General features: G+C 40.7%; 1 long non-coding RNA gene across 1 annotated transcript; it reads left to right on the top strand.

Annotated features, from left to right (window-relative positions):
• The first annotated feature begins 16,887 nt into the window (after positions 1-16,887).
• On the top strand, positions 16,888-36,938 carry LOC114666993 (uncharacterized). The gene is made up of 4 exons (XR_003718673.2): positions 16,888-17,029; positions 19,766-19,884; positions 22,915-23,226; positions 35,454-36,938. It is a non-coding gene; the product is annotated as an uncharacterized LOC114666993 (long non-coding RNA).
• Positions 36,939-61,607: the final 24,669 nt, after the last annotated feature.

The following is a 61,607-nucleotide window of genomic DNA, read 5'->3' as shown; positions in this document are numbered from 1 at the left end:
TTTTATTAGTATAGATATATATGTATATATATATATATATATATATATATATATATATATATATATATATATATATATATATATATATATATAGGTTCAATGCCCAGTTGTAATGCACTTAGCTAAATAGAATGTTAAGTTATACATTAGAACCATTACTCTATATGAACTGTGCTGTTGTAATATTTTAAAGACATTTAAAAGATTTCTCTTGATTAAGATAAGCTACAGTTTGTTCTATGGTATTAGACATGGTAAGATTTTTTTAGACAAAAATGAAAACACTCAAAGTTCAACTATGTAACATCCTATAATGTATAACTGATGTAATGTTTTAATTTTGATTAGTGTATTATTCTACTGAAGAAACGTTTTTCATTAGCCTAGTTTAAATGGAATAATTTGTCATATTTAATTTATCTCTAACTGTTATTTATGATATGAAACTGAGAAGTCAGTACGGGTCTAGAATTGACATTAATAGTGCTGCATCATATTATACATATGATTGATAAAGAATTGTTTTATGTTATGTATTTGCTCTACTTTTCACCCTTCTTTAGTTTAGCCTAGCAAGTATTTTAGTTTTGGCCACTCAATTTAATGGTGCCAAAAGTCTCTACAAGCCAGTGGTAAAAGTTCTATCAATGATGAGAAGGTGGTGTTATACGAAATGAAGATTTTAAAAAGACTGTACTAATGACTTTTGACCTGTGGCACATACCAGATAATAGCTGGTGAAGAAATTACTTGTTTTTTCAGAGTGGAAGAAGTGCAGAAGCAAAGAAAGATTGTCCAGCTGAATAGGTCTGAAGCCATGCTGTGTGCAGACATTTTTGCTGCAAAACTAAGTTAGAATAGAATAGAATAGAATGCCTTTCATTGTCACTATACACATGTACAATGAAATTAAAAGCAGCTCCTTTCAGTGCAGACATATATGTAGAACACAACATGTAAATAAAATAAACAAATGGTGCAAAAAGTTGCAAAAAAAGTTCTGCGACACTATATACAAATGGAAAGAATAATAACTAAATCGAGTTATTGTACATTATTTAAATACTGGAAAGAATAAATAACTATTGCACTATTGGGTTATTGCACATAATGTAAATATTGCACAATAATGATGATCATGTGCAGTGAGTAGTAGATATTGGACCTGAGAGTAATGATATTGTACAGTATGCAGATATTACACAGTTATTATCAGTACCATTTAGATATTGATATTGCACAGTTGATGGATAGAAGGAAGTCCAGGGGTTGGGGGGTTAGACTGTGTGCAATGGCGTCTTCTGTGGATCGGTTCGTGCAATATGTGAATTGGTAGGGATCGAAGTCTTGGGGGAGATAGTCCTTGATGTGCTGGAGAACCAGTCTCTCGAAGCACTTCATGATTACCGGAGTGAGGGCCACAGGGCGATAATCATTTAGGCTGGTGATGGGAGACTTCTTCGGCACTGGAATAATTGTGGCTGATTTAAGGCAGGATGGAATGACTGCCTGGGCTAGGGAGAGGTTGAAGATTTTGGTAAAGATAAAGGTGAGCTGGTGGGCACAAGCTCTGAGCACCCTACCAGGCACTCCATCTGGGCCAGCAGCCTTCTTGGGGTTCACTGCCAGGAGCACCCGTCTGACATCGTGCTCCTTTACAGTGAGTGGAGTAGTGCAGGAACCCGGTGAGGCTGGGAGCAGGGCTGGAGCAGGTGAGTGCTGCTGTTGTGAGGATTCAAAGCGAGCAAAGAAGCAGTTTAGCTCCTCTGCTAGCGATGCACTCAGATATCCTGTTGTTGCATCACAGCCTCTGTAGTTTGTGATGTTTTGTATTCCCTGCCACACCTCCCATGTATTGTGGCTGGACAGGTGGGACTCTATGCTCCTTTTATGGTCCGTCTTGGCTTTTTTAATTCCTCTTTTCAGAGCGGCTCGGGCAGCCCTGTGCAGAGCTCTGTCACCTGACCTGAAGGCAGCGTCGTGGTCTCTGAGGAGTGTACGGACCTGGCTGGTCATCCAGGGTTTCTGGTTTGGGAAAACCCGAATGTTTTTGTTCACAGTCACATTTCAGATGCAGAACCTGATATAATTCAGTACCGTTCCTGTGAATGTTTCCAGCTCTTGGTGTTCAAATATGTCCCAGTCCGCTTGTTCGAAGCAGTCCTGTAATTTGGAGAGTGCATTATCATGCCAGGTTGTAACAGTCTTTATGGTGGGCCTGGCACTACGTCTGAGGGGGGTGTAGGCTGGGGAGAGCAGGAAAGAAAGATGGTCGGACTGTCCGAGTTCGGGGAGGGGTATGACTCTGTACGCGTGCTTGATGTTGGAGTAAACATGGTCCAGTGTGTTCTCCCCTCTAGTAGAACACTTAACATGTTGATAACATTTTGGGAGTACAGTCTTCAAGTTGGCCTTGTTAAAGTCTCCTGCAATTATATGAGCACCGTCAGGGTGGGCTCGCTGCTGTTCATTAATGGTGTTCAGCAGGAGAGAGAGCGCTGTGTTTACATTGGCGTCGGGTGGAATGTACACAGCCATGACGATCACTACTGTTAGCTCTCTCGGTAGAAAAAAAGGCCGGCATCTTACAGACATGTACTCGAGGTCAGGGGAGCAGAGTTTGTCTATAATTGTCCCGTTGTTGCACCAATTCTCATGCACGTAAATACAGAGTCCCCCTCCCCTGCTCTTACCGGATTCCTTTGTCCTGTCCCAGCGGAGCAGAGTGCGACCTGCTAGCTGCATACTAGCATCGGGTATCCCCGGGTGAAGCCAGGTTTCAGTTATAATCAAAACACAGCAGTCACGAACATAGCGATTTCCAGCAAGTTGTAATTCCAAGTCATCCGTTTTATGCACCAGGGATCTGGCATTGGTGAGATACAGGCTCGGTAGAGGTGGCTTGCGCGGTTGTTTCTTTAGCCTTAGCATAACGCCGGATCTGCGGCCCCGCTTCTGCTTCCTTTCCCTTCTCCGTCTGCGCCGTCTCCCAGACCCGACAACAATCCACGGAGAGCCTGCTGGTCTCGCTATGTTGTCTGGGATGTTGTGTGTGTGTGATGAAAATCACTCGAAACTGATGTCTGGCACTGGACACCGTTGTCTATAAGGTTCTGACGGGTGTAGCGGATATTCTCCGAACCGATCGTGCACAAATAAGCAAGAAAAAAGTACAAAAACAACAAAAAAGAGCACTGAAAAAGAGAGCCGTGAGCCGCTGCGACCATGCGCGCCGCCATGCTATTAGATATATGGACTCTAACAGAAACAGGCTGTAAAATGCCACTGAAGTGAGATGACAGCTGTTGAAGGCTCCCATGAATGACTACTGAATGCAGGGCAAGCCAAGGGGGAAGTGTTCCTCTGCTAAAAATGGACAGTCACCATGTGTGCATCTCATGAAATCTAATGGCAACAGGACTGTTTAAATTTTCTTATTTCCAACAATAGTGAAAGACTTCAGTTTCCTGAAACAGTCATACACTTGTACAGAAGAATCTGCAAAGCCACCAAACAAAAGACTTTATCTACAAACCACTGGGTTGGACAAGGCATGAATATAGAAAGCTTAGGAATAGACTTGAAAATGTTATAAGAGGGGCTCAAAGGTATGAGGATATGCATAATTAACCACCAATAATGTTTAAATTGTAATTTGAATGGGAATAGAACATCCAATAGTGAAGTTGGGAAGGATATAAATAATGTACAATTATGCAATAATACTAGTTCAAGAAAAAGTAATAATCATAGCAATAGATTTATAATAGCATCTGAGTTATGTTACATCTATAACTTATAACAAGGGATCAGGCACCAAAGGCTGGGGTACATATAGCAATATACTGAATTTAGAAATGTTATGAGTACCAAAGAATAGTGAAATCTATTAAGATGCTATATAGAATTATATTCTCTGATGCTATGATACAACTGAGATATAATGATCACTATGTAGTAACACCATGTTAAATGTAACTGTTTGTCCAAATGTACTGTAACTTGTCATTGTTAATATTTACGCTGGTATTAGATGAACGGTACAGAAGCTATAGTGGTAATACATCTCACATTTCCACAAATGATCTTGAAATGTCTACAATGTAAAGAGGGATCTAGAACCTTTTGACTTGTGGATATGACTTTCAAGTATTGTTTTTTGTCACAGATCCAGTGACAAAGGGTGGCGTGTTATACTATGTGTTTTTCTTAAGTTTAATGTCACTGTTCTCTGTGCCCACTGTTATAGACTCGTTCATACAGGTAGACCAAATATGGTATACAGGAGCACAGCAGCAGCATTTAGAATTGCCGAGCCAAGCACAGGACTAGAGAGCCAAAGACAACTGGAGAATTGAATAGTCAGCCTAAAGACAGACTAGTATATTTCTGTCTTCTGTCAGTACACCATTCTCTTGCCTTGTTGGGAGAATGAGAACTGCATGTAGGCATTGTGCTATTCCTGTATTTTTGAAGGTGGGGTTTGAGTCCTGTCCTGTCCTTGTTTGGATCCGGAGCCAAGAACCTGCACATGGAGCAACCCGAATATAAGGATGGATCTACGGCCAACACTTTGAAGCTGCCGGGCAGAAGATTATGTCTTCTGTCCGGTTAAAATCCTTTCAGCGAACGAAAGATGGCAGGCTGTGTAGGTCAAGTCTCCCACATGCTTGATATGTCTGTCATAAGCTTCCCATTTGTAATACCACGTGAACCCGTCAATAAAGAGCTAGATTATCCTTTTTACTTCTCGTGTAAATCTTGTAACCGTCTTATTACATGCTGGAGGGGGATAATACCTTTTTATTTTTAATTATTTAAATTCAGGTTAATTAAAACGCTGCAATTGAAAAGAACACATTTCCAGAGAGCTAATGCCTCTTAAGGAAACACATACACACCCATGCCAATACACTGCCTCCACCATGTTTCACCCCCTTTAGGATTAATAAAGTTCCAATCCATCTTCTTCTATAATACGCTACCATGGCTGTACATTTGTCTGTCCAGGATTTTAAATCGCCTGTAGCTCTCAAACCGTTTGACCTATTGACCTGAAATGTGGTACACATATACTACGTGACCTCTACTGTCTGCTTTATGATTTTTATTACTCTTTTTATTTTTATTTTATTTTATTGTAGAAACAACTCTCGGCAGCATGGCAGCCATGTGGCGCATGCGTACCACCTTCGCTGTCACTTCCCCTACCTCTTTATATCTTAAATCATTCTTGAAGCAGATTGAACACTTAAGTATCAGCTAAATTAAAAAATTAAGAAAAATGTACTAATTGCAACACAAAAACTGACTTAATCAGTTTAAACATGAAAAGATGCCGACGGAAGAAAGAAGAAGAGGGCCGCTAGGGTGGAGAAAACAAGAGCTGCTCAGGAAGCAGCAAGCGCCTCAAAACCTCTGAGCAAACGAATGCTAAACGTGCAGAGAAAGAAAGAGTATGAAAACTAGGAATGCTCAAGTGTATTCACTGCATGTTATTGCACAGTCCAACGTTACTGGTTCTAATATAATGCTTCAGATCATGAGCCATTCTTTCCATTCTCCTTACTCTTATCTATCTGTCATTCTGGTACATATTGATCTTAGTTTCCTTTGTCCAAGGAAAACTGTTTCAGAACTGGACTACATTTTAAAAAATGTTTTCTGGCAAAGTCTAATCTTTCCTTCCCTTGCTTGAGACTTACCAGTAGTTTACACCTTGTGGTAAACCCTCTGTAAAGACCTTAAACTTTCTTTAAGTTTTTTCTAGATTATAGACTTTGGCAATGATATGCCTACCTCCAAGACAGTGTTCTTCATTTAGTTTTTCGTCACTGAGGAAAACCAAGCAAAATGACACCTTATATTGGCTAACTAAAAAGATTACAATATGCAAGCTTTCGAGGCAACTCAGGCCCCTTCTTCAGGCAAGATGTAAACATCTCGATTACAAGATTACATCTTGCCTGAAGAAGGGGCCTGAGTTGCCTCGAAAGCTTGCATATTGTAATCTTTTTAGTTAGCCAATAAAAGGTGTCATTTTGCTTGGCTTTTCTCTACATTCATAATGGCTAACACGGTACAACACCCTAGTACTTCACTGAGGAAGGAATTCTGCCATCATCTAGCACAATTGCCTTCCATGGTTGTCAAGGCCTTCTGGTGTTGCTCAGCTCACCAGTGTGTTCCTTCTTTTTAAGAATGTACCAGATGGTTGATTTGACCACTCCTGGTGTTTCTGCTCTCTCTACGATGGGTTTGTTTTGTTTTCTTTGCCTAATGAATGCCTGTGTTTGCATGGACAGCTCTTAGGACCGCATATTGAGTGGTCACAGTGACAGCTTCCAAATGCAAATACACGCTTGGAATCAATTCTAGACCTTTTACCTGGCTACATGTAGTAAGTGTATAAGTTTAATATGTCACTGTGCTCTGTGCAAATATATTTTATAAATCTACTTTTCTTTCTACTCACATGCCCAGTTGACATATTTAGCACAGGGACTCATCATTTAGAACTGCTAGGCAAAGCATAAGACAAGACAGATGAAGACAGCTGGGGAAACATGCACTATTTTTCATTTGTCAGAGTCAGAAATTGCATCCTCTTTGCCTTGTTTGGAATTGCATTATTCACCTACATGGGAGCCTGCACATGAAGAAAGGGTATAAAGCCTTGTAACATTGCCCGGCACACCTTTGAAACTGACGGACGGATGGGAGATAATGTCATCCGATCCTTAAAATTCTTCCAACGCAGCGGTGAAAATGGCAGACTCTACACATCGGGACCCCACTCCCGAACTGGGTTCTTTTCATTGCTTCCTTCATCTGTTATACAGCTTAAACCGTCATTAAAGACAGCTAAGTTATTTCTCCTATGTGATTTATTACCGCCGTATCACTAAGGGAGGGGTATCACCTTTTAATATTATATCTATATAGATTCGGGTTATGTAACACACCGCAATTACAAAAGAACTCATTCCAACAAGGGAGATAATCCAGTTCAGGAGTGGGGTCGCGATGTGACAACTGCACTCAAAATTAATTTGAGTAAAAGTGTACTTTTTCCAGTGAACTCTCTAGCACACAATACTAGAATTGACATCTATCGATTTATTTTATCAAATCAGATTAAATACCTAGGGGTACACATCACAAGAAAGTTTAAAGATCTCTTTAAACAAAATTTTGCTATCAGAATGGGAAAAATTTAACAAGATGCAAACAGATGGTCTACCCTCCATCTCACATTAGCAAGGAGAATCAATTTTGTCAAGATGAACATCCTTCCCGAGCTTCTATTTCTATTTCAGAGCAACCCCATACACATTAGCAAATCATTCGTTAAGAAATTAAATTCAATTACACCTCATTTATGTGGATTTTGAGTCATCCACACATCTAAAGGGTGACTCTACAACAACCTAAAGAAGATGGTAGCATGGTACTACTTAACTTTCAATTTTATTATTTGGTGGCAAAAATACAAGCTATAAAGACCTGGACATTGACACAAATTAATGAACATACACAAGCATTGTCTGCAATAGGAATGAAATCCTACTGTACTTTAGGCCTCAGTAAATACAAATTATTGTCAATATGCCAATAATCCAATTCTCAGTCATCCATCCATCCATCAATTATTCAACCCACTCTATCCTAACTACAGGGTCACGGGTGTCTGCTGGAGCCAGTCCCAGCCAACACAGGGCACAAGGCAGTAAACAAACCCCAGGCATGGCACCAGCCCATCGCAGGGCGCGCACACACACACCAAGCACACACTAGGAACAATTTAGAATCGCCAATTCACCTAACCTGCATGTCTTTGAACTGTGGGAGGAAACCGGACCACCCAGAGAAAACCCACGCAGACACGGGGAGAACATGCAAACTCCACACAATGAGGACCTGGGAAGCAAACCTGGGTCTCCTAACTGCAAGGCAGCAGCACTACCAATGTGCCGCCATAATTCTCAATCAATCACTCAGAATATAGAACCAATGCAGGTTTTATCTTTTATAGCTTTTTATTTTATCTTTTTCACTTCTTCATGACAATCACCTTTTTCTACCCTTTCAAACCTACACATTATTTAATGTTTGGAAAATTAAAACACTTAGAGAATCGTATATAGATAATGTCTTTGCATCTTTATGATCAAGTACTTTTCAAATTTAACTTTCCATCCACACAATTTTTCCACTATTTTCAAATCAGAACCTTTGCTAAAAAGAACCAACCTAATTTTCCACTCCTGTCATCATTTCTGTTCCAGAATAAATATTGATCAGTCTTGAAGATTCAAAAAGCATCTCAATAATACATAAAAACATTTAAAGTCTCTTCCTTTCAAAGATTACAAAGAATGGTGGAAAAAGGATCTTTCACTTAATATCTCGGAAAAGGAGTGGAAGGCAGCCATACATAGAATACATCCATCCATCCATCCATTATCCAACCCGCTATATCCTAACTACAGGGTCTCTGGGGTCTGCTGGAACCAATCCCAGCCAACACAGGGCGCAAGGCAGGAAACAAATCCCATGCAGGGCGCCAGCCCACCACAGGGCACACACACACACATGCACACACACACACACATACACCCACCCACTAGGGACAATTTAGGATCACCAATGCACCTAACCTGCATTGGACTGTGGGAGGAAACCGGGCACAAGGCAGGAACCAATCCCGGGTAGGGTGAACCCAGGTCTCCTAACTGTGAGGCAGCAGTGCCACCGTGCCGCCTACACAGAATACACTAGTTCCATATGCACAAAGCACTCAATCATTCAACTTAAAATCTTTTATTTAGCACATTTATCTTGTTTAAAATTGTCCAAAATGTTTCCAGGACAAGATTCAATTTGTGAATGTTGCAGTCGAGCTCCATCCTCACTGGTCCACATGTTTTGGGAATGCACAAAATTTATTAAATTCTGGACAAAATTCTTTGATTGTCTTATCAGACAACCTTGGGGTCACAATCCCTCCTAACCCATTAACATCTGTGTTTGTGAGTTCACAGAGGGGCTTAAAGTGGAGAATGACAAACAAACTGTAATTGCCTTTACTTCACTATTAGCACATTGATTTGTCTCGCTCAACTGGAAGAATCCTAACACACCTCTGTTAAGTCAATGGATAACTGATGTTGGATAAAATTGGATAAAAAACAGATTCTCGTTTGGAGGATCTGTTCAAGATCTAATTGATAAAATCTTAAGAATAAGTATTTATATTGTGGAAAAGGACATTCTCCTTTCTTTGTTGTTCTTAATGTTTTGTTAAATTTGACTTGATTGTGTGTAACATTTTCTTCTTCGTTATATAAATTAGACTTGATTATATGAAATGTTACTTTCTTCAAATAAAATAATAATAAAAAAGAAAAAAAGAAACAAATAAAAGAAAAAGGAATCAAATAAATCTTTTCAAACTTGCTCCAAAATGAACAAATAATTGCATAAATGAATTCTACAAAAAAAAAAAAAAAAACACAAAATGACCCAGCACATATGAAACATGATAATCATTATGGCTTGTTACATGGCTGTTTAAATATCATTTTTCCTCCACTTTTAGCAAAATTTGCTGCAAAACGTCGTCACCCCCCTAGTCAGAACTTTTTTTTCCTAACTGCATTTGAGCACCGTCAAGTGGGTGAGTGAGAGCAAATGAAGTCACGTTTAATTGCTTTACAGTATGCGCTGGGTGTAGTCAGAGGGGAAGTGACAGCGGTTGATGAGGCTACAAGATGAAACGTTTATTATTAAGAATAAAGTGCACACAAAAGCAGAATACAAGAAAGAAGAAAAGACAGGCAAAAACTTTACTAAGCAATTTATGCATATTGTGCACTAGCTATGAAGGCTTTATGCCACAAAGGGTGTAATGGAAAAGTCAGTCAGACATTACCCAACCCACTATATCCTAACACAGGGGTCTGCTGGAGCCAATCCCAGCCAGCACGGGGCGCAAGGCAGGAACAAACCCCAGGCAGGGTGCCAGCCCACACACACACACACCAAGCACAATTTAGGATCGCAGATGCACCTAACCTGCATGTCTTTGTACTGGGGGAGGAAACCGGAGGACCCCCACGCAGACACGGGGGGAACATGCAAACTCCACACAGGGAGGACCCAGGAAGTGAACTCAGGTCTCCTTACTGCAAGGCAGCAGTGCCACCACTGCGCCACCGTGCCGCCCTTATGAAAAAGTATATGACTGAAAGTTTATTCGACAAGGAATCAAGAAATGACGAAGATTTAATCTAATGTAGTGTGGACAGGAGAAATCTGGCTAGAAAGAATGCAAATAACCATTGCGAATTGTGAAAAAGGAAAGGACTGGCGCCCCAACTGGGTTGGAGAGTGCTGTCTTACCTGGCTGGGAGGCCATAATGGATGGACAGTGTAACAGAAGAAGCAACCTGACTTGGATGGCTAATGATTCATATCCCAGTTTGAATGATGGGGTATAGTGAATGGACTGGGACAGTTTATACCCCAACATTAGAAGTGGCAGTGCTTCTCCAGTCATCTCACAGTTTGGACACCCACAGGGTATCATGGGACCTTTAGTCTCAAAGGACAACCCTGCTGGGTCCCTTGGGTGCCAGAAAATAAGCTCTCCCTATTTGGTGGAGCTTCGACCTGACCTGGAAGTGTTTCCCATGGGCTACACCCTGACACCAGAAGTACTTCCGTGTCTTGTATAAAAGAAGTAACATCGTTTACACTAAAGGGGAGGAAGGAGAGAAAAAGGAGAGGAAGGATGAGAAAGAAGAAGAAATTGAGTGAGTGCTTAATAATAATGTGTGTGAAGGTATTTCTTAAAAGAAATTATTAATTGAACTTGGAGCTTGTTGTGGTGTAGTTGTGTTTGGGGGCTCACTGGCACCCCCTACAGGTCACACCATCTTCCATTACAACCGACAATGCCAAAAAGGGAACTGAACAGGAGGAGATCGTGAGACATTTAAAAGTTACTTTGGTACTCATGTGTTATAACCCCACCACTCAACCCAGATAGCTCTTCTTCATTCACTTCCCGCTTTGGTACTAAGCTCAACGGTGATGACCCTTTCGATGTTACACTTAACGACATTAGAAACTAGGAGGCAGAAGTAATGTTTCAATAGTAATTACAAATCAAATTTTATGTATTGTTGTTTTTTTTTTGTAAATAAACAAATGTAAAAAACAATGAAGTTTTCTCTTTCCTGTGCCTGTGGTGGGGTTATAACACACAAGTACCATTACTTCTGCAGCCACAACTACATGAATAACAAAGAGGGGATTCCAAAGCACATAAAACTGTTACTAATTTGTATTACAGGAAGCTTGAAAGGAACAATGATGTTAAGAGATACATATGAGGTATGATCAATATTATTTTTCATGTACAGAATTATTATTTTTTTTTTCACATGCTGTGTGTGATGATTGACTTCTTGGTAATGCTGTCATTGCCAGCTATGCTGTACAACACACAACACACTCTTTTTATAGATTGTGAGGTTTCTGAACTCTTTTGGGACCCCCTCCAACGGGACAACACGCCGAAGCGCAACTACTGCGTCTGTGGAGGACTAATTGTCCATTGCAGAGGCAACCACAGGTTCGGAGCACAGCAGCATAGCACCACGGAAACAACTACAAGCAGATTAAAATCGCAAAATAAGCACCTGTCACCGATGGGTGATGCAAGGAATATTATAACTTGGCCACTGACCTTGCTGTGTCTGTGTATAGGAGAGTGGTATATCCTGCTACAATAAATAACCCGTCTGTTCCTATTTGAAGTTGAATAAAGCTGGTTTTGCTAAAGTACTGAGACAGACTATACACTAAGGCAATTACCATTAAATATATGCAGTAGGGGTTATTACAAACACTGAAGTCTGTTATATTGAGAGAATATGTAAATAACTGTGATATATTCAGGTCAAGAACATCAGTGTGACTGACATGTCACTGAAATGTGCAATGAAATGAGATTTTCTGTTCACTTCATTGTTCCGCTAGCTTGAGTCACTAAAATTCCAACACTAAAAAAGTCTGCATAGGGCTTATGGATTGCTGAAGGTTGCTGTATCATTAAACCAATTTTCTAGCTTTTCGGCTAGATTATGTCCTTACTTGATGATCAGCCTTTAGAATGTGCCTCTTCCATAACTGAAACATACAATCGCTGTTGTTAAAATGCAGATTTATTTTTGTACAAATTAAGAAAAATCTTTGATGTCCAAGTTTGATCTGAGGTGGCAGTTAACAGACTTTTAGAATTCACATAAGGGAGCGAATCTATGGGGAAATATATCGTGACATTTTGGAGCAATTTTCAAATTAAGCCCAACAGAGTAGGATTCCTTCAGGTAGTAACAGGATTTGAAGAAGCAGCCTTCCACATTCCAGCACAGATCCTTAGCCACAGAGACACCACTCCACCCTTATAAATATGAAAACCTCAAAATAAATACAGGAGGAAAAGGCACTCTAGTGTCTACTGCTGTACTGACACAGATTTACTACAGAGGCTTTATTCAGAGTTAAAGCTCCATAACTAATCAAAACAGATTAAGCTGAATAAAACACAGGAAAAGCTATATTCACATTGAATTCCAAGCCTGAAAACTCTCGGGGTTAATGCCAGAGAGGTTAAAAAAGGATTATGTTCTGGAATAAGAGGTGAATTTCTAATTTAGCTCAAAAGACTGAATTTCGCCAGCATAAAAAGAAGTTGAAAGAAAACACGAAAGGGGTTTTTGAGCATCTGCTATACAAAAAAGAACTAAGGAAGAGCCTATGGAGTTAAGAAAGATGTATGTTACTCTTAAAAAACTACAAGGAAGGGTTAAAGAAAAATGTGGAAGTCCAGGATATAGTGTATGATGTACTGTATGATGTTGCATTGCCCTTAAGTTTTAGGGAAGGTAAATCACCCATTTCAGTGAATGTTTAATGGATGGGCATTTGTTGCCAAACCGTACCTAAAACTTGTAAGTAGATCGTATTGATTCAGACACTATGGAGAAATTCATAAACTCAGCTTTGGTTCACAATTTTTGTATTCTTCACACTTTACATTGATTATAAGCGTATTCGTTCTGGTATTTTGGATATGATCACGCTGCCAATAAAACTCCCTACCCAATTTCTTCATAAAGAAGCAATCATTTGTTTTTATTATTCAGTCTCCCATATAACAATTAATTTTAGGTATTCCCTGGTGTGGGATACAGCCCGGACACAGACAGGCAGACACTGATAGTTTGCCAGCACACACAAATCATAATTTACTATTTATAGTGCACACACACAGCCCAGTACTCCCCCAAAGTCCAGGCCTCTTTCTCCAATGCCTTTCCTTTCTGGCCGCCTCCACTCCTCTCCTCCGAGCTCTGTTCTCTTTCACCCGACTCCAGCCATTGAATGGAGGGAGGCGGCCCCTTTTATGCTCACCCGGACTTGCTCCAGGTGCCTCCTGATAACCTTCCGCCGGCCCTCCCAGGTGTGGCGGAAGTGCCGGGTGTGCACCCAGAAGCACTCCAGGTGTCCCTGGTCTTCTTCCCCACAGCACTTCCGGGTGTGGTGGAAGTGCTGAGGGCCAGGGCTCCTCAGGCATCAGGGCTCCCCCTGGCGGTGACCACGGGCCCCTATAGGGTTGAGCTTCCATGCTCCTTTCCCGTGGTCCCCAAAGCCACCAGGGCAGTCGCCCGCTCATGGTCTGAAGGAGGCATAATCCCTCCTCTGGTCCTTCTGGGTGTCCCGGCTGGGTACCACCCCCAGCTACTCGCCACACTGGACACAACCAAACAACTCAAGCACAGATTGGTCTCAGAAAATCCTTGCATCTTGGAGAAATTATTGTATGAATAATAAATCACTGAACCCAGATTTACAATAATATTTCCACTCCTAATTTACCACCATGAGAATGTTCAGATTTCTCCAATGTGTTTAGTAAACAGAAATCTCTTATATTACCACCTCATCATAAATACAACTGCCCTATTGATCTTTAACCTGATATCCCTCCAGCTAAATGTAAAATTTATACATTGTCACATCTCAAAACTGAAGCCATGGAATCTTACATAAAAGAAAATGTAGGCAATGGATTTATTCAATCCTCTAGCAGTCCTATTAGCTCTGTGTCTATTTATTTATTTATTTATGTATTTATTTATTTTCATGGAAAAGAAAGACAGGAGCTTAAAGCCTTGTATATATTATCACAAATTAAAGAAAAAAATCAAATCAGCTTCCCCTTATCTCATCATTGATAAGTTATGGGGCTACTATTTTAATAAACCTGGATCTATGTAGTGCATACATTTAATTAGAATATGTAAAGGTGATGAAAGGAAGACTGAATTCAACACTACTAATGGATATTACAAGTACAAAGTAATGCCAAATGTACTGGACAATGCACAATCTGTCTGTCAATCCTATATAAAAGATATTTTTCATGAGTTTCTGTTGGAGGTATTTGTTTTAATTAATCACATCATTTTTTCAAAAGATTTGAATAAGCATGTTAAACATGGGTGGCATGGTGGTGCAGTGGGTAGTGCTGCTGCCTCGCAGTTAGGAGACCCGGGTTCGCTTCCCAGGTCCTCCGTGTGTGGAGTTTGCATGTTCTCCCCGTGTCTGCGTGGGTTTCCTCTGGGTACTCCGGTTTCTTCCCACAGTCCAAAGACATGCAGGTTAAGAATGCATTGGCGATTCTAAATTGTCCCTAGTGTTTGCTTGGTGTGTGTGTCTTGTGGTGGGCTGGCGCCCTGCCTAGGGTTTGTTTCCTGCCTTGCGCCCTGTGTTGGCTGGGATTAGCTCCAGCAGACCCCGTGACCCTGTAGTTAGGATATAGTGGGTTGGATAATGGATGGATGTTAAACATCTTTGTGAAGAACTTTCAGAACTAATCATTTATACTATAATAGCCATCCCTCACGGCTCTGCCCACATAGTAGTCAAACAGGACGAACCTTAAACAAACAGGTATCACTATCAGCAAGGTCCTCTGCAAAATGTGGCCAGAGTTAGAGCAATTTGAACGAAGGCTGGCGTGTGAGTGAGGGTGACCCTGCCCAGCTCCCCACTCCTGATGTCATGCTTCCCCCTCCCCTCGGCCTGCAGCCTCTCTCTCGAATTTGCATGAATATATCACTCCTGCAAATGAACTATGATTCTTAGAGTGATGAGAAAATACGCAAAACCAACTGGAATGTTCAAGTAAATTATAGAAAAAAACCCAATCTAAATCTGTTAAGTAGTTCTCTTATGAAAAGTGGACAAGCACACAGACAGACGTTGGATTTTATATATTTAGAGATGTTAAAGTTTCTTCCAGTCCAAGTACTGTTTCTTGGTTAGAAATCAGCTCAAACTGGATTGTCTATGGACAAATCCAAGTGTAATGCAATTCTAAATAAGACAAGATTCCTAAAGTTTTAAGCCAGTTCCGAGATTTGTCGGGTTCTCGAACTATTTCAGACAGTTTACTAAAAACATTAGTCTCTATCATTGTTCCTATTACATCATTGACTAAAACAAATAAGAGATAATCATGCTGGACAGCAGAGGCTAATGAAGCATTTGAAAAACTTTGTGTTATTTATTCAGCCCCTGTTTTACAACATCCAGATCCCTCCCTATAGATTATTGTTGAGGTAGATGCCTCTTATGTTAGTGTAGGTGCTATTCTATCTCATAAATACCCATGTGCTTATTTCTCAAAAAATCTCACTTCTGCTACGTAGAATTATGATATTGGGAATCAAGAACTGCTGGCAATCAAATTGGCACTGGAAGAATTGAGGCATTGGCTTGAAGATGCCAAATATCCATTCACTATTTTTTCCAATCCCAATAATTTAATGTTGTCACGCATGCGCGCATAGGGAGCCGCGGAAAGACCCGACGAGTAGCGTAACACATCATGCCAGGGGATTAAGGTGGGGTACTTACCTATCTTTCTCTTCTTCCCACAGAAAGACAGAAACAACGCCACCGTAACCCTCCTGGGACTCAGTAAAACACGCGCTGCCACTTCCGCATTCCATCCCTTCCTCTGGTCCCCCCTTGATGACGTCACGGCTCCCATACTACACTTCGGTTCCTCCCAGCATTCCTGTCACCAGTTTCCGGTCCCTCCTTATTTAAGTTCCCTCCAGACACTACGACGATGTCTGGTGTAATGATTGAATGTCATAACTTTGACCGTGTTTTTTTGTTTGAAATAACTTCTGTACAGTATACAGGGCCAGAAACCCCAAACCTTCTTGATGTTTCTGACTCCTTATTACAATGTACATAAAATGGTTAAATGCATTATTTTATTGTGGGATTCATCCACAAGTTTGTTTCATTTTATTATCACGTATCATGCTAGTAATGAAAATGGTAAAGATAATGCTTTATCTTAACTCCACAACCCTCATTAAATCACCAGCGAGCCTGAATCCATTCTATCTTGAGAAGAACTCATAGCAGTAACCATCACAGATATTTTATTATATCAAAGTTCAGTATTAGATATGCTCATTCACAAATACCACATAAAGGTAGATCATTTATACCACTAGAATGGTGGGGAAAAGTTATGGATGGGGCTTATTCTTCTAAAATATTTTAGCATCCTGGCATCACCCAGACATTGGAATTATTAATGTGTGTGTGTGTCTATATATATGTCTATATATGTAGGTCAGAGATATCTACTCTAATGATGTGTTGAGAAGGTTCAACACCTCCATGGCCTATGGCACTCATTTAACAGGACATATACCACTCAGCAGCTCTAACTAAATTAGCCTTATGTGTGGTGATGTAATTTTCCTTCCTTAACACAAACCCACAAGTCAAGATGTCTTGTTTGCAGAGCTCTGCATGTGCATCTTTGGTGGACTTGTGTATACCGATCACATTAAACCAATCTGTGCAACAAACCTCAGAGATTCTTCAAAAGGAGGTCGTTACAAGGGTGTTTGGCACATTATTGGTAAGCCTCAGCTTTCTTGTGTTTTAAATCTCCTCCAGAAATTTTCTCTTGGTACCATAATTTAAATGCTTTAAAACACAGACTGTAGGACTACTTAAGTTTTTATATTTTTGCTTTCATATATATGCAGCACTTACAGACACACACCCATACATAGTTGAGTGTTTCTCTGCTTTTAAAAAGGTCTTTCATATCTGATAGTGTGATATGATATTAATATTACTCGACTGAATCATGTGTGTGATTCAGTTTCAAGTTTAAAACACAATTATGCATTTCACATTTCTGAACATCTTGCACACTCATTATGCTTTTATGCTTCAAAATGAAATTTTTTCTTAATGGTCTTTATTCTTGTGATTACTTAGTTCATTCCAATTCTTTTAGACTACTTATTCCTGCCCGATTCTATATCAGTAACCTTTTCTTCTGTATTACTGCAGATATGGTGTGTTTTCTTCACGAGTGTGATGTTTAAATTATTATTGTTATGTTAATAACTCTTTCTTCATATTATGATCAACCAGTATTACTGCTCAAACATGGACCTTACTCTGAACCTCTGGAAACCTCTTTTACCAAATAAAAATAGACTCCATGCAGGTCTTCTTAATACCATGCGTCAGGAAATGTGGCAGAAATAGAATCAAAGACAACATTCACCCAGGTGACCATCTCTGTCAGTTATTACCTTCAAGGAAACGTTAATGGTCACTAAAGACAGAGAAAGAGTTTCTGCCCTACTGCAGTCACTCTGGTTAAAAATAATCTTAGGCTCATCTCTGTCCTTTGCTGATTTCTAAACTCCTCCATCCAATTTAAATGATGTTTGTTTTGTGTTTATTTTATAAGAGCATACTTGATATATTACTGGGTGGTGGTGCAATTCTACTTTACTCTATTGGTTTATATATTTGTGTCTGCGCAATACATTTTTCACTACTACTGTATATAATGTGATGTTGTTCTGTGCTATATATTGTGTTGTTTAATTCTGCATACCTTGTTACAGAGCCCCTCTCATTGTTATGTCATTTCAACATCTTGTGACCAAAATGTATGCAAATCCCCTTAAAGTAATGTCTGCAATGTGCCCTTTAATCATGATGTCTGTATTGTTTGATATGTCATTTTAAACTGTGGAGCAGAGGGGTACATTAAGGAAAAATTGGTCTTTGTTCCAAACATCATGGAGGACAACTGTATATCGTTTAACTAGATTGCACCTGGAATTAATATGTTTCCAGTGTTTGCATCACGTCCAAATAGAGATTGGATGCACTCCATTTATACACACAGCAGTCTGAGATTTAGTGGTTTATTATTTCCTTCTAACAGTCTTACCAGCCTGTTGCCACCTCCCTACCTGATGCTTTTATTTTATTTTTTTCTTGCTGCCTTCATTGTTGCATGTAGAGAGAAGACGCCTTTGTATTTCCATTCCTGTTAAATGTCATATCACTGATGGATATGCACCAAAGCTGTATCCACAGGATAACAAATTAGCTTCTGTAATTAAGTTACAAAAGAAATCTGCTGTAACAAATTCGGCATGTTTTATTTTCAGAAGTATTTAATGCTTAATTTAAAAATGGAATACATAAGACAAGTGAGTAGTGAGCAGCTTTTGTAGTTACCAAAAATATCTGCTGTGACAAACTCTATATTTTGGTAGTTACTGGTTATTATATATGCCTAAAAATGCCTACTTGTTTTATGTTATGATTAAGAAATTCAAGCAATAGTAAAAATAACTTACTTAATAACAAAAATAAATTACAGGCATTTCTGAAATGGCCTATTGATTTTATATTGTATTAAAAAATAAAGGCAATTTAACAGCACTAGCATCAAATCTATCTCTCTATTATAAAAAAAAAAATCTTGGAAGACTTGTAAGTAGATGATATGTGATCTTCTCGGAAGACAATTTGACATCCTGCGAGAGACACTATAACGTCACACGAGACAAGGCAATGAGATAAAAGGACAGCTGCTGTACAGGCATTTAAATGATCGATGTGCAGCGCGAAAAGCAGAACACGCAGCTCGGCAGCAGAAAGACAGAAGCTGATCAGACTGCATCTCCTTAACGTGCGTTCTGCCTCCCCAACAAACCCACCCCTTCACAACACGAGCAGCAGAGACGTGAAGTGGCTAGAGTGTAGTTAGGGTTTAGAGGGAAGCGAGCAAGGGGCAAAGCCCAATAGTTTTTGTAATAAATAAATCTTTAAAAGCAACCAAATTATTCTTTTTTGTAAGTACAGCACCAAAACTACAGTACAAGAGAAGAACAATCATGGTATGTGTAGGGGTCTCTCAAATATTCATGAGTTATACTGGGGGACCTTGGAGAAATAAAGATAGATAATTAATGAACAGATGGGTGACTTGGTTATATACTATTTACAGATAATTTATAATAACATAAAAAGTTAACATGAAGTAGTGGTTGTGAAATTAAAAACAAGCTGGACAATTTCATCATAGCTAGGCTTTTAAAGAAGAAATAGACAAATGATGCACGTTTGGTCTTAGTTGGAATGTAATAAGTAACAGTGTTTATTCTGTATAACCATCCTGGTGGTGATACACCACGACATGAAGCCATCGAGTAATCATGAGGGTCTGATGTCAAAGATTCCATTAACCTGTCATCTGGCCTACTAAAATGGTGCACTTTTATTGGATATTAAATGTTAATGACACCTGTTTTTTATTTATTCATCTTTTTAGATTTATCAGATTGTTTTAAAGAGCCTTCATGCTTTACTTCAAATCCTGAAGATCATTTATTTCAGTTAAAGTTTCCATGGATGCCACCAGTATTTTATTTGGACTTCTCTGTATTTCATGTAAGTTCATTCTTTTCAAATGTTTATATTTTAGTTTGTCTCTTTTGAAACATTTTTTTACTGTATACTTTAAGAACCTAAGACCACAAAAACCCAGGAAATAATCAGCACTGCGGTATAACAAATATACATTGACTATAATACTGCATAAGAAGGTCTTCAGCTGATATTTTTTATCGTATTCTTCCTTATACACACATTCACTTTTCAAGTGACTGCCAGACGTATGGCTATAGGTCATCATCGTCAGAAGCTGCTTGAAACAAGAATGACACCTGTCAAGATATGTTTGCAATATAAGAAGGTCATGGATTTCAAACCTTAAGACTTGTGGTAGGAGGTTTCATCTGGGAATGCCTTCCATAAAACTTGTTTCTCTAGAATTGGTGTAGTGATCCACCCAGATCATAGAGATGGTCTTTCTGAGGAAGGTTTGATTGAATTTGTTGAGTTTTTCACTCACAATGGTAGGCAACACTGATCTTGACATCATGCAGGATTGCAGTAACACAGGAACACTGAACATCCTCTTTGATGGCTGCCAATTGCTTATTAGCTTCTTGTGTTTCTTCAGAAGAGATGTTTGGCGGATACACAGTTACCTGGCCAGAAATGTCTTTGTACAGAATTTTAGGTTTCCAGAAGTAGAAGAACTCCCAAGTTATTGTAGACCTTGTTAAAGTGGTACAGATTGTGGAGATTTTTCTTTAGAGTTGGCAAAAACAGAATAGTCCTTTGTATATTGGATGTTGATAAGCATCACCCTATCCACTTTTGTCTTAGCCTTTGGTATTTGAGCTTAAGCTTTACAGCAGAAGCAAAATAACATGGAGGTGAATGATGAAAAGGGTCAGCAGGGTAGCACAACACTGGTAATACTTGTACAGACGATGAAGCAACAAATAATTGTAGTCTTCAACTTGTTCAATAACCTCAAGATAATTAATTAATTTGATAGCCTTCATTGATTCAGAATCGACAGAAAACTTTTTGATGAAGGTATCATGCACTGGTTAACAATTCTAAACAACATATTAAAAAGAAATTTGCAAATTTCTTCTGTAACTAGAAGTCCAAGATGGGTGGTGAGGTTACTGAGTATATTTTGACTCAGGAGCATCTTTAGATGTGATATTATATTCATAAAATATTTAATTTTATGACTCAAATTCAACATTTCAAAATTTCATCAAAATTCAGAATTTCTACATCATTTCCTTGGCTACAAGAGCACTTGCCTTTGATTTATTGGTTTAATAATGATATCATTGCTTATGAAAAAAAAATCATATTTGTTTAGACCTTACTTGTTTCCAATAAATGTATAGCTGTAATTGGTAAATACAGCATTTTTTCAGGAGATCCACAAAAAAAAAAAAAAAAAAAACAGCAATAAAAGCAAGTGTAAAATGCAAGAAATTGTCTGGATCCTATTACTATAGGTCCGGGTTCACTGGTTTAAGTTCTTTTATAATTTCACAGTACTAATTTTTCTGGTTACTATTTATGACCCAGCTTAAACAGGTCCTGGTTTGTCATAATCATTTTGTAAAATTATTATTGTTGACTTTTTGTTGGTTTGATTTTTATCATTCCTTTTCATGGACGTTAATATATTGTTTAAAGAAGACCAAATAATTTCTAGAATGGCACTGAGCTTTAAGATTGAAAAGATAGAGTTAATACAGGTTGGGCAGACTAAAATTGTAAATGAACTAATGAGTAAAAAAGTACTTGTTGCATTATCAAATATGCTTATTTTTATTCCTCAAGTGTAAAAATAATGTAAAAAAATGAATAAAAATGCAACACCAAATTCAAAAGCCCCTGTTAAAGGAAAATTAAGTACTAGTCAGCAGAATGTACTTTTAAGGAAGAGGTTGTTTTTATTGTTGTAACTTGGAACATTTTTTGCAGGCTTTTCCAAACTAAGGATAAAAGTGGGTAATAATTTTCAAATCCTCTCAGGATTCACTGTAATGTTACCTGTAAAGATTCAAGCTAAGGAATTTCCTGCCCTGATTGATGCTAGGACAGTGAAAATTTTGATCAGTTCCAAGTTACTCTAAGAATTACAAATGACCACAATCCTTTTAAAGTATAAATCATGGGTATGCGTTATTGGTGGTAATTCCATTGGTACCTCAGCCCTTGAATTTGTGTCACCTCCCCCTAAATTCAAAGGTGGTCCTTTACACCATGAATCTCCCACACTTTTGTTATCCAACACTGTCTTCCTCTTTTAATTTAGAGTTTTTTTTTCTGGCTTATGAAGCACAATCCTTCCCTTAGTCAGAGTTTTAAAGATATTAAAAAAAAAATGGAGTGCCTTTTATTTTTCTATCTTCGATTTTTGACCAGAGCTTCTGCTTTGACATACAATCATTTGTTTTTCTGGTTTACACCTTTGCCTGAATTTTTTCTTTTCCCGTCTACTCAAGTTAATTTCCTGTTTAATATTTTTGTACTTCTGTTGAACATACTGTTGCATTCACTGCATCCTGAGTTTTTGATGACCTTCCAGCATCCACAGTTAAACTGAATATTTATTAATAGGTACCACCAAATTTACATTTTTGTCCTAGTAGCTGATCACCACATGTTTAAAGGGGGACTTTGATGGATGCTTAGTTTGGAAAATCTTTTAAAGTTAGGAAGCCAGAGCAAAGATTTTATCCTCATGTTCTTGATTAATTAGTGGCCTCAATCTAGTAGAATGGTGTGCTAATATATAACAAATCATCGTTACGCTATTGTCTTCACTGCCATTAAGAAGATGTTTGCCTTCCTCCACCTGCTGTGATGTTGAGCAATTAGATTTTGGACCATTGTTTTTTCTGGAGCCCCTTTCTTAACTTGTTTGTCTTGAAGGCTTCTGCCAGGGGTATAAGGCACCAGAGGACATAGCTTGAATGTTCATTTGTTGCTAAAGGAGTCACCACTGCTTCAAAGTTGCAGTCTGAATAAGAAATGTAAGCACTCAGCTTATTTGCTTTTAATTTAAAGACCTGTGTTTTGTTTTATCTTAAGGTATCAACTCAAATGAAATCTGCCTGGGGAGGAAGGAGTTGAAGTGTGAAATAAAAGATGTCACCACTGTCACCTGGTATAGATTACGACCTAAGGAGAGTCCCTTAACAATAGTGACGCACAATATTAAATCTATTCTACCACCAAAATACTTCAATGGATTCACCAGGGACAAAATGAATGTCTCCCATGATGAGTATTTCTTTTTAATTATTGAACCCGTAACTGAAGATGACTGTGGAACATATTATTGTACAAAAACAGTGGATCAGACATTTGTGTTTGGAGTTGCACAACCTGTGACCTGCAATGGTAAAGACATTATACAAATTATTTAAATATATATTTGTGTTACATGGACATTGATCTCTGATGCAGTATTGAAAAATCAGAAGCCCCACATGTTCTTTGTTCAGAGTTTTTAAAACAGCAGAGTTTTGTCAATTGGGCATCCTGAAGATATGCTTTAAGCATATGCATTGTTTATAGCACATTTTGCTCTTAAATATTTAAAGTACTTTTTTTATTATTTTATTCTTTCACCACAATACGGAGCACAATGAATGCTTTGGATTAGTGTGCCTTTTTGTCTTTTTCACCCTTTTCATCTTCTCCCACTTCTATGTGTTGCTGATGTGCTTGATCAACCTTCTCCATTCAGCTCAGTTCTACACCTCCTCACCAGTCAAACCCTTTTAACTTCAGATCTTCTTTTAGTTTATCCATCCACTTCCACATTGGCCTCCATCAATTTCTCTTCCCCTGTACTTCAATTCCCATCACTTTTTTGCCCACATATTTTTTGTCTTTCTTCATCACATGCCCATACCACTTCAGCCTACTTTCCTGTACTTTCTTAGATGTCTCTACCACTGTAGTTGTACCTCTGAGTGTCTTATTTTTTTATTCTATCCTTTATTGTAACTCCACACATCCATCTCAAAATTCTCATTTCTGCCACATCTACTGTAAGTTCTCCTCCTGTGCTCCCTGTATTGTCCAGGTCTCAGCTCCATACATCATTGCAGGTCTTACAAATGTCAGGTTTAACCTTCACCTAAATTTTTTGATCACACAAAACTCCTGATACCTTCTTCCAATTGTTCCATCCACATTGCACCCTATGGGTTATCTCTGCATGTAATTCCCCATCTTGGGCTACCACTGATCCTAGATATTCAAATTTATCCACTCTTTTTCATAGCTCCCCCTACAGGCTAACTTCTGAATCCTGATTATCATTAAACCATACATATTCCATCTTCTTCTTATTTATCTTCAATAATCTATCTTCCAAAGCCCTTATTCATTCTTTCAATGTCCACTCCACTTTCTATTTTATGGTGCCAAACAACACAATCTCATCAGCAAAAAGCCTGCACCAGGGGGATTGGTCTTTAATTCCATGACTCAACACATCCATCACCAGATTAAAGACGTGAGATCTTGGGGTATTGTCTGTTACCCCAACAATGCTTTTCACCCAAGTCCTCACTCCATTAAACATATCCTGGACAATCATCACACACTTCACTGGTCCTCCTTGGTCTCTCATGCACCTGCAAGCCTCTAGATGAGGAAACTTTATTAAAAGCCTTCTCCAAATCAATAATGGGCACTTTTGTTTTTACTTTCTATAATAAATCATAAATTGGCACCTCTGTAAAAATTTTGTTTCTGTTTAATCCTGAGAAAGACCAAATATCTGAGAACCTTTTTTCTATTTCTACTTTTTTTTTTTTTCTTTGTTTCGCCTTATACAATTTCTTGTATTAGGAATTTGGTAGTTTTCGCATACCCCTTGGGGTCCGAGCGCAGGGTCAGCCATTGTACAGCGCCCCTGGAGCAATTACAGGTTAAGGGCCTTGCTCAAGGGCCCAGCAGAGCAGGATCTCTTTTGGCAGTGACGGGGATTTGAACCGGCAACCTTCGGAATACCAGCGCAGACCCTTAGCCTCAGAGCCACCACTCCGCCTGTTTTTGGTCTAATTAAACTCATTACATAATACAAAGCTTTGAAATTTATTAATTTACACTGCTTACCCTTTAAACAAAATTAATGAAATTGTGATGTTGCACTCATAGCATTTTAAATTCAATTACTCTGGATCAAAATCAAGGGAGGTGAACAAGAGAGCTGTGTGGTGCTTAAGACAGACACTGTAAGAAAGTAGGCAAGTCATCTAATCTGACAGATCAGAGCTTTTCTCCTCTTTTCTCAATTGTGACAATTGCATTCTCCCTTTGTCCATATTTTCCTAATATAATTTGTTTAGTAAATTCATTATTTTTAATAATGTTTTAGTTTTCGGCTCTTGTTCTGTGTTAACTTGCAGCACTGAGATACTGTTTTTTTCACACGATACACTTCAAAGGTATTTGAAGCTTTACACTAGGAAGTGAAATAAATTTTAGTCCTACTCAGATCACTTATGTCACAGACTGTGCATTCACATCTCAGTGAAGATTGCAGATACTTTTACCTTTAAAAAAAAAAAAAACTAAAGTTTGGTGTAATTTGCATGTTAAGATTTTCTCCATAAATAGGTGCAATCAACAAAAGAGTTGGGCAGAATGAAGAAAACGATAAATTATGTTATCTAACATCTTGTTTCTTCTCTTTTTGTTAAGAAACCTCAACTCAAATGGATGCCCAAAATGAAAAATCATACAAAGGAAAAGCAATTCTACTGAAGTGCAAGTCACTCCCCGTTACCTTAATGACTTCTTCTTCTATTATTTTATTAAGTAGAAAATAAATGTTCAAAGGTGTTTTCTGTAGTTTGTTAATATACATGTTAATTGTACTTGTTTTCCATGCATAATAGATTTTATGACACTCGACATACAACATTCATGTTCTTATGTCTTTACTTTGGCATCCAGTTAGGTTTAGGTCCAATTAAAAAGAAAATCTTCTCCTTTTAACATAAAAAAGATTTAATTCTACAAATACTAGAGAACTGAGATCTGGGCTTTGGTTGGGCCATTCTGAGACACAGACTTCTTTTTCCAGATATCTTGGTGGTTTTCTTCAGATTGTTGCTGTGTTTAAAAGTACAAATATTTCTAAACCTAAATCTTCTGACAGAGGGTATCGGGTTTGTGCCTAAGTAGTTACCAGGTGCAAGGTTACTATTGTGAATGAAAGCTGTAAATAAAATGAAAAAAAAAACAAAAGTGAAAGCTGAGTGAGAAATGAAGGATAAACTGAAATAAAAACCGCATACTCAAAAACTAACTAAAATAAAATGAAAATGGGTGAAAATGAAAATCAATTTACTCTGTTATTTAAATAAAACAACTGCTGATATCCTAAGTTGCTGGCTCATTCTCCCTCCTGTAGCCTAATGAGCTGCCTAGAGAGAACATACTTGAGATCACTGACACTCGTCTGAGAATTGGCTGTAAATGAAACAGTACTGTCTGAGGCTATGTTCAAAATTTTATGTTTTAATTTTAAAACAATGTCTATAAATATAAACAATCTCCATCCACATAAATGTTTTCATAACACAAATTGAGAACAATCATTGATCAGTCATTCTTCTCTTATTCCTCTGTATTCAGAGACCAATCCAACCTGTCATTAATATGGTCTCTCAAGTATTTGTAGGAGTGGACCACCTCTATGTTCACTCCCTGAATAGTGAATAGATAGAGGCTCATTGGTGCAGTGAAAGATGTTAAGATGCACACAACTTTTTCAGTGAGGCTAGATGAATTTAGATCCTCCTCTGCTTCACTATCATGTGGGGTTCCGCAAGGCTCCATACTTGGTCCTCTGCTATTTTCTTTGTATCTCCTGCCTCTTGGCTCTATTCTTAGAAAGCATAAAATTGCTTTCCATTGTTATGCAGACGATACTGAGGTTTATGTACCCCTCAAACGCAAGGATGCTTACTCTATAAAAACTTTGGTTATGTGCCTAGAAGAGGTGAAAGCTTGGATGGCAGTAAACTTCTTAAATTTTAATGAAAATAAGACAGAGGTTATAGTTTTTGGTCCTGGGGGCACCAGTGGGTCTATTTCTACTTCTGCTCCTGTGAATTTGGGTCCTCTTGCACAATATGGTACACCTATTATTACAAATTTGGGTTTTAGGATAGATGAGGATTTTAGACTGGACGGTCAGATCAGCGCGGTGGTGAAATCTTGTTTTTTTCAGCTAAGACATTTGGCGAAGATAAAAAACATTCTTTCCAAAGATCAATTTACAACAGTAATCCATGCCTTCATTACAACCCGGTTGGACTATTGTAATTCATTGTATGTTGGTGTTAGCCAGTCCACCCTGTCTCGGCTCCAGCTGGTGCAAAATGCTGCTGCACGCCTTTTAACTGGCACGCGAAAAAATGAGCACATTACACCTGTGTTATCCTCACTGCACTGGCTGCCTGTTCAGTTTAGAGTTCATTTTAAGATTCTTTTATTTGTTTTTAAGTCCTTAAATGGGCTTGCTCCACCCTACCTCGCTGAGCTGCTGCATATGCACTCTCCTTCCCGCTCACTCAGATCAGTTGGTCAGCTGCTTCTGGATATGCCTAGGACTCAGCGAAAGCTCAGGGGGGATAGGGTTTTTTCCGTTGTGGCTCCAAGGCTCTGGAATTCACTGCAGATCCACATTAGACAGGCCTCCTCACTGCCCATTTTTAAGTCTGCTCTTAAGACTTACCTCTTTGGTTTGGCGTTTGATCCTGTGTGAGCGGTTGATTTTACTCTGTTTTAACTCTGTTTAGTTGTGTTTACTATGTTTTAATTAGTTTCATTTATTGTATTTTATTTTACTTATTTATTATTTTGTTTTTGTTTAAAATTTATTTTAGCCTATGTTAAGCACTTTGGTCAGTGGCTGTTGTATGTAAAGTGCTTTATAAATTAAGTTGACTTGACTTGACTTGACAATTCCTTAAACCAAGGAACAAAGTTCTCCACTGGACTCTTCTCCTCTGTCTCACTCCCCTTATCAGTACTCCCGTAAATGCAGAATCATCTTAAAATTTCTGCAAGTGGCATGACCTGCTGTTATATTTCTAGTCTCAGGTGTACAGAGTGAAGAGTAAAGCAGACAGTGCTGTCCCTGGTGGTGCTCCAGTGTTGCTCACACAGTCCTCAAATCTCACAAACTGCGGTCTGCCCAACAGACATTATCAGGACGCCACAAGCTCGTCTACCAAGATATAGCTTCTGTAAAAAGCCAAAGTTCTATCTATCTATCTATCTATCTATCTATCTATCTATCTATCTATCTATCTATCTATCTATCTATCTATCTATCTATCTATCTATCTATCTATCTATCTATCTATCTATCTATCTATCTATCTATCTATCTATCTATCTATCCTGCTTGTTTAAAACATTATTGAAACACTTTGATAAAATGATTAAAGCACATAATATATTTCATTTACGTGGAAAAGAAGTACACCCCATGAAATGTCTTTTTCTTTTTAACATATGTGGGTGTTACCGGCCACACGGTCTAGGGGAACCTGGGCCAGGTACAAGCCACTGTTGTTACAGGGTGTAGCCACAGCGATATGGTGAAAAGCATAAAAGAAACAGGCAGCAGTCCCGAGTCTCAGACCATACTTCTCTGTTCTCCTTTATTCTCCTTTTACCAGAAATATATATATGCTTCAGTTTCTGCATAGTTCAACATGGCAATCAGTGAAACAATGGTGCAAGCCAATTTCCTCCTCTAGAACAAATAGTATAAACACATTTACTTTTTTCTCCTCCTCGAACCGCCACCTTATCGTGGTAGAGGGGTTTGCGTGTCCCAATGATCCTAGGAGCTCTGTTGTCTGGGGCTTTATGCCCCTGGTAGGGCCACCCAAGGCAAACTGGTCCTAGGTGAGGGATGAGACAAAGTGCGGTTTAACAGACCTCCTATGACGAATAAAAAATTTGGACGGCATTTTCGCTCGCCCGGATGCGGGTCACCGGGGCCCCCCTCTGGAGCCAGGCCTGGAGGTGGGGCTCGATGGCGAGCGCCTGGTGGCTGGGCCTGCACCCATGGGGCTCGGCCGGGCACAGCCCGAAGAGGCAACGTGGGTCCCCCTTCCCATGGGCTCACCACCTATGGGAGGGGCCAAGGAAGTCGGGTGCAGTGTAAGTTGGGTGGTGGCCGAAGGCGGGGACCTTGGCGGTCCGATCCTCGGCTACAGAAGCCATCTCTTGCGACGTGGAATGTCACCTCTCTGAAGGGGAAGGAGCCTGAGCTTGTGCGTGAGGTTGAGAGGTTCCGGCTAGATATAGTCGGGCTCACCTCGACACACAGCTTGGACTCTGGAACCAATCTCCTTGAGAAGGGCTGGACTCTCTACCACTCTGGACTTGCCCCTGGTGAGAGGCGCCGAGCGGGTGTGGGCATACTTATTGCCCCCTGACTTGGAGCCTGTACATTGGGGTTTACCCCGGTAGACGAGAGGGTAACCTCCCTCCGCCTTTGGGTGGGGGGACGGGTCCTAACTGTTGTTTGTGCATATGCACCGAACAGCAGTTTGGAGTACCCACCCTTTTTGGAGTCCCTGGAGGGGGTGCTAGAGGGCATACCTTCTGGGAACTCCCTCATACTGCTGGGAGACTTCAATGCTCACGTGGGCAATGACAGTGAGACCTGGAAGGGCGTGATTGGGAGGAATGGCCCCCCCGATCTGAACCCGAGTGGTGTTTTGTTATTGGACTTCTGTGCTCGTCACGGATTGTCCACAACAAACACCATGTTCAAGTATAGGTGTGTTCATATGTGCACTTGGCACCAGGACACCCTAGGCCTCAGTGCGATGATCAACTTTGTGGTCGTGTCATCGGACTTGCGGCCACATGTCTTGGACACTCGGGTGAAGAGAGGGGCGGAGCTGTCAACTGATTACCACCTGGTGGTGAGTTGGCTTCGATGGTGGGGGAGGATGCCGGTCAGGCCTGGTAGGCCCAAACGTGTTGTGAGGGTCTGCTGGGAACGTCTGGCAGAGCCCCCTGTCAGAAGTAGCTTCAACTCCCACCTCCGGCAGAACTTCGACCACGTCCCGAGGGAGGTGGGGGACATTGAGTCCGAATGGGCCATGTTCCATGCCTCTATTGTTGAGGAGGCTGACCGGAGCTGTGGCCATAAGGTGGTCGGTGCCTGTCGTGGCGGCAATCCCCGAACCCGTTGGTGGACACCGGTGGTGAGGGATGCTGTCAAGCTGAAGAATGAGTCCTACTGGTCCCTTTTGTCCTGTGGGACTCTGGAGGCGGCTAATAGGTACCGGCAGGCCAAGCGGAATGCAGCTTCGGTGGTTGCTGAGGCAAAAACTCAGGCATGGGAGGAGTTTGGGGAGGCCATGGAGAACGACTTTCGGACGGCTTCGAGGAGATTCTGGTCCACTGTCCGGCATCTCAGGAGGGGGAAGCAGTGCAGTGTCAACACTGTATATGGTGGGGATGGTGCGCTGCTGACCTCGACTCGGGACGTTGTGGGTCGGTGGGGGGAGTACTTCGAAGACCTCCTCAATCCCAATAACATGCCTTCCAATGAGGAAGCAGAGCCTGGGGACTCGGAGGTGGGCTCCCCCATCTCTGGGACTGAGGTCACCGAGGTGGTCAAAAAACTCCTTGGTGGCAGGGCCCCGGGGGTGGATGAGATACGCCGGAGTTCCTCAAGGCTCTGGATGTTGTAGGGCTGTCTTGGTTGACACGTCTCTGTAACATCGCATGGACATCAGGGACAGTGCCTCTGGATTGGCAGACCGGGGTGGTGGTCCCCCTCTTTAAGAAGGGGGACCGGAGGGTGTGTTCCAACTACAGAGGGATCACACTCCTCAGCCTCCCTGGAAAAGTCTATTTGGAGTTTCTGGAGAGGAGGGTCCATCGGATAGTTGAACCTCGGATTCAGGAGGAACAGTGTGGTTTTCGTCCTGGTCGCGGAACAGTGGACCAGCTCTACACCCTTAGCAGAGTCCTGGAGGGTGCATGGGAGTTCGCCCAACCAGTCTACATGTGTTTTGTGGACTTGGAAAAGGCGTTCGACCGTGTTCCTCGGGGAATCCTGTGGGGGGTGCTCCAGGAGTATGGAGTACCGGACCCCCTGATAAGGGCTGTTCGGTTCCTGTACAACCGGTGTCAGAGCTTGGTCCGCATTGCCGGCAGTAAGTCGAACCCGTTTCCAGTGAGAGTTGGACTCCGCCAGGGCTGCCCTTTGTCACCGATTCTGTTCATAACTTTTATGGACAGAATTTCTAGGCGCAGCCAGGGTGTTGAGGGGGTCCGGTTTGGTGGATTCAGGATTGGGTCACTGCTTTTTGCAGATGATGTTGTCCTGTTTGCTTCATCAGGCCGTGATCTTCAGCTCTCTCTGGATCGGTTCGCAGCTGAGTGTGAAGCGGCTGGGATGGGAATCAGCACCTCCAAATCCGAGACCATGGTCCTCAGCCAGAGAAGGGTGGAGTGCCCTCTCAGGGTTGGTAGCAAGATCCTGCCTCAAGTGGAGGAGTTCAAGTATCTCGGGGTCTTGTTCACGAGTGAGGGAAGAATGGAGCGCGAGATTGACAGGCGGATCGGTGTGGCATCCACAGTGATGCGGGCTCTGCATCGGTCTGTCATGGTGAAAAAGGAGCTGAGCCATAAGGCAAAGCTCTCAGTTTACCAGTCGATCTATGTTCCTACCCTCACCTATGGTCATGAGCTATGGGTAGTGACCGAAAGAACTACGTGAATACAAGCGGCTGAAATGAGTTTCCTCCGCAGGGTGTCTGGGCTCTCCCTTAAAGATAGGGTGAGAAACTCAGTCATCCGGGAGGGGCTCAGAGTAGAGTCGCTGCTCCTCCGCATCGAGAGGAGTCAGATGAGGTGGCTCAGGCATCTGATCAGGATGCCTCCTGGACGCCTCCCTGGTGAGGTGTTCCGGACACATCCAACCGGGAGGAGGCCCCGGGGAAGACCCAGGACACGCTGGAGGGACTATGTCTCCCGTCTGGCCTGGGAACGCCTCGGGATTCTCCCGGAAGAGCTAGAAGAAGTGGCCGGGGAGAGGGAAGTCTGGGCATCTCTGCTCAAGCTGCTGCCCCCGCGACCCGACCTCGGATAAGCGGAAGAGAATGGATGGATGGATGAATGGATGGATGGATGGATGGATGGATGGATGGATGGACATTTACTTTGGTTCAACAATGTTATTGAGGCCATCTATCAAAAAGTACTTGATTAGAAACCAATGTCCTCAGAACTCGTTAATTTTCAAAGGAAGCAAACAGTTCTGTTATCACCACATTGTGTTTGGATGAGATACTTAATCAAAGCAGGTGATAGATAACCATCAACAATAACCTGACACTGGTTTATAGCTTATTACACTAAGCAAAACACAGAAATATCATTTTCTATAGAATACTGAATTCTAGCCCATTACACTGGCATATCAAAATTTGATCTTCATTTAAACTGTGTCTTTAGATAAAGGGAATGTAATGTAACAAAAATCAGGCCACATTTACATTTTGTAGGATTGGAGAAACTTTCTGTTATTCGTTGTCAGAGACTGCTGGGTAGTCTGTGATATTGTCGACTTGAGGGTGTAATACCAGCTGCCAGAGCCAAAGGTGGGCTTACATTTTCCACAAACACAAATGGTTTATCTGTGCATTTTCTGTTGTGTAAGTTATTGCAATATCAAATTTTCATTTTTTAATTGCATTACCTTTATCTATAGATACTGTTTAAATGAAATTCAAATGTTCATATGTCCACACATGCTTAAAAAGAAAAAATATATATTTTAATGGGTGCATTTACTTTTTCACATGACTGTGGGTTTCCAGTTATGGTCTTACCTTTTTTTCTTTTCCTTTCCTTTTTCTTGCTCTAACTGAGCTCTACAATAATTCACAGCAGTACAAATAACGAGCACATAATAACAATGACTAAGATCAAGCCAATCACCCAGCACCAAAACTGAACAGACTGTGAGATGTGTATCAGGCAATCATTAGAAATATGCAGAAGGTGTTTTTTCTCAATCGTGTCTAAAGTATTGATGAAAATCTCATGGGTTACAAGGGAGGTTGTTGTGAATAAAGTAAATTGCATCCAAATGGGCACAATTTGGTATCAAGTTGTACATGCTGTGTGAAGCATGCTCTCTCTGGGTCCATCTGGAACCCAATACTTTACACTGGTAGAAGACAAAATTATTGAAAGAAAATGTATTACCTGAAAGTGATGCTCTATTTTACATTCTGTATGACATTCTTTCACTATTTTTAAATATTTTATTTTTTTCAGAGTTTACTATATGGCAATACATTGTAATGCTGCTAATAATTCTTAGTGGGTGGCCATTGGGCTGGAGTCACCAGGAATTTTTCTCATTACAGTTTTTCTTTTTCTTCAGTTTTTCAGCTGCCTGCTATTTCACTAACAAGTTAATGAATTTATGTTGTAATCGTTTTGATTTAATAAAATTTAAATTTACTGTGTCTCTAACCTAAACTGTAAGCCTTTTTAAGTAAATAGGGTGTGATTTAATTATTTTTGCTTTGCATTGTGAAGAACCCAGTGTCTGTTGTATACAGTTTATACAGAGCCTTCAGACAGGCTTCAGACCACTTCAGATTTTACACATTTTGTTCTCTTACAACTTTGTGCTAAAATTGTTTAAATTCATTTTTTCACTCTTCGAGCAGCATTTAATATCACAGAATGACAAAGTGAAAACAGGATTTTAGATTTTTTTTCCCAAGTTCATTAAAAATAAAACACTGAATTATCACATTGACACAAGTATTCAGACCATTTACTATAACATTTGCAATTTGTCTCAGGTGTATTCCATTCATTTTTTCACCATTGAGATGTTTCTACACCTTTCTATAGAAGGTTCCACAGGCGAGCAAAAACCAAGCCATGAGGATGAATGACTCACCTACAGAGTTCAGAGGCACAGATCTGGTGAAGGCTAAAAAATGTCTAGAGCATTGAAAGTTCCCAAAAGCACATTGGCTTTCAAGGAATACGTTTGGAACAACCATAACTCTTCCCAGAGCTGGCCACCCAACCAGTTCCTTGGTAGGAGAGGTGACCAAGAATCCAATAGTCATTCTGCCTGAGCACCCGAGAACCTGTGTGGAGATGGGAGAAACCTTCAGAAGGACAACCACCACTGTAACACTCTTCTGATCTGGACTTTATGACATACAGGCCAGACAACACATAAAAGTCCACCTGGAGTTTGCAAAAAAAGGCACCTAAAGGTCTGTCACAATGTGAGAAACAAGATTCTGTGGTCTGATGGAACTAACTGATTGTTAAATTGATTAAACTGATTGGCCTCAATTTTAAAAGTCATATCTACAGGTATTCAGTCACCACTCATCACCTGCATAATACCATTCCAACAGTGAAGCATGGTGGTGGCAGAATCAGTGTCTGGGAGACTGGTCAGGGTTGAGGGAAAGATGAACAGAGGAAAGGACAGAAATGTCCTTAAAGAAAACCAACTCAGAGTACTCAGGCTGAAGGTTCATCTTCCAAAAGGGCAAAGCAAAGACAACACAGGAGTGGCTTAGGGAGAACTCTGGGAATGTGCTTGAGTGGACCAACCAGAGATCAGACTTGAACCCAATTTAACATACATTGAGAGACCTGAAAACAGCTGTCCACCGATGGTCTCCATCCAACCTGACAGGGCTTGAGAAGATCTGCAGAGAAGAATGGCAGGAAATCCCCAAATCCTGGTGTATGGATGATCGTTCCTTCCCCAAACTATGCGACTCTTCAATTCCACCCGGGGGGGTAAACGTTAACATTATTCAAAGTTATTGTCTGTTTTTACCTGCATTTTTATTACTCTTTAATTTAATATTGTTTTTGTATCAGTATGCTGCTGCTGGAGTATGTGAATTTCCCCTTGGGATTAATAAAGTATCTATCTATCTATCTATCTATCTATCTATCTATCTATCTATCTATCTATCTATCTATCTATCTATCTATCTATCTATCTATCTATCTATCTACCTACCTACCTACCTACCTACCTACCTATCTATCAAGCTTATTGTGTCAAACCTATTAAGACTCCAGCTCATAATCCCTACCACATACTGAGTAAAGGGTCTGAATGGGATAGTTCTTTTTTTTTTTTTAATAAATTAGCAAAAATTCCAAATCCTTTTTTTTGCTTTGTTATTCTGGAGTAACAAGTGTTGCTTAATGAGGGAAATCATGAATTTAAATGATTTTACAACATGAGTGCATCATAACAAAATGTGAGGAAAGTGAAGGGGGTCTACATACTTTGTGAAGGAACTGAAATTTTTTATTTAACCTGTAAATGTGTCACAAAACTCTAAGCCTGCATTCAGTGAACAGTGCTGTACAAAAATAAATTGAAATTTAATCTCTCTGACTATGCAGATTAATAGATACCATGGAGATTGTTACTGTACTGTTTGATAGTTACGAAATAGAAGAAATTAAAATTGTACTTTAAGGTACGCAGAAGAAAATGAACAATATAAAAAGTAATTGTACATGTTATGTTGTTTATTTTACAGGCATCAAGCAAATACACCATTTAAAGTGCATCTTCAGATTCTGAGAACCCTCCTCAAATCCTTCTTCCCCAACCTGGCAGCTCTAAAATCCACTGTGCTCTGCTATTTCCAAGTTAGGATATGGATTATCTGTAATGTATATGTTATGCCCATTTTTGAAAAATTACTTTGTGTCACCATGTTCATATGACTGTCAGTCAGTTTCTGCATATGGTATATTTAGTTCAGACAGATAGTGAGGAGCCTTGATGAGCTAGCTAATCAATTGGGATAGAAACAAAAACCCAGCTCAATCAATTGATATACTCTAGCTCACACTTCTCTCTCAACAAGGTTAGGGTTAATGTTTCTTACCGAAGCAGCAACATCATGTCTCTGGTGACTCTTCCTATGAAGTCAGTAGATGGAGGATCATGAGGTTGCTCAGTGTGTGAAAGGGGTGTGTGGCACTCCTGACATCTCTGCAAAAACACGAAGGTCCAAGTCTTTAAGGTCCTGTGCTTCAAGTTTTGATAATACGGTTGTGAGACATGGACGCTATCCAGTGACCTGAGGCGAAGACTGGACTCCTTTAGTACTGTGTCTCTTCATAGAATCCTTGGGTACCGCTGGTTTGACTTTGTGTTGCTCACGGAGTCCTGAATGAGGCACATTACCTGCATTGTGAGGGAGCATCAGTTAAGGCACTACAGCCATGTAGCGTGATTCCTGGCTCACAGGACTCTCATTATTGAGGACTCAAGCAGCTGGACCAGGCCAAGGGGACATCCACATAACACCTGGCTGTGGCAGGTAGATAGTCATTCCTGGAGAGTGCGACTGGACTGCATGTCTGCCTGGGGGGTTGCCTAGAAGGATCCCAAGCTGTTTCATTGTGTGGGGGGTGTGGCAACATGCTGTACCAGTGCATGCCCCCCAACCTGACCTGACTTGACCTGGCTCACACTTACTGTTCCCTTATTGTCAAGTAGAGGCTGCCTACATGCCAGTCAGCCCCCATTTCAGCTCAGTATCTCCAAGAGACCAAAATTGCAAGTAAGTGTCATTGTCAAGAGGGTCTTTGGTGAGCACTAAAGATAGTAGGTAGGACTGTTTTCTGCAGTGACTTTCCTCTGGTTTTCCTAATAGCTAGAAGTTAGTGGTACTGATTCCTTTGGCTCTGCTATTGTGTAGAGCCTTTAACATTAGAAGGCCAGCTAATCATGATGGAGAAAGACACACACATTCTCTAGTATCTGAAAATGCCCTATCTAGAAGCTATCCAGAAATAGGTAGGTCCTTTAATCTCTTCAGGTCCATAAATAAATGCCTGATCAACATTTTTCAAGGGTTTGCCTTAGGGTGTGATAGATAGATAGATAGATAGATAGATAGATAGATAGATAGATAGATAGATAGATAGATAGATAGATAGATAGATAGATAGATAGATAGATAGATAGATAGATAGATAGATAGTACTTAAAAAACATTTTAAAAAACATTCCCCTCAAAAACATATCAGAATTACTAAAAAGAAAGAAAATATTCTGTCTTGGCCAAAGATAAAAAACAGTCATAGTAAGGCATTATCAAGACATTTTATTATTATTATTATTATTATTATTATTATTATTATTATTATTATTATTATACTCTGGCACAGACCCTCCTTCTGAAGATTGTCCTTGACAAAAGTATGCACCAACTTCAATCACCTGGGTGGAGTCCAAATGTGCATCCTGTCAAGGTTTGTAGTTCTGTGAGCAGCATCAGCAAGGGTGCATCAAGAAGACTTCTGCTTCACAAATTGACAGGTGGGCAGCACTAAGGGTAGCTCTCCAGCCTATCACTCTGAGGATGAACAGGGTTACTACAGGTCTTCCCAATACCGGGACACTGGTATACCTATTAAAATACCCAACTCTCAAAGTTTTGCATCCCAAACCTACTGAAAATTCACCACCATGGGAATGTAAATATGCTCCACATCTTGGACAGATAAAATGTAAAGTCACAAATGTGACATTGTGATTACCTTGGAAAGAATTGGAACAGAGTTATGGTTATTAACATAGGAGCCCTACACAGATGCTGTGGGGTGCTCTGACCATTCCTTTGAGTGCAAACACTGTGCTTCCAAAAATGATCCTCTAAATCTTGAGAAGACTGCTGCATGTAAATGGAAACTGATAGACCAAAATGATGGAAGATGACACAAGAACTTTTTAAATGTTAGGATCTCCTGAAAATAGCAAAAGCAATATCAAGATGGTTTCTAGTGTAAACTAAAATGACTGAAAGGAATCTTTCCGGTAGACCAGCCTTGCATTTTCTTTACCTGAGATCTTAAGATATGTTAAAAGACTTTGGAGATAACCCCATTTCTAGGATTATTCTGTGGTGACATATCAGAAAATAAGAGTAATGAATCTGGTTATTCCATAAAGATTTTCTTATGCCTATTGAATTTGAAAAATCTGCTTCTTGTTTATGCGTGGGTTTCCTTGTAGATGTGAAGTTGTGAGACTTGCATCTTTCTGTTAATTGTGCTTCTGGTTCAGAATATATATGGCTTCTTTAGACAAGCAGCAGGATTTCTTCACAGATCCTCTTTCTCATCTGTTATCTTACACTGATGTGATTCCACTTACTCAAACTATTTCTCTAACACAGCTACCACCAAGTTCATCTTGAGTAATTCCTTATCTGTCAAGTCTGTCAGGGCTATCATGGAATTACTCTCTAACATGGCACCTATAGCCAATGCCTTCTTTCGTGGGCTCTGTCCATTTCAAAGTGCCACCATATGGAATCACCTGCAACAAGCTTCCAATATGCATGAATTTCAAAATGCCCTTGATTTTTTGTAGGTCCACTCAGTAAATGTTGGTTATGTTTCTGACCCAGCCCTCTGTCTCTCATGAATACAGATAGTCCTCCAGCTGCATTAGCAATGCAGAGTAACCATGGCATCCTTTGTACAACACTTCTGTATGCATTGAGTCGGCCCCTTAGCTATCAGAAGTTCCACCACATAACATCTCAATGTCACCACTAGTAGCTCCAAACTCCAACACCATTTTGTCCAGGTACCGAGGAGAGCCATCCTGCATGTTGCTTCCTCCATCCAACTAACAACATAAAAACACTTTTAAAAAACACAAGTCTGATTTGTTGCATTATCTGGAGCTGTAGGTGTAGGCAAATTCAGAGAGCCAAAAAACAACAAAAAAATCGCACTGCAGGCACAATTGCTGCCTCAGAACCCTCACTTTTAAGAAAAAAAGGTCCTATTCTGTATGAATATATTGTAAAGGGTTGATTGATGAGGCAGATTGCGTTGAGAAATAGTTGGGGTGTCAACCGGGCAAGCCCCGTTTAACAAGAGCAAAAAAAAAAAAAAACACTCACTCAAGGGTGTTACAACAGTTGCTGACTTGATGTCATCTAAACTGCTCTGATGGCATTCTTAAATTCTGTCTAGACTTCTGGTTGAGCGAACACTGGTGGGACTTGTTGCCACTGCTCGCCTGTAACTTTTTAACTTTTTTTACCATTAACTTAGAATCTAATGGACTAAACAACTGTTTTCATATTGGGCAGACTTATTCTTTAAGTATTATTTTTCAGTCATTTAAAGCTAGACTGATGATTTCTAGCCTATCCCTGCTTTGAGAATTACCTGGCTTTGTTCTCTGAGCTTTCTGCGTCCTCACTTACAATGTGGACCGGTAGGATATTTATTTGGTTCGTGTTTGTCTGGTCCCTCCTATCGCTTGCTATCCAATCTGAGACGGGCCTGCTTCAGTACTCAGCTGCTAAGCTCCTCCGACTATGCTTCCACCTGTCCGAGCCTTTGTTGACTGGGCTGTATCTCCACCTGGACATTGTATTCCTCTCCCGTCGGAGATACATCCACCGTGGGTCCCACCGGAGTCTCCAGGCTGACACTTTGAAAATAATAAACTAAATCTGGTCCAATTCTTGATGTCCTCCACGTAATTTAGGCAGGGTCGCTGACCACAGTGTGTTAGCCTGCCCAGCCCGGTCGGCTAACATCGTTACCAAATGTGATAATGCCATTGTTAACTTCGGTCTGTTGAACATCCGCTCACTTACGAGCAAGGGGCATCCCATTCATGATCTCCTCACTGATCGTAAGTTTGACTTTTTCTGTCTAACCAAGGCATGGCAACAACCTCATGACTTTTCCCAAATTAACGAATCCACTCCCCTGGGGTTTGTTTACATCTGTCAAACTTGTGGCTCTGGCTGGGGAGGAGGTCTCGTGATAATGTATCGTGAGAAGTGGAAAGTCCTGCCATTGTCTGTTCCTGCTTTCAGCTCTTTTGAATCTCTTATGTGTCAATTAACAGGACCTATTCCTACTATTAATGCAACTGTTTAACGCCCCCCTAAATCAAATAATTACTTTTTGAACGACTTTGCTGTTTTTTTTTTTGTTTTTTTTTTACACACTTATCTACTGTTTCATCAAACATAATACTTCTGGGGGATTTCAATGTACATATGGATAATATGAATGTCCCTATTACTAGAGAGTTTGCACCCTGCCTTGAGAGTTTTGGATTCCAGCAGCATACTGATAGATAGATAGATAGATAGATAGATAGATAGATAGATAGATAGATAGATAGATAGATAGATAGATAGATAGATAGATAGATAGATAGATAGATAGATAGATAGATACTTTATTAATCCCAAGGGGAAATTCACATTCTCCAGCAGCAGCATACTGATACAAAAAACAATATTAAATTAAAGATTGATAATAATGCAGGTAAAAACAGACAATAATGTTTACGTTTACCCCCCGGGTGGAACTGAAGAGTCGCATAGATCTTCTCAGTCTGTCAGTGGAGCAGGACAGTGACAGCAGTCTGTCGCTGAAGCTGCTCCTCTGTCTGGAGATGATACTGTTCAGTGGATGCAGTGGATTCTCCATTATTGACAGGAGCCTGCTTAGCGCCCGTCGCTCTCCATGCCAACAATAGAGCCTGCCTTCCTCACCAGTTTGTCCAGGCGTGAGGCATCTTTCTTCTTAATGCTGCCTCCCCAGCACACCACCGAGTAGAAGAGGGTGCTCGCCACAACCGTCTGAAACAACATCTGCAGCATCTTATTGTAGATGTTGAAGGACGCCAGCCTTCTAAGGAAGTATAACCGGCTCTGTCCTTTCTTACACAGAGCATCAGTATTGGCAGTCCAGTCTAATTTATCATCCAGCTGCACTCCCAGGTATTTATAGGTCTGCACTATCTGCACACAGTCACCTCTGATGATCACGGGGTCCATGAGGGGTCTGGGCCTTCTAAAATCCACCACCAGCTCCTTGGTTTTGCTGGTGTTCAGGTGTAGGTGGTTTGAGACGCACCATTTAACAAAGTCATTGATTAGGTCCCTATACTCCTCCTCCTGCCCAGTCCTGATACACCCCACGATAGCAGTGTCATCAATGAACTTTTGCACGTGGCAGGACTCCGAGTTGTATTGGAAGTCCGATGTATATAGGCTGAACAGGACCGGAGAAAGTACAGTCCCCTGTGGCGCTCCTGTGTTGCTGACCACAATGTCAGACGTGCAGTTCCCAAGACGCACATACTGAGGTCTGTCTGTAAGATAGTCCACAATCCATGCCACCAGGTATGAATCTACTCCCATCTCTGTCAGCTTGTCCCTAAGGAGCAGAGGTTGGATTGTGTTGAAGGCGCTAGAGAAGTCTAGAAACATAATTCATACAGCACCACTGCCTCTGTCCAAGTGGGAGAGGGATCGGTGTAGCATATAGATGATGGCATTCTCCGCTCCCACCTTCTCCTGATATGCAAACTGCAGAGGGTCTAGGGCGTGTTAAACCTGTGGCCTCAGGTGGTGAAGCAGCAGCCTCTCCATGGTCTTCATCACATGTGATGTCAGAGCAACAGGCCGGAAGTCATTCAGCTCAGTAGGACGTGATACCTTTGGGACTGGGGTGATGCAAGATGTTTTCCAAAGCTTCGGGACTCTCCCCTGTTCCAGGCTCAGGTTGAAGATGCGCTGTAGGGGACCCCCCAGTTCCGATGCACAGACCTTCAGCAGTCGTGGCGGTACTCCATCTGGACCCGCTGCTTTGCTGGCACGAAGTCTCCTCAGCTCTCTGCTCACTTGCGCTGTTGTAATAATGGGTGGGGATGTCTCTCCTATGTTGGTATCAGCAGAAGGATGTGTGGAGGGTGCAGTACTCCAAAATGAGAGTGAGAGTGGGTTAGGGTGGTCAAACCTGTTAAAGAAGTTGTTCATTTGGTTTGCTCTCTTCACGTCTCTCTCGATGGTGGCACCCCACTTCGAGCTGTAGCCAGTGATGATCTTCATTCCATCCCACACTTCCTCATGCTGTTATTCTGCAACTTCTGCTCCAGCTTTCTCCTGCACTGCTCCTTCACCGCCCTGAGCTGGACTCGGAGTTCCTTCTGCATGCGCTTGAGCTCATGCTGATCACCGCTTTTAAAAGCCCTTTTCTTCTGGTTCAAAAGGCCCTTGATGTCACTTGTAATCCATGGCTTGTTGTTAGCATAGCAGCGTACAGTTCTTACTGGGACTACAATGTACATACAGAAGCTGATGTAATCGGTAGTACAGTCAACAACCTCCTCAGTGTTCTCACTATTGATCCCTGCAGGATATCCCAGTCTGTAGTTCCAAAGCATTCTCTCAGAGCCTCCTCTGCCTCCGGGGACCACTTCCTGAATGAACGTGTGTTTGTAGGTAGGACTCTCACTCTTGGTTTGTAGTGAGGCTGAAGCAGAACCAGGTTATGATCTGCTTTCCCAAGCGCAGGCAGCGGGGTGGCACTGTATGCATCTTTAACGTTTGCATACAGTAAATCAATAGTCTTATTTCCCCGGGTGTTACAGTCCACATACTGGGAGAAGGCAGGTAATGTTTTGTCCAGCGTCATATGGTTAAAGTCTCCAGCGATTAGCACAAGCGCCTCAGGGTACTGCATTTGTAACTTAGCAACAGCAGAATGGATGATGTCACTCACTGTCTCCACGGATGTTCCCACCCACTCTAAAGGACATATCTTGGACTTGATTTGCTGTTCTGGATTTGCCCCGCTTGATTGTACTGCAGATTAACTCCCCAAACTGATCATTTTCTTATTTCATTCAATGTTAAACTTGCTCTTTCCAATACTAAGTCTTTCCGTAATATTAAGAATATTAACTTGGATTTTATTTCCTCCAGCATTGATTCCCTTATGGATATTCATAATTTATCCACTCCTGAAGAACTGGTTTCACACTGTAACACTGGACTGTATGGTATTCTTAAGTCTCTAACTCCGTTAGAAACAGATCTATTTTTTTTTCCCTTTTTCTGCTCCCTGGTTCACGCCTAAACTTCGGCTTTTGAAAGCCAAAGGCCGTCAACTTGAACGGTTTTAAAAAGAAAAACTGGACTCCTTGTTCACAAAGAGATGTATAAAAACCATTGTAGAAAGGCGATATATTGGCACCTGACCCGGCACAGAAAGAAGAGGAGGCACACGTAAAAATAAAACAAAGATTTATTTTTTTTCTTCAGCTGGGGGTCACATCTTCCCCGTGTTCCTCAGCCCTAGCACAGTCCTACAAAGCACCAAACAAAAACACCAAAACGAAAAGCATACAACTCTTCGCCACCACTCCTCCCGGCAAGCATTGTCCTCCTCCTCCTCCTCCTCCTCCTCCTCCTCCTCCTCCTCCTCCTTCCAACTCTGTAACCCAGGAGGACTGCCACCATGCGTTCTGGGGATGTAGTGTGCATCCCATGGCTGCTCCCCCGGACCCAGTGTCAAAGTGGTGTCCCAGCCGGGCGCCACACCATATACTTTATTACAAGGACCGTATTGCTCAAACTAAATCTAATTATTATACTCACACCATTTCTTTCAATAAAGGTAACACCAAGTTGTTGTTTTCACTGCTTAATAATATCATTCAATCCCCGGATTCTTTACCTTCTCACCTTTATTCAACTGATTTTTGCAATTCCCTTATGTCCTTTTTTGATGAAAAAATCCAGAAGATACCTCCAGTCTCTCAGTACGGATTCCTCCAGTATTTCATTTGAATTTCACCCATCTACTCACTCATTTTCCTCTTTTCAGCATCCTACTTTCTCAGAAACCTCAGATCTCGTCTGTAAATCTAAGCTATCCACCTGTCAACTGAATCCCCTCCGTACAATTCTGGTCAAAGCCTGCCTCCCCTCTCTGGCCCCCCTTATTTCTGCTATAAATCACTCTTCTCTTACTACTGGTACTGATCCTTCATCATTTAAAACTGCTGGAATAACCCCAATTCTGTAAAAACCTGGTGCCAATCCTACTAATTTCAGTAATTTTCATCCTATTTCTAATCTATCCTTCATTTCCAAAAATCTTGAAAAAATAGTGGGCATTCAACTTCATTCTCATTTATCTCAAAATAATCTGTATGAACAGTTCCCTCCACAGTACAGAAACGGCACTTATGACAATTACTAACGACCTCCATATGCCAGCTGATTCTGGTTTAATCATTATTCTCATCCTTCCTTATCTGAGTGCGGCCTTTGACACTATTTGTCACACTACTCTTCATAATAGATTATCGATTGGCATTACCCACACACCTTCAGATTGGTTCAGATCCTATCTCTCAGGCCGCACTCAGTTTGTTCATCTTTAAACTTTTACACCCCAACCCAATGCTATTACTTCAAGTGTGCCCCAGGGCTCTGTACTGTGGCACCTCCATTTCATTTTTTACCTCCTTCCCCTTGGCAATATCTTTTGTAAATATAGCATTAGCTTCCACTGTTACGCTGATGACACCCAGCTCTACCTCACTAGCAAACCTACTTTTTCCTTTCCACCTCCTCGCTTATTGATTGCATAGCAGAAATTAAATCTTGGTTTTCTTCAAATTTTCTTAAATTAAATAGTGACAAAACTGAGGTTCTCCTCATTGGTAACAAAATCAACATTATCCATAACTGATCATTTTTCATTTGTTATTGATAATTCCTCTGTTTCCCCTTCCCCACAGGTTAAGAGTCTGGGTGTCATCCTTGGCAGTACTTTATCTTTTTGGTCCCACATTAATAACATCTCCTGGTCTGCATATTTCCACCTACATAACAGTAGTTATACAGATAGATACTATCAAACGGATGATTGATGCCTTTAACCGCCGCCCCAAATATGATTGATGACTTTAAGCCCCACCCCAAAATATGAAAATATGATTTATGAAAATATGCAAAATATGAAATATACCCCACCACCTGGGGGTGGGGAAGGGTAACGAAGGGTTGGACCACCGTCATAATTGATCTCTAAACCCCACCTTTTAGGGTGGGTCTTTCGTAAACCAAACCCTTATCACGCCCCATTAACAATACTCACACCCACGCGGTACGCCTTTGTCTCTCTAACCTCCTATAGGGTTAGGGGAGAGGCGTGTCGCTCACCCCCTGCTCACCCCCGACTGCAGGAGGAGACGAAAGAGTTCTTGTATAAAATTCTAGTCATTTAGTGAAAACGCCACGATACACAAAAGCAAATAGAATGGACGGTCTTGTGAACGCTCCTAAAAAACTGAAAACAAACAGGGTGTCCAGAAGGAGTTACGGGACCCACGCTTCAGCTCTGCCTGGTATGATTCTAATTGTGCTTTGAGCAGGGTAGAGGTAAAAAGAAATACTGAGGGACAGCTCACGGTGGCGGTTTCCAAGAAGGAGCCTATCCTTCCCGAATATAAAGAGGCCGGTCATGAAGAGGGGGAGGAAGATCAAGAAAATGAGATAAAGGAACGAGTGAGTGAAATTCATTTTTCTATAAAAGACTGGACTTTTTTTAAAGCTCTTATTCCAAATATTGATGAGGCTATTTATCAAGGAAAACTGTCTGACCAAATGAAAAAAATTAAAAGAAAATTGGAGGAGGAGTTTAACCTGTTGAATAATTCATGCTCGGAGGAGGAAGAAGATTGGGAGACAACTACCCCTAAGTGAGTGGAGATAAATACAGAGGTCTTTTTCATAGACTACATTAACCTAAAACACTATTGAGATGTCTTCAACTAACTACCCTACAGAAGCTGGTGCTAGCTGGGCTGGTCGCCTCCCTGTTCTCTCGGCCTCTGAGGTAGCAGAAGTCCTCAACACTTTGATGCGCTCCGAAGAACCGAGCTCCGGTGGTATGGAACATACGTCCGCCACTGACTACTTTTGGCCGGCTAACCCTCAAGCTAACACTGCCTACTCTACTCCAAACGAGATGATGATGACCGACAATAACCTACACCCCCGCTACTCTGCTGCAGACCAGATGCTGACAACCAACGATGTGTTTTGGTCGGGTAACATCCAGCACCTCGCCGGCTATGCTCCTGATCAGCCATGTTGGTCTATGGAACAGACGGCGCCCACTGATTGCCTGTTTTGGCCCGACGACATCGTACCTAACTCCAGGTACTTTGCTCCTAACAACTCTCCTTCAGACCCACAGTCTTGGCCAGCTCTTCTGATGCCTTCAACTGACCAGATCTATTGGCCTGAGCCTCAGTTACCCGCCCCTGATGATATGTATTGGTCGGACAGTCTCCTGGAGAACCGTACAGTACCTGACCTTTTTGTCCCTGCTGAGGATGCTCTGGGTAGCCTAACGAGCGCTGAGGTGATAGCCATGCAGGCCATGCGGCAAGAAGAGGCCATGGACGAACTGGTAGAGGCTCTGTCCGCTTGGAAGACATCGTCCCAGGATGCTGATTATGAGGGCATGGACGTTGAACAAACTGATGGGCCCCTGGGTGAAACACTTCGAAAGACTCTGAAACTGATCAATAGTTTGATTGCGGCTCTGCTGCACATAATAGTCGATCGGGACCTAAAAAGCACCTGTCAAGGTTGATCACCCCAGCCAGACGCAGCATACGTGTCTGTTTGAGCCTTAAGTTATCTTTTTCCCATTGTCCTCTTGGATCTTTGAAAGGAAGGGACTCTAAATAGAATTTTATATAATGCGGAAATGGTGTCTAATTCCTCGAAATTGAGCAATATTTTTTCCAGCATGGTGGAGGGTACGAGATGAGGAAAATCGGGCAGTTTCTGTTTAAGAAAGTTTCTAATTTGAAGATAGTGAAAGAAATGTGTAGCTGGGAGGTTGAATTTGGAACGTAATTGTTCAAAGGATGCAAAGATATTGTATATATAAAGATCTCTGAGCAATTTAATCCCAAATCTTTTCCAGGTATTAACAACTGGATATGATTGTGAGGGTTGAAAGAGGTGGTTCTCTTGCTGAGGTGCCACAGATAAAAGATTTTCCATCTTAAAATGTTTTCTAAGTTGGTTCCATATTCTGAGTGAGTAAAGCACAATTGGGTTATTAGTATATTTGTGATAACTTGCATTTATTGGAGCGCAGAGCAGGGAGTATAAAGAAGTACTACAGAATTTTATTTCTATTGCGGACCAAGCCTGTGTATGTTCATTTATTTGTGTCCAGGTTTTTATGGCTTGTATGTTTGCTGCCCAGTAATAAAACTGAAAATTAGGTAGAGTCATGCCACCTTCTGCCTGAGGTCTCTGTAGGGTCGCTCTTCGGATACGCGAGTGTTTTGAGTTCCAAATAAATTAGGTTATAGTTGAATCTAATTGCTTAAAAATGATTTATTGATATATATTGGAATGTTTTGAAATAAAAAAGAAGTTTAGGAAGGATATTCATTTTAACAACGTTAATTCTTCCAGCTAGAGTGAGATGAAGGATTGACCATCTATACAAGTCTTGGTTAATTTTTTCCATACAGACGGCAAAATTTTTTTGATAAAGAGCTTTATGTTTACTTGTGATATTTACCCCTAGGTATTTAAACTGATCTGCTATGGTAAATGGTAGGGTGTCCAATCTGATATTATATGCTTGTGAATTCACTGGAAAGAGTATACGTTTATTCAGATTGATTCTGAGACCAGATATCTTTTGAAATTCTGTAAGTGCTGTTAAAACTGTAGGCACAGTGTTTTCTGGGTCTGATATATATAAAACCATATCATCTGCATATAGAGAAATTTTCTGTTCCAGTCCTTCTCTGATAATCCCCTTTATCTGATAAGAATTTTGACAGTGGACCACCAGTGGTTAAATGGCAATTGCAAACAACAGTGGTGACAAGGGGCATCCTTGTCTGGTGCCACGTTCTAGCTTAAAGTAGTCTGAACAAATGTTTTTAATACAAACTGAAGCTTCTTGCTTGGTATACAGTAGTTTGATCCATGCACAAATACTCGGGCCAAACCCAAATTTCTCCAATGCAGTGAAAAGGTAGTTCCATTCAATCATATCAAATGCCTTTAATAAATCCAGTTTGATCCTGTGATATTACCGAAGACACTTTCTCCATCCTTCTAGCTATAATTTTTGAGAGTATCTTAACATCATTATTCAGGAGTGAAATTGGTCTGTATGATGTACATTGTAACAAGTCCTTATTTTGTTTAGGAAAGTCGGTGATTAATGCTTGACGATAAGTTTGAGGTAGAATTTGATTGTCTCTAGTTTCTGTAAATGTTGCCAATAAGAGGGGAGCTAGCTGAGTGGAGAATTTCTTATAAAATTCTACCACAGTAGCCATCAGGGCCTGCTGATTTCCCACTTTGAAGTGACTATAGCATCTAGTAATTCTTATAGGGTCAGAGATTTATCCAGTTCCTCAGCACTTAAAGTATCTATTTGTGGTGTCTGTAATGTATCCAGAAATGCATTAGATTGTGTGTTGTCTTCTTTGAACTCAGTAGAATATAAGATTTTATAGTAATCTCTAAATATGTGCATTATATTTTTATGGTCAATGATTTCTTCTCCATTTGTGTTGGTGATTACTGGGATTGCATTGCGAACTTCTTGCTTGTGGATTTGTTGAGCTAAAAGTTTATTAGCTTTCTCTCCATGTTCATAGTAATGATGTCTTGACTTATAAATAAGTTGTTCAGTTTCTTCAGTTGTCAAGATGTTGAGTTCTGTATGCAGAGCCTGCCTTTTCCTATGAAGAGCCTCACTTGGACGCCTGGCTTATTCTTCGTCTATTCTAGTAATTTCGCTTCTTAGCTCTGGCGCTCTCTTGGTTTCTAATTTATTTCTGTGGGAAAAATAATCTGTCCTCTTAAGAAGACCTTTAGAGTTTCCCAGAGTATTCCTGCAGAAACCTCTGAGGGTGTTTTTGTCTCTATGAAGAAGCTGATTTGTATGGTGTCACGCTTGGGTCACAGATTTGCACAGAGACACAGGTTGTAGAAATAAAGGAACTTTATTCAAAGCACTGCAAACAAACATTTGTCTCTTTTCAAAAGTTTAAACATGCTCCATGACAAGTCAGAGATGACAGTTCCGCCAGGAGCAGAGAATGTCTGACAGAGAGAGAGAGAAGGAGAAGCAAACAATCAATTTAACCAACTGAAAGAAGCCTGTGCAGGCTTTTTAAGTAGGCGGAGCACCGCGCGAGAGGCATATTACGCGACAGAGCCGCTAGAAAGGTAAGGAGGAATGTGAAGGTAGTCTGTCAATGTTTTTCAGGGGCGTTTCCCAGGGGAACTCCGCAGCTCACACCCCCTCCCTCAGCTTTATTCACGTTTCCGTGAATCAAGTGATCCTCCAGGCCAGGTTCAAACAGACGTGACAGAACATCAGCATTAACATGCTCAGAGCCAGGTCAATGCCTGACTATAAAACTGTAAGGTTGTAAGCCCAAGAACCATCTCATGAGACGGGAGTTTGTTTCCTTTTGATGGTATAGCCATTGAAGTGGAGCATGATCAGTTACTAATGTGAAATTTCGTCCCCATAAGTAATACCGTAGCGCTTCTACAGCCCATTTAATCGCCAAACATTCTTTTTTAATAGTTGAATAATTGCGTTCTCTGGGGAGTAATTTCCTACTCAAGTATGTGATAGGGTGTTCTTCCCCAACGAAAACCTGGGACAGGACTGCACCTACTCCGTATGCACTTGCGTCCGTCTGTAGTACAAAATCTTTAGAGAAATTGGGATTTCGCAGCACTGGATAAGAAGACAAAGCGTTTTTTAAATCTGAAAAGGAACGTTTGCAAGGTTTTGTCCATAAAATAGGGCGTTTTTTTCTTCCCTTAGTAAGCTCTGAGAGAGGAGCAGCCCTATTTGCAAAGTCAGGGATGAATCTTCTGTAATAACCCGCTAGACCCAGAAAAGCACGTACCTGTTTCTGCATTTTAGGACGTGGGTAAGCGAGCACCTCTTCTATTTTTCTTAATTGTGGATGAAGTAAATCCCTGCCCATGGAGTAACCTAGATAATGAGTCTCAGACATACCTAGTTTACGTTTCTTAGGGTTAGCATTCAACCCAGCTTGTTTCAGGCTATCAAGGACAGCCTGAAGATGTTCTAAATGCGATTGCCAATCATTGCTGAAAATCTCCACATCATCAAGATACGCCCCAGAATATTCAGAATGTGGACGCAGTATCCACGCAGTATCATACGCTGGAACGTTAGAGGGGCCCCATGAAGACCAAACGGGAGTCTTGTAAATTCATAAAGTCCATCAGGAGTCGCAAATGCGGTTTTCTCACAACTGTCAGCCTCTAGAGGCACCTGCCAAAAACCCTTTGTGAGGTCTAGCGTGGAGATATAGGTCGCCTGACCCAGTTTTTCCAATAGCTCATCTACTTCAAGCACCTAAAATCAATACAGAAGTGAACCAAACCGTCTTGCTTGGGAACTAACACGACCAGACTACACCAGTCACGTTTACTTTCTTGAATTACACCTAGCTCCAGCATCTTCTTGACTTCTTTGCGCACAATATTTCTTCGTGCTTCCGGGATTAGAAATGGCCGCATCTGTACCCGGACACCGGGTTCAGTAGTGATTTTATGTTCTGCTAAATTAGTGACGCCTGGCAAGTCTGAAAATATATCAGTGTTCTGTTCAATCAAGGTTAATAATTCTGTCTTTTGTGAGCCAGTCAAATCGTTACCAATGACAACATCAGTCTGAGAAACAGCAGCCAAGGAAGTGTGAACCCCTTGTTGGTCGTGCCATTTCGTCAAGAGATTAATGTGTAAAATTTGGAATGGTTTTCGCCGGCCTGGTATCCTAACTTTGTAATTTAATGGTCTCATACGCTCCTCAATAATTGCCGGGCCCTGCCATTTAGCTAGAGAATTTGTGCGGGTCAGACGGAACCAGTACTAAAACACGATCGCCGGGTTTGAATTCGCGAAGTTTACTGTGCCTATTGTAAAGACACTTCTGTGTTTCCTGCTCGCGTTGTTGATGCTCCACAGCAATAGAAGAAAGTTTAGAAATTCTATCATGTAACGAAACTACCCGCTCTGCAAAGCTCAGCCCGAGAGATGTTGACTCGTGTCCCATCCATTCCTCCCGTACAACATCCAGGATGCCCCTTGGGCGATTGCCAAACAACAGCTTGAACGGACTCAAGCCAGTGGACGCTTGCGGCGATTCCCGCACCGCGAACATAACAAAAGGCAGGACAGAGTCCCAAGATGTAGGATCATTATGAGCAACTCGTCTGATCATTTGTTTTAAAGTATTGTTAAACCGTTCAGTCAAACCATTAGTCTGTGGATGGTAAACAGTGGTGCCCAATTTCTTAATAGCGAATCTATCACACAATTGTTTCATCACACGAGAAGTAAAAGGTGTGCCTTGGTCAGTCAAAATTTCCCTAGGAATGCCAATACGAGTAAAAATCACGCACAGAGCTTTGGCTACAGCGGAGGAGTTGGCCATTTTCAAAGCAGCTACCTCTGGATATCGTGTTGCATAGTCAACCAACACCAGCATATATTGGTACCCATTCTTAGTCTTAGGCAAAGGGCCTACAATATCTAATCCCACCCTCTGAAAGGGGACATCCAAAATAGGTATAGGACAAAGGGGAGCCCAAGGAGGCTTATAAGCGGAGACGATCTGACAGTCAGGACATGAAGTACAGAACCGTTCAACATCTTTTCCCATGTTCAGTCAATAAAATCGTTTTGATTACTGCTCTCTGGTCTTATCAAGGCCCAGGTGCCCTCCCAAGATGTGAGAGTGGGCCAGCTGCAAAAGAATTTCCCTATGCACCTCAGGTACAACTAGCTGCTCAATAAATTCCCCCATTAAATGGTCTGAAATCACTCTGAAAAGACAACTGTCTTTTTCTAGAAAGTGTGGCGTTTTCAAGCCCCCGGTATCGCGCTCTTGGTAATAGGAGTCACTAGCAGTGCGAGCCTGTTTAAATGCATATTCTAATGAGCCATCAGCATGCTGCAAGCGCACAAAATCCGACTGCTCGCTAGTACTCGGTTTGGGTTCGGAGGCATTTGCAATCTGAGAGGATGTAGAAGGGCCTTCCTGCCATTCCGGGAAATTGTGGGGGGTGTCTCCCTCAGTCTCGCTGGAGAGATCGGGTTCAATATCTAATCGGGGCTCTAGATTTTCCCCAACCACCACTAGTTCTTCTTCTTCCCTCCCACTAAGCTCAACAGGGGACTTGATGACTGATGAGCGATGTTTAGCCATTAGTCTAGGAAAAAGGGCATTTCTTCTGCCTATCAGTAAAGGCCAAGGGCATGAGTCAGAAACAGCAGACCAAACTTTAAAGTGACGACCCTTATAAGTTAAAGGAAGAAGTAATGTCTCATAGTCTTTAACATCTCCATGTACACAATGTATCTTTACAGTCTCAGTGTTACTAAGGTATCTGTCGTCGAGACAGTCCCCGTCTGACAACACAAAGGTCACTGCCCGAGTCCAACAACGCCGTCATCTCGCGGCCCCCAAACTTCACCGAGATCAATAAGCCATCTTTCTCTTTTGATGAATCCGGAATATTTGAGCAACAAACCTCTGCCAAGCCAACTTCCATTGTTTTAGCTGGAGACAGGCGACATTCTTTCGCCAAGTGACCGGGTTGGTCGCACCGGAAACATTTTCGTTCAGCACCACTGCCGAAATATCCTCGGTGACGTCCACGGCCATGGCCACTTTCTCCAGGCACAGGCATCTCATTCATAACTGCGTTCCTTGGAGGCCTTCCCGACAAAATCCGATGATCAGATTCTGAAGGTTGATGATGTTCAGGTCTACGGTCAAGATGACAAGAATGCCCTGGGCGGTATCTCGGAGGTTGTAACACAGCATATGGGGCACCAAACCCACCACTTTTTCTCCAAGCGGTCTGCGAGCCTTCTAACCGTTGAGATACAATCGTCAGTGATTCAAGATTATGACGAAGAAACTCATCTCGGAGAGGTGCAGGTATCCCGAACAGTACTATGTTCATAACAACCTTTTCTACGACTCGCTCCATCTTGTCCCCCTCAAATCAGCAATGCACTTTATGAATCAAATCTTGTATTTGTGCACGGATGGAACTGTCCATATTCAGTTTCCAATCGTAAAGTGCAAAACCTTTAGACAAAAAGGTCGTGGTTTTACACAAAAGAACTTGCTCCTTCAAAAAATAATAATCGCCAAGCTTATCAGCAGGTACATTTTGTAAGGAAAGAAGGGCGTCACCAGATAAAAAAGGGGTGACGATAACAGCCCAGTGATGTTTGTCCCATCCAAACAAAGTCGCCAATTGCTCAAAAGCCAAAAGAAACATCTCTGGGTCATCAGAAGGACCCATCTTCGTCAGCACATTCTTAGCATTGTCCGGGAGCGGAGGCAGTGGAACGATTCGCCGAATATTTTGCGGATCACGATCCTCCGGATCGGAAGGGAGCAGAACATTCTGGGCGATTTGAAAAATGTATTCGGCATCCAACTGTGCATCCATCTGTGCAACCACTCCTGGTACCACTTGTCACGCTTGGGTCACAGATTTGCACAGAGACACAGGAGGATGTAGAAAAAAAGGAACTGTATTCAAAGCACTGAAAACAAACATTTGTCTCTTTTCAAAAGTTTAAACATGCTCAATGACAAGTCAGAGATGACAGTTCCGCCAGGAGCAGAGAATGTCTGAGAAAGAGAGAAGGAGAAGCAAACAATCAATTTAACCAACTGAAAGAAGCCCGTGCAGGCTTTTTAAGTAGGCGGAGCACCGTGCGAGAGGCATATTACGCGATAGAGCCGCTAGAAAGGTAAGGAGGAATGTGAAGGTAGTCTGTCAATGTTTTCCAGGGGTTTTCCCAGGGGCGTCTGTGGAGGTGCGATCAGCTCCGCAGCACACAATAGATATAAATTCTGTGCAGTTCTCATCTGCTAATAGAAGAGGGTTAAGACGCCATCTGTGAGGTGAGTGTGAAGGGCTTAATGATTTTAGCTCCAAGACTAGAGGGGCATAGTCGGAGATAACAATTGTGTCATATTTGCACGATTTAATCGTAGGCAAGAAATTATTATCTATAAAAAAATAATCAATTATTGAGTAGCTATGATGCACTGGTGAGTAGAACGAATATGTTCTTGAGTTTGGGTTAAGAAACCTCCAGGGGTCTGATATGTTGTGGTCAGTTACAAACTGTGTAATTGTCTTTGCAGTGTTAGTTGTCGTCCTCTCTGTGACGGGAGTCCTATCTAAGAGTGGATTTAAAACACAATTAAAGTCCCCAGCCATTATAATTTTATGAGTGTTCACATTGGGAATGGATGCAAATAGATTTTGCATGAATTCCTTATCATCGACATTGGGTGCATAAACATTTATCAAAATCATTTAACTGTTATATAAGTTGCCCATGACCATCACATATCTCCCTTCAGGATCCGATACTACATCTGATGCTACAAATGGGACTGTTCTGTGTATGAGAATTCCCACACCTCTAGTTTTCTTTGTAAAGCTAGTAAATGGAACATTTGGCCAGTCCAGTCTTTTTGTAATCTGAATTGATCCTTGCTTAGTAAGTGAGTCTCCTGTAAAAATACTATTTTAGCGTTTAAGCCTGTTAGGTGAGAGCATATTTTCTTTCTCTTTAGTTCGTGATTCAGGCCTTTAACATTCCAGCTCACAAAGTTAACTTTCCCATCATGGAGACATTGATTCTGAGTTTTTGATGTCATTTTATAGTCTTAACTGGTAGTAAGGCAGTTTTAATCTTAATTTCAAATTTCCCCACGAGATATTGCCATATAGCCTATTGTCATGTTGATATTTATAGTTATAAGGATTAGAAGAATAGATTTGATATAGCCTGCTCTCCTTCTCTCCCCCCTTTATCCCCCATCCCCCCATTTTGCCTCCCCGCATGAGGCTAAATCCCACTTCGCAATGTCCCAGTCCTCTGACATACAAAGAGACAGAGCACGTCCAAAACAAAACAAGAGATATCTATTGCAGCTAAAGTCTAAATACTATCTGCCAAAAATATAATCATTAACAGTCTTTAAGCTTAAATTATAATCTTCAGCAATTTTAAGATATTTAGATAATAAAATAATGAACCCTGGGAATGATTTTAACAAGTAGTCTAGGATATACTTAGTAGATCCTAATGCAATAGTAGAAATAGCATTTAACCAAGGGTATGATGTTAAACAGTCTACTTTAGGGTAGTAAAAAAGAACAAAAAAAAAAAACCCTACTTTAATTACTTCTACACATTCACGTCTATAGCTGTAATTAAAACATAAAAATATAGTGTCCAAGTAAATAAAAGGATGTATAATTATAATACCCGTCTCTTTAAAAGTGGATCAGACAGCAGATGATAAGTCCTTCCCATGCCATGACAAAATACGGCTCCTTATTGACTTTCAAAAGAGTGTTGAGAACAGCTTCTTTAATCCCTTTTCAGCTTCCTCCTTGCTGGAAAATACATGATATTTGTCTTGAACTTCCACTTTCAGTTTGGCGGGATACAAGAGGCTGTATTTGATATCGGCTTTCCGTAGCAGATTTTTAATGTCGAAGTAGGCTGCGCGTTTTGCAGCTATTAAAGGAGAGAAGTCTGGGAAAATACGAATGAGATTATTTTCAAATATAATCTCTTGCTTGTGTCTGAGAAGTGCCATCACATCAAGCTTACATCGTAATCACTCAAAGCGAACAATAAAAGACCTGGGTTTAAAGGTGTTTGATCTGAGTATGCGATAAGCTGCTGTTATCTCGGTATCTAATTTAAAGTCATCTCCAATTATTTTAGAGAGTAATTCTACTGCAAATTTCACTGGGTTTGACCTTTCTCATTTCTCAGGTATACCTTCAATTCTTATGTTATTTCTTCTGCACCCATCTTCCAGGGCTGAAAGTCTGTCTCCGAGTTTTTTGCATTCGGAATTCACAGCTGTAGCTTTTTCATCGGCGTTAGATGCCAATTGTTCCGCTGTTTAAATTCCAGCTATGAATGCCTGCTTAACGTCCTCCAGCTGATCTGTAAAGTCATTCAACTGATCAGCAAGTTTTTTCAGTTTGAATCTATTTTCTTCAATGTGTTCCTCTAATTTCTCCACTATGCCTTTAAAGGTCACGTTAAAATGTTTAAATAGATGCATTTCCCGGTTTTTGTTATCCTTCTTAAGCTCACTTATGGCCGTAGCCAGTGTAGCGATCATCTCTTTCATTTCGGACAGTTCGCTTCGGCTTTCGTGCTCCACGAGTGTAATTGCAGCTCCTGTTACAGCAGATGCTGTGGGCTTGCGATGAGTAGATGAGAGCACGTACTGCAGGGCCTTTTCTAGTCTTGAATGATCCTCAGAAATTGGCGATCCATCGTGACCTGTATCACTTGCACCCTTGCTCCCATTTTCACTCTCGACTGGAGATGACGCAGTGGAGCGGGGTCCTAGGAAGTATGCGCAGTCGTCTGCCTGTTCCAGGTCAGTTTCCAAGAGGCCATACCTTGTACTCGGGCCAGATGTCTGTCCAGACTTTAATGCAGCTTTAAGTTTCTTTTCCGGTTCTTTCTGACTTCTCTTTTTGTTACTCATGTTTATATATTGTAGTGGAAGTTCCTTGGGTCGGGTAAATACAGGATACCTCTAAATAATAAGAAATACGTGGGAAAATAAAACTGCTGCTAACGGAGCTCTGCTTCAGACGTCCATCTCCTGTAATGGAGAGACCAATGCTGGAAAAGTTAACGTGGTGATAGACAGCGAAGCAAAGCGCTATATGCAGCCAAGTCATGTTCTGTACCTCCTTGGAAGGGCGGAGCGAAACACCCGGGACGTTTGGGAGAAAGCTCATAGGTGCGGAGTTGCTGATGTTCCTCCTCAAAGGGGCGGGGGGACCATTGTAGCGGGAAAGAAGCCTCATTCAAATGCTCACCGCTGTAAGGGTCACATCTAAGCAAATAGGAAAAAGCGCCCCCGTTATGTTTTACTGAGAGATTGTTGTGCTAAATGCAGACGTTTTATATGTGGAGCCGTTTCTTAGATCGCCACGTGTATTCTAAACTTGATATAAATGGGGGGGTACATGCAAACCATATGAAACGAGGTCAATTTGACATTTGCCCGATTAACGAGGCTAAAATACAGTATCGGAAACAGCCGTGTTTGTACTCGGCACATAAATACTTTTTATCAAGTACCATAGACAGCGAGAAACCGCTGAGCGTTGTGCTCAATGTGGAAGTTTTTTAAAGATCATTGTGTATTTTGGGTATATAAGAGAGATTCGTTAGTAGGAAGTAGTTCATCTAATAACTTTGTTCTTAGACCATAGGAATATAAAAAAGTCTTTTTTTGACATTTATTGCTTTTTTAAAAAACAGTGTTGTGATTAAGTACGCAGAGCCAGTGCTGAAAAGCGTGTTAAGAATTTTAGTAAAAATCAGAAGGAGTGTATATTTTCTTAATTGCTTTGATTCAGGGGTGAGAATAAGTATTTTACGTTAAAACTTTATGATATAAAAAATAGAACACGTTTAAATTAGATTAAGACTTTTCTTAATTGTTTAGGTTGATAACATGAAAACAAGGGCTTATTATCATGAAAACAGAAAGGCGCTGACTTCCTGTGGGGATGTAATTGCTGCAACGTCTGTGAATCTTATTGCTAAGGCATAAAACAGGAGGTAAGCGTTTTTAGATTAATAGCATGAAAACAAGGACTTATTATCATGAAAACAGAAAGGCGCTGACTTCTGGGCGCCGCCTTGTTACGGCATGGTAATTAAATTAAAGTATAACGAGACCTGGTCTGAATGATCATATTGTTAAAACAATGGGACACATTCGGCTTGGCGAATTCCTGTTGGGGGATATAATTAAATTTGCTGCAAAATCTGTGAATCTTATTGTTAGTATACATTTTTAGTGTATTTTCATAATTGTTTTGAAGTGGTGAAATTTAAAAGGATGCACACAGGCATGAGAAGTGAATATTTTATACCGTTTTTAGAAAGTTGAACATAGACGTGGCTATGTATTACCGGCAAGATAATTGTATATTTATTTTCTTAATATTAGTTTTGAATCTAGTGTTTATAAAATGAAGCAACGTGTCGTGAGCTTATAACTTTGAGTGGGGGAGTGAATATCTTATATCGTTTTAGTTAGTTATGGCTAGGCAGGAAAGATAAGTGTTTATAAAATAAATCCACGTGTCGTGAGCTTATAGCTTATAAATCATATTAACGTAAATATATTTTCATATTTTTATAGTTTCTTATTTGCATATTTTCATAAAGCATATTTTCATAAATAATATTTTCATATTTTACATATTTTCATAAATCGTATTTTCATAATTTCATAAATCATATTTTCATATTGGGGCGGGGCTTAAAGTTATCAATCATATTTGGGGGCGGGGCTTAAAGTCATCAATCATCTGTTTGATAGTATCTATCTGTATAACTACTCGTAACATTAATCGTATTTGCCCTCCCTCACTCCCCACACCACCGCTATCTTTGTTGATAGCCTTGTCACTTCTCATCTGTATTATTGCAATTTCCTTTTCTTTGGTCTTTCTCACAAATCTCTTTATAAGCTTCAACTAGTCCAGAATTCAGCTGCCCACATCATTACTAGAACTCCCTCTACTCACCATATCACTCCTGTCTTACAGCAGTTTCACTGGCTTCCAGTTAAATTCAAAATTATTCTGTTAACTTTTAAAGCTAACCACAACCTTGACCCTCCATATCTCTCCGACCTCCTCCATGTTGCCATTCCCTCCCGCACCCTTAGATCCTCTTCTTCCATTCACTTGACTGTCCCCTTTCGTCCGTCTTACCACCATGGGGAGCAGAGCATTCAGTTGCTCTGCTCCCCAGCTCTGGAACTCACTACCATCTGAGCTTAGCAATACTGAATCATTCTCACTTTTCAAATCTAAAACTCATCTGTTTAAGAGTACTTTTTCTCTTTGGCTACAATTGCTCTGTCTGATTTTAAATTTTGTATTTTAGTTTTGTTTATAATGTGTGTTTTATCTATTATTCCGTGTCCTTGAGTGTTTAGAAAGGCGCCTACGAATAAATAAAATGTATTATTAGTGTTGAACTTATTAGTCACACTGTCAAGACTGAACAGATTGATATCTGTGTAGCTTAATTGACTTGGTGTTAGACTCTGATGATCAGTTCATACAGCTTAAAACCTTCACATCCCAACCCACCGCTGTTACTTCTGGTTTGCCCCAGGGCTCTGTCCTGGGGCCTCTTCTTTTTATTATTTACCTTCTTCCTCTTGGCAATATTTTTCGCAAATATAACACTGTTATGCTGATGACACCTAGCTCTACCTTGGTGGTAAACCCACCTCCTCTTCTCCACCACCCTCGCTCATTGACTGCATTTCTGAAATTAAATCCTGGTTTTCTTCGAATTTTCTTAAATTAAACAGTGACAAAACTGAGGTTCTCCTCATTGGTTCAAAATCATCATTATCCAAAACCAATAATCTTTCTCTTATTATTGATAACTCTGTTGTTTCCCCATCATCTCAGGTCAAGAGTCTGGGTGTCATCCTTGACAGCACTCTATCTTTCCAATGTCACATTAATAACATCACCCAGTCTGCTTACTTCCACCTACGTAATATTAATCGCATTCGCCCCTCCCTCACTCCTCATACCACTGCCATTCTTGTTCATAGTCTTGTCACTTCTCGGCTGGACTACTGCAATTCACTTCTCTTTGGTCTCCCTAATAAATCTCTTCATAAGCTTCAGTTAGTCAAGAATTCTGCAGCACATATCATCACTCGAACCCCATCTTTTCACCATATTACTCCGGTCTTACAGCAGCTTCATTGGCTCCCGATCAAGTTTCGTATTGATTTTAAGATTCTGCTATTAACATTTAAGGCCATCCATAACCTCGCCCCTCCATATCTGTCTGACCTTCTTCATGTTGCCATTCCATCCCGTAACCTTAGATCCTCTTCCTCCACCCATCTGACCGTCCTTCCCGCCCGTCTAACCACCATGGGGAGCAGAGCTTTCAGCCGTTCTGCTCCCAAGCTCTGGAATTCATTACCTGCTGATCTCCGAAATATCAAATCATATTCATCCTTCAAATGTAAACTTAAAACACATCTGTTTAAAATGGCTTTTTCTTTTTCCTCCTGATTATAGTGGTTTTGATTGGTTTTAATTTTTAGATTTTCTGATGTTTTAAGTTGTTTACAATTGTGTCTTTTATTTGTTTATTTATTTATTGTTTGTTCGGTGTCCTTGAGTTCTCTGAAAGGCGCCTTGTATAAATAACATGTATTATTATTATTATTATTATTATTATTATTATTATTATTATTAAGTGTTTCCTTCATTCTTTTGAGTAGTGTATATATACACATAATTACTGTAAATAAATTTGCATGTTTTTATTAATTGGTTCTTGTATATTTTCATTTCCTATGTTACTTTAATTTTTTAATTAAATTAAACCTGACAAAGATATTTATCTTTTCATTTGTGATAGATAGATAGATAGATAGATAGATAGATAGATAGATAGATAGATAGATAGATAGATAGATAGATAGATAGATAGATAGATAGATCTTAATGTGAACAGCACTACATGATAAACAGATGAGACTGCATATAATAAGTGAAAAAGCACAGTTCATCTTGGCAAAAGGCACCTGGAGGGCTCTGAAGTTAGCTGGAATAAGGTTCTGTGGTCTGATGAGACCAAAATTGACATTTCTGGCCATCAGACTAAATTTCATTTTACACTGCACATTATTACAAACACACTATCTCCACCTTGAAGCATGATGATGGCAGCATTTATGTATTGGGATGCTTCTGAGCAGCAGGCCATGAAAGGCATGTGAAGGGAAAATGAATGCTACAAAATACAAGCAAAGAATACATAGCAATGGTTTCAAAACAACAGTGTGAATGTTTTACAGAGATTTGTTTTCACTTCCCTCTTTCCACGGATCAATGAGCCAGACTAAATCCACTGGGATTCAATGATATATTGCAATAAAATACAATACAATACAATACAGTTTATTTTTGTATAGCCCAAAATCACACAGGAAGTGCCGCAATGGGCTTTAACAGGCCCTGCCTCTTGACAGCCCCCCAGCCTTGACTCTCTAAGAAGACAAGGAAAAACTCCCAAAAAAACTTAGTAGGGAAAAATGGAAGAAACCTTGGGAAAGGCAGTTCAAAGAGAGACCCCTTTCCAGGTAGGTTGGGCGTGCAGTGGGTGTCAAAAGAAGGGGGTCAATACAATACAATGCAGTACACAGAACAGAACAATTTCTCTATATAGTAAGAAATAAAAAAATATAAATTTTAGAAGTACAGAGCAGAATTTAACAGTAGATGATATATCCCATAATAAGATTTAGATTTGTATAGAGTCCTGGAGACCTCATCCTTCAAGCTGCCTCCCCCATTTGGCCATTCCACGGCTGAAACAGTGCTGGGCCAGCCAATCCGATGAAAGGACCCCTCTTTCCCACGATTCCCGCGATCCTCCATCTGGGATGACTTTTCCTTAGGCAGGCAAAACAACTTGGCAGGTGGGCCATGGCACCAAGTGCTACATTTGAGTACCGAGAAGAAAAACAGAATAAGTGAGGGTTAGTATACAATTATAACTGTCATGTTACTTATGTTTAAGTGCTAATGACTAACAACAGAGATGCAGTCTGTACAGTTAATCAGCAGCTCTAGTCAGGATATGCTAAACTGAAGTAGTGAGTCTTCAGCCGGGATTTAAAAGCTGAGA

This window comes from Erpetoichthys calabaricus, chromosome 16 (genome assembly GCF_900747795.2).
Source record: "Erpetoichthys calabaricus chromosome 16, fErpCal1.3, whole genome shotgun sequence".
Taxonomy (NCBI): Eukaryota; Metazoa; Chordata; class Cladistia; order Polypteriformes; family Polypteridae; genus Erpetoichthys; species Erpetoichthys calabaricus.
The sequence above is the reverse complement of the archived record's forward strand: the minus strand, read 5'-3'. Positions and strand labels throughout refer to the sequence as shown.